A 60948-nucleotide genomic window follows, 5' to 3' on the forward strand; every position below is an offset into this window, starting at 1 on the left:
GCTGTCCAAGCTGGTCGGGTGACAGCAGCGTAGGCTGAAGGTCAGAGCGGTGACAGCTCAGATTGGATTCTCAGCTGGGAGCTCAGATTAATATGACACAGTTTCATCACTAATCCTGGCTGCTTTATGCTAGCAACGCCGGAGGGGAGGGGGGACAGACATTTTTGCGGGTGGGGCTCCCTCTACACACCTCCCTCTTCCCGACCCCATCACTCTGACTCAAAGTGCTGGCACCCGCTCTTCACCCTGGCACTGCTGAGGTGAGGGGATGTCAGGAACCCCTCAGCAGCCACCGCCGAGCAGGTGACAAGATCAAGTGGAGAGGCATTCTCCTTGAGCCTAAAATAACCTCTCATGAGGCCCTAATCGCTGGCCCTGGGGCATCTGTGAGATGGGGATGTGAAGGTCACCACAGGTTGGGACCAACGTCAAACACCAGCTCTTACCTTATGGCAGACAGTGGGCAACCTGACACTGGCCTGTGGCTGGCCCCATACTGCCACTGTCCTTCATTCTGACTTGGGCTATGATCTCACCTTCCCATTCATTTCTGGTACTTCTAGAAATAAGATTATTTCCCCCATGTTTCTTTCACCTTTGACCCTGAGGCCTACTGTTTGCCATTAGGCAGGTCAGAGTGGTGAGGACCTCACTAATGATGGGAGGGGCCAAAGGCAGGCGGGGAGGGGTCAAAAATACTACTACTACTACTAATAATAATACCAGCATATTTTAGCTTAAAGTTCTTACTGACAGGAGAGACGTTTCAACTATTTAGAATGGGGAACCAACTCCACAAAAGTCAGGAAACTACCAAATGATTGGTGATGGGGGCGGGGGGACATCAGAGAAATCCTGGAGGACCAGGTTTGGCTTCGGCGACTCAAGATAATAGATAATAGATCCCAGTGTAAAAATAGCTGCTGCCCAATCTGGTCAGGTGATGGGGAAATGATGAAAAAACACCTTTCTTCAACTTTGGCCAACTTCAGGAAGGCAAAATTTGGGGACGGGGGCACTATAAGGCAGCAAGTTATCAATTATGTAGTTTATTATCATTGTGTTTTTACCAGCATAGGAAGGTGAGGGTTCTGTTTGGATTTATTTATTTATTTGCCTCCAGCACCAATATGCCTTGGGCTACCTCCCTTATTTCAGTCATAGCCACACGCACATATAAAGAAGCCCTTATAATTTCATTTTACAATTGAAGAACCAGAGTGGAAAGTGACTAATCAAGACCAGCAGGTGAGTGGGGATTCGAATTCAAGCCTCCTTTCTGCTTCCTTTTTTTTTTTTTTTTTTACCCCTGGCATGGCTCCTGTGCTTTTAACAGTTGCCAAGTGGGCAGAAATTCAGCACTATAAGAAGGTCACCACAGGTTGGGACCAACGTCAAACACCAGCTCTTACCTCATGGCAGACAGTGGTCAACCTGACACTGGCCACTGTCACTGGGAAAATAAAGCTTTTCCCAGTATTGTGGTAAGGAAAAGATTTGCCAGGTTATTGTCCAGTCCCCACTGGTACTTTCAAAGTGGTTTCCTAAGCCATCTTTTGCTCAAGCCCACCCCAGTGCTGAAGACAGCTTCATAACTGATGCACACTTTATATATGCATTGAAGACCAGTGTAAAGAAAAGCCTATTATTATTATTATTAGTTAGTTAGTTAGTTATATAGCACCAACAATGTACTTGGTGCTGTAACCTTACATGTGAAAACACCCATAGATGCAAGGCCAGCTCAGCCATTGGACAGATGGGACATGTGTCCTGGACAGTGGATTGCCTGAGGCTGAGACTTCAAGATGAAGGGGCGGAGCCTGGGAACTAAAGGGCAGAGCCTGCCAATCAGGGGTGGAGCCTATTGGTGCGAATTGGCACCTGGCCAGTCAGGTGAAGAGCCTGCATGGAGCGGGGAGAGGGGAAAACAAATGGCAAAACCTCAGAAGCTAAGCAGAAAGTAGCCTGCCCCCTGGATTCTGACCCCACACTCACCCTGGAGATCCTCAGAGGAAGGCTGAGAGCCTGAAACTTCACCCACACGCGGGCAATGAGCCATTTTCTAGCATCCCTGCTGCTCCTTTGATCCCACTTGCTGCCGTGATGCCAAACCACTTTTCTCTCCTTTTCCCTCAGTAAATTTCTCAGCCATTGTGAGGACACTGGCGTTGTCTCACATGAATGAAAAGGGACGGATGAACCACCTGTGGCTTTCAAAGAGAGACTAGCAAGGTGGAGAATGCATCGGGGGGGGGGCTACCCACTGCACTCCAAATGCCTATATTCAGTCCTAAGTAGTGGTGGTGGGCAAAGCCTTACAGGAGCACCATCCTAGGGTGGCCACTTTCACATTGCCAAAAAGAGGACTAATGGGGGCACCAATCTGCATAACATTTGCATATACGTTTGTATATGTATAAGTGCAAATTTAGAACTAACTATAATTTAAACAGAAATTGAAGACATCTCACCATAGTCGAGAAGACTGACTAGGTGTCTTGCGTGCCTGTTCAGTCTGCTGCCCAGATGCTGCTAACTGTGGAAGGGAAACTTCTAGCCCCTTCTCCACGGTTCTTTGACCTCAAAACAGCCATGGACTGTACAGCCCATCAAATACAGAACCGTCCTCTGCCAGCTCTCCAAAATGCAGGGCTGTCCTCCGTAAAGTAGAACACCTGTCCACCCTCGCCTCCTTCTCTGTATTAATTCTCTTGTTCCAATTCACCTTGAAGGTCAAGGGTCCTTTTGGAAGGATTGCTCACAAGGAAGATGAAAGGCAGGGATGATCAAGAGCAGGAATTCAGCAAACTGTTTCTCTGCCCCAAAGGAATTACTTTGGTGGTGGGGGGGTGTAAATGTGTTTGGGGCAAGGAAGGAAATTAAGGCCCAGGGACAAGGGCGTGAGTGTGGATTTGCTCCTTCTCCAGCCTGTGTTAGCACTAAATCCATCACTGCTAAATTTGCTTGGCCTCCATCCAACTAATCAGCATCCGCACAGAGCAACTTATTAGAGACAGATGGTTCACAAATGACTCTTCATCGTGACCTGCCAGCAGCCCATATGATACTTGAACCTCAGGCTCAAAGAGTCAACACTCACCCACCGGTTATCTCAGTCAACCAGTTTCCCCCTCAGATCTGCTAGCGCCCCCACGATCGCGACCCACAGCTGTCTGTCCTCACTTGCATTCATTCCCTACCCCTCTATTGGGGGACTCCTACCTACGGAGAAATGTAGGGCGCAGAATAGATTGTCTTAGCACACCCTCTGGTGTCCACAGCTGGGATTGCAAAGCCTACATTTTCCATTGGCAATGTGCTGTGTTTGTGGTCACTTTTTGAAATTTGCATATTTTGCAACTTTGCATGCTTATAGAAAATGTTGTTTCACAAAATTCAAATGTTTATATATCAATTGAAAGAGAATTTAATGCTGAATTCAATACAAAAACAGAATGCAAATATCTGCAGTACAAAAGAAGTTATGCTTACTTTAGTCTAAAAATAAACACAGGTGTGATTGGAATTGCAAACCCTACTGGCCAATCACAGTCCTTGTTCTGGGGACCAATCACATGGCAGTAGCTGTGATACATCATGCTTCAAGTTGGGGAAAGTCACTTTTGCTGTTTGTTCTGTAACTGAAGCACTATTGGAGATGGTGTGAATATTTGAAGGATTTCTCAAATTAAAAGTGTACCTATGTACATCATAAATAGAGCAATGGCATCAAAGAAAATGTTGTGTTTTTCAGAACACTCCTGCTTTCAATGGGAGGCAAACGATGAGGCTTGCTAAGTAAATCCACAAAGCTTTTATTAAGCAATAAACGTCTCTTCTACCTGAATAGAGTCTAACCTCTTCGAAACAAACACCTAATCAATACTATGCAAACTAAGCAAGACAATTGTCCACTCAAGAAGAATAGGAAGCCACTTCTCAAATGCCCATAACTTTAGAGTGCCTGGTGCGGAGGCAGGTTCTGGTGTAATCGAACCAACTTTCTCACACCTTCCTTTCGCGCCATACGTGTCAGCTTCTGGCAGACCCTCGCATCAGCTAGCTTGTTGGGATGCTCACCTCCGGAAGAAAGCTCACTTCCCACTGAGTGTGCAAGGTTTGGCCTTGAGGAGAGAGGGCTGACTCCCAGCCCATGAGAGCTTCCTCCCCCACTGGTACAGGCTGTCTGGCGCTGCGTCTTCTAGTTCTGAATCTGATTCTGATTGATTACCTGAAACATCTTCTCCCAAAACAGGGGCAGGAGGGTTAGACATGACAGAAAAACGTTGATTGGACACCTAGGAAAAGAAGCAGGATTGTTGTATTACGTGACTCAGGTCTTTCAACTGATATACAAACATTTGAATTTCATGAAACAGAACATTTTCAATAAGCATGCAAAGTTGCAAAACATGCAAATTTAAAAAAGTGTCCACAATTTTGGCCACCACTGTATAACACTAACCATGCTTTTTGCATCCAAAATTTATTAACTCAGGGCTCCCCACTCTTTTTGGATCTATGGGCACATTTGGGAATTTGAGAAACTGCTATGCCCACAGAGTCATGCTGCCCACAGAGTCATGAAATGGCTGCTAGAGGGGGCCTGGCTAGTCAAAAGATTTCTTCGACCAACATTGGTGAATTGAAGGTTATTATACATCTCTTTAAATATAAAGAACCTGGAAGTGTATGTAGCATTCTAATGTTTCTTGTTTGGATTCTTTAATTCAACAATGCATTTAGATTATATATACAACTCTATTTTTGCCCGCCAACTTGGCAACACTCCATTTGATAGTGGGGATATTTCAAAGGCCGCCTGGCTTGGGACTAGAATTAAATTCCCCTTATAGTTCAGATCCTTCAGTTCTAGGGCAATTGATATGAGCTGATTACACAGGAGGAGAGGGGCAACAAGGCAGAAGATCCTGCTGTTTCCCAGGGCTCCTTTAAAGGTTTGTGTGCAAAGGAGGGGAGGGGAGGGGAAGCCTTGTTTCCCTAGCTTAACTTGTGCTGTACTGTTCCCTCGCAGCCCCCAGGAAAGCCAGGACTTACTTCTAAGTAGATGTAAGATTGTGCTTTAAGGCTGCAACCCTAGGCACACTTACTTGGGAGTAAACCCCATGGAACACAATGGGACTTACTTCTGAGTAGTCATAAGATCGCACTGTAAGTCTGTAACCCTCAGCACACTTACTTGCAAGTAAGCCCCATTGTAAACTTAAAAGGATGCTCCCAGTGGGGTGGAGGATCAGATCTGCCTTCCTTTGTTGCTTGCAGGGAGTCATTTTACCCTCTTCTCCCTTGATCACAGACACAGGGAAGTCCTTCCTCGACAAGTTAATAGTGTAACCCTAGCTTTATACGCTGCTAATTTCGCACCATTAGGGTTTATTCCAGCTTTTCTCTGATCTGTTTTAAAACAGAATAAGGGGGTGAAACCGTGAGACACATCCTGGCTGATGCAGATGCGCAAACTTCCATGAAATGAGAAAAAGTCCTGAATAGCCTCCATAGGATTGCTCTGATCATCCTATCCACACAAACAGACCTTTCCCCAACCCCAAAAGAAAGAGAACTGCTCCCAGCCCAAAAAAGAAAAGAAAAAACTTTTCCCACCTCAAGCCCTGACTCAACTACTACGTTCCCACCAGGTGCTCCTACCGCCTCCTCTGCTATCAGAGCCTCTGTCCGGGAAGTTGCTCTGGGTGTGTCTGTGTGAAGAAAGGGAGAGGGGTCTGGGAAGGGACAGAAAAATAGCAAGACTGGTGTCTGGGAGGATGAGAAACAGCCAGGTAAAGAGATGAGGATGAAATAGCAAGGATAGAGGCTGGGGGGAAGAGAGAAAGAGCAAGGCAAAGGGACAGAGTAGAGAGAAAGAACAAGGCTAGAAACTAGTAGGAGGGAGAAGCAGAGAGGTAAAGATGTGGGGGAAACAAATACAGAGGCTAGAAGCTGGGGAAAATACCAAGGCAAAGGGGTGGAAGAGAGAGAACAAGCAAGGCTGGAGGCTAGGAGTGGGGCAACACTTTAGTCAATGGCTGAGTTCGGATGACACGGTAATCAACCGGGAGGAGGGCAGGGGAATAGGAACAAAATGGAAAACAACCGTTGATTAGCATGTCATCCAAACTCAGCTACCGGTAGCTTAATAGTAAACTCACAGTTGGTTATTTTGTGGATACACACACAACATGTTCCTACACAACTGTGGAGTGGTTGGGGCTGGCATTGAGTGGACTAATAGTCATCCCGGTGTCTGACTGACACAGCTCCCACCCGCCCTCCTCCCTCACTCCTGCTATCCCAGCAGCCTCTGCAAGTTGTGCCGGCTATAGCAGAATGGCCGGCACAGTTTTGGCCACACTGCAGAGTGGTTATCTCAGCTGGTTATTTTCGGAATACAGTCAACCTTGAGGTGGTTTTTGCACAACAGCCAACATAGGCCTGGTTCAGACGACACAATAATCAATCAGGGATGGGGGGAGTCAACCATCTGCTGAGTTGATTATTGTGTCATGGGGGGACACACACACAATGCACAGCACCTTATTTTCTAGAATGAAACAATGCAGAAGAACAACAGGCAGCTCAGTTGCTTCTCCATTAATCAATTGATTAAAATGTCGTGTGGAGGGCTCCCTCCCTGTTGGGTTATTGCCAGAACTTTTCTCCTTCTGGAACTCTGTGCTCAGAAACAAACACACATCACACAGGTCTTACACAGCAGAGCTGGTTTATTTCCTTCAGGCTTCTGTGCAGTTCAATTCAGATCAGTTCAGATCAGCACACTGAGGCATACTCAGAGAGCAGTGATCATCAAGCAGTGATCAGTTCCATTTTACACAAGTGAGAAACTATATACACATCTTACACAATTCTTATCTACATTACATACAGCTGTGATGAGGCTAACTTAGAATCTTGGCAAGGTTCCCAGAACAGCCTCTATCTCATGGTAATTGCCCACAGATAGACTTTCTCTGTTTAACCCTGAGATAGCCATACACACACAATTTTAATGACTAAGCAAGTATTTCTTTTCATATACTTAACACTCCCCCCCCCCCCCATCGAGTGCACTATTCCATTGGCCATAGAGTTTTCCAGCAGGAGCAGCCGAAAACACCCCGGATGCTCCTGTACAGCCAACAGAACTAGCAATGGCTGATGGGATATGGCCAGGAGGAGTGAGGGAGAAGCACCAGCAGCCCAGGATACCAGGACTTTCAGCCATGAGACAGGGAGAGGGGCAACATGTCGTGTGGGGAGTACCAGCAAAATAATGAATGGTAGGTGTGCTATTCCCCCCTCCGTTGTCTAATATGTCGTCTGAAACAGGCCATAATAACCAACCATTGACCACCCAACTGATGGTTGACTACTTAAACTACCATTGGTTATCGTGTTGTCTGAACCCAGCCAGCGAAAGAGAAATAGCAAGGCTAGGAGTTAGAAAGGGGCTGAGTTTGGATGACAAGCTAATCAACTGGGGAGGTAATAAGAACAGAACGGGAAACAGCCATTGATTAGCGTGTCGTCCAAACTCAGCCAGGGAGAGAAAAAGGCTAGGGTTGGGGAAAGGAGAGAAATAGCGAGGAAGGGAGTTGTGGGATGAGAAATAGCAGGCTTATAGGTGAGGCGTTGAGAGAGAGAGAGAGAGAGAGCGCGCACAAAGGGAAAAGAAGTTTGAGCAACTCTTTCCTTCTCCTCTTGCCCACCAAACAACTGATCCGTGGCAGGTGCAGGAATACAAAGGAGAACCTGGTGCTAGCTTAAGATTTTTCAAGCATTTTATTTAAAATATTATTCTGTAGGGGACATAGTGTGGAGACCTTCATAGGCACTTTTGGAGGTCCCTTACTGCTGTACGACATGAGCACCCTATATCATTCCCCATTCGATTCACTTTGAAGATTTCTGCCCATGACAAGCATGACAAATACACATTACTGGAGCAGCATAGAAGCTTCTTTCACATCAAAGTTGCTTCTGCCTGGGTGGATCACATACCATTCCGGTGATATCATGATGTGGTCTACACCACACCACAAGTTCGGGAGGAAAAACTTGTGCGTGTAAATTGCAGCTTTTCCTTTTAAAATACAAAAGGCTTCACTTCCACATATATTAAAGGGGAAAGTACAAGCAGCACTTCACAACTTTAAAAGTTCATAATAGACATTTTCTATGCAGAAATCTAGATCTATCTTCCAACATTTGGCAGATGAAAACAAGGATACTTGAGAGCTAATCTAGAATCCAGAGAGATGTGTCCTTCCATTCCCTCGCTGAGGAGTTTTTATTTTAAGACTGAGCGATGTGGATGCATGGGTAGAAAGGAAGCTGGGACCTGAAGAAAGAGAACTCTAATACATGTGTGCAAATGTTTAGAATGTACTGTATACTCGAAACTGGGACAGACACAAGAAAAGTCATTCCATTCCTTGTAAATAAGGACACTTGGAGCATATGTCCTAGTATGGAGCACAACGCTGGCCCTGGGGAGTAGTTTTCAGTGCGATCCTTTGCATGCCTACTTAGGCTACACCGTGTTCAGTGGGATTGACTCCCAGATAAGTGGGTTTAAGATTGCAGCCTAATTATTATTATTATTATATAATTTCCTGTTCAAAAAATATGTAAATAAAACAATTCGCAAAGTTTTTCCTTACAATTCCCACCTGTATCAGATAAACGTCTACCTGGCAATAAATGGCAATTCTGGAGAGAAGAATTGGCTTTAACTTTAAGTTTCAGGAGGATTGTGGCAGCTCTTAATCAGGGACACTTTAATATTCATAAGAAGCCTTATTTACTTAACAGAATTAGGCCCCTCTTAGCAACAGGGTGCTCCCTTTCTAGTCCGCTCAGCTGGCCAGCGACAGGCGGAGCCTTCTATGGGCTCCCTATTGGTGTTTCTAAACGTCACTCGTCTTGATTGACAATTATGCGACGAAGGAGAGACTCGGAGGATGACATTTAAACTTTTGCGGTGTATAGATTAGCATAAATCAAACCCGCAAGCACAAACCAGCTTCCGGGTTAAACTCAAATGTCATTTTGTCTCCTCTAAAGCAGAAGTGAGAGCTAGTGAGAATTTTAGCGTAGCTCTGATTGGATATGCCCCTCCCACCTAAAAAAAAAAAAATCAGCAATGGCAGGAGTTCGTGCTTAACGTTCGTGATTTAACGGAGGTCATTTAGTGGCGTGGTGGAAAACATGTCTGCATGAAATTCAGGACTGGATCTGGGCTAAGAGGCAATTTAACGACCATCGGTGCAACCTCAGCAGGGTGGGGCGTATGGCGACTTCTCGGTTGTAAATCCAAACCAGCCTCAGCCCTGTCTCTAACTTTCAGTATTGGCAATGGACTACATTGCAGGGCTGTTTTAAGCCTCTCCCTCTGCCACAAACACTCAACCTGCAAACTCAGAATAATGGACTATTCTTATTGGCACTGGCATCAGTAGAGAATTCTGCAAATTGTTTTAATCCTGACCCCCCCCCCCCCCAGCATCACATTTCTCACATGAAATAAAACATAAGTTAGAAAAAGCTTGAATTCTTCTCTTTAACGCTACCTTTTTGTTTCTGAGTGAATATGCTGCTGCCCAATCAATGCTATGCTAAAATGTCCAAAATGCGATTGACCACATTGATAAAAGGGCCAAGACGGTCCGGACATATAACACCGATTTTGGCCTGCTTGCACTGGCTGCCTGCATGTTTCGGAGCCCGATTCTGGGTGCTGGTTTTGACCAATAAAGCCTTAACACGGTTCAGGTCCACAATACTTTACAGTGCGCCTCTCTTGACATGAACCTACCTGTACCCTGCGCTCATCGCCTAGGGCCCTCCTCCATGTACTTTCTCCAAAGGAGGCTCAGAGGATGGCAATAAGGGAGAAGGCCTTCTCGCTGGTGCCCCCCAATCCAATTATGGAATAATCTCCCCAATGAGGCCCACCTGGCGCCAACATTTATACTTGTGGCACCAGGCTGAGACATTCCTTTATGCCCAGGCATTTAGCAGCATATGTTAGATTTTTAATCAGGTCATGGGATATTGTTTGGATGTGTGTGTCTGCTCTGTTTATATGTTTGTAGCTAAACTGTTTTTATATTATGCATAATACTGTATATTTAATGGTTTTAATCTCTGCAAATCGTCCAGAGAGATTTGGCTATTGGGCAGCAATAGAAATGTAATAAATAAATGAAATTTCTCCATTCTTTTCAATGGGTAGAAATAGTATCAGAAGAATTATTTCCAGACAATTACCAGTCTATACTTTTTCTATCTCTAGGTTGAGAAGCATGTAGGGTGGGTCGGCTCAAAAGACTACACAGCCTCCATTGCACATCTATGAAGAATATCGGGTGGGCTGATAGATTTCATTGAATAACTCCCTTGTCAATATCACCACGAAGAAGCCTATTGGTCATGGCATACGTACATCTTAATTATGAGGCCATCCAGGTAACTTCTATTGGTTCCTTCTCATAGCAGTCAGGTGGGGTTTAGTGAGATCTTTCTTTTCTATTGGCTACGCCGTTTGGGTGGGGCGAAACGTTCCTTTCAGTGTGCGGCCAGGCGGCTGCAGGAGGAAGGCGCAGGCTTTGGAACCCGGAGAAAAGAGACAAGGAGAAAGTGGGGAGCTCCCCTTTCTCCTGTAGGGGGACACTCTGGTCACCATGGAGGACGGTATCTATGGTAGGGACACCTGAGACTAATTCATTGGGAAGCGTAAATGAGGAGCGGGGAATAGGCGGAAGGTACCATTGTGAGACCCGCCCAATAACTACAATGGGAAAAGAGGGTGGGTGGACTGAGCCATTCTCCGGAAAAACGAGGGGGTGGGGCCAATCCCTTACAAAGAGGGGTGGGGCTGGAGTAAACCATACGAATTAAAAGGGGAAATGTGTGGGTGGGCCATCCCATTGTATTGAAGGGGAGAAATAAGGATCTGACATGACCCGTACTAGTCTGCACCATTATATTACCCAGCCAGGGCTTCTTTTTTTAAGGCTGTACCATTCTAGCGACAGGGAGAGATGGGGCGCACCATTTCAATAAGAAGGCTGGGGGCATCCTATTGTATCGAGCCCGTCAAAGCGGATCGAGACATGAGGGGGCGTGTGGGGCGTGCCATTCTGTTGAGGAGGGGTGGCCGTTGCTGGCTGAACCATTTCGGCTGAGCGGGGGAAGGGAGGCTTAAGGGGGGAAATACCGTTACAATTTAAATGAGAGGCTGTACCATTCCTTTTTTGGGGAGGGGCGTATATGATCAGGGGTTAACTATGCTGGGGGGGGGGGAAGAACTGTGTGAGTCACAGAATCATCATTAATGTTACTGCTGATAAATGGATTTTATTTTATTTTTGTAAGCTCTTTTGGGAACCCAGTCTTGAATGAAAAGTGGTGCATGAGTATAATGAATTATTATTACTAATTGATTATACTTAACATTTTATGTAGCACTTCAGAGTATATATTGCATTAAAGCATATATTACCTCAGGATTCTCTATAACAGCATTTCCCTAAACCTTTGGTAGCTAAAGAGTACCATTTCCCTGTAGAATGAAACTGAGCATAATTTAAAATGGGAGACAGTTGCACCAAAAAGATTTAGTTTTAGCATGTGTGTAAGAGCCAGAATTATCCAGCCTCAGAGGATTGTGTTTGCAGTGACCTGGTTCACACAAGTGCAACATGGTTTACAGGCCATGGTAGCTTGTTAACCTCGCCGTGTGTGCCAGCTGGATTTCTCCAATTACCCTCACTACTGTATTGTCTAGGGTGACCATATGGAAAGAAGGACAGGACTCCTGTATCTTTAACGGTTGTATAGAAAAGGGAATTCCAGCAGGTGTCATTCGTATGCATGCAGCACCTGGTGAAATCCCGTCTTCCATCACAACAGTTAAAGCTGCAGGAGCCCAGCCCTCTTCACCAGATACAAGAGAGGGCAGGGCTCCTGCAGCTTTAACTGTTGTGACGAAAGAGGGGATTTCACCACGTGCTGCATGCATACAAATGACACCTGCTGAAATTCCCTTTTCTATGCAACCGTTAAAGATACAGGAGCCCTGTCCTTTCCTTACGGTTACCCTAGTGTTGTCTGAAACTGGGGGAGGTGGGTGATTGTTTGAGGGGGTCAGGATCCCTTAAACAACCCTTGGGCTACCCAGGTTCAAGCACTATAACAAGCCACATCAGTGGGGTAATTAGGGAAATCCAGCCAACACACGCAGCAGGGGAAATAAGCCACTGTAACTTATTTTCCTCATTGCAATCATGTGAACCAGCCCAGTATCTTTCTACACAAACCACTGTTCTAGGAGTACCTCCTGATTGAAAGGGAGCTATCCCAGGGCAAGACCCTCATGCACAGCATTTACCTCTGCTTGAAGTAGCTCAAGGTGGCATCCATGGGTCTCCACTTCCCATTTTTCATCCCCATATCAATCCAGTGAAGTAGGCTAGGTTGAGCTATAGGGATTGGCCCGAGGTCACCCACTGAGCTTCATGGCTGTGTTGAGATTTGAACCTGGATCTTCCCATCCTATTCTGCCACATCTGTGTATCGGAAGTGGTTGAATCTGGTCATGCCCAGTGCAGACTGACTGAAAGACAGTAATATCCATAATACTTTGAAATATCAAACATCTCCCCCCCTTTTGATGTTGTAAGAAAAACAACATCAAAAAAATAAAGATCATAGCAGTGATGCTTATGGTATAACTTCACTAAAAGCATGCTCAACCTAGTGGTGAATAATGCAAAAAAAAAAACCAACCACTGGTTGAAGACCAATAGTTTAAACAGCTCCTAACTCATAAAGCACTTGCTGGTCATTGGAAAGATGGGGTGCTTGTCATCAGGTCTTTGGACATTACTTTATCTTTTAGGTAGATGGTGTCCGTACCTTACATTTGGCAGCTGGGGGGAAAAACTGTCCTTGCTGAGTTTCTTTACCGATATTGAGGGCGCAGGAGCTCATTTTCTCTTTTCCATCTGGTCACCCTGTCACCAGTTGCTGGGATGGAGGCCTATGTGTGGCGCATGTGTGCATTTAAAGAAAGGCAAGGCTTATACTGGAGGGCATGGCTTCCTCTGATTTGGTCCCACTCCTGCCATTGGTTTTCATTGCCACCAGCAGGGGAGTGATCAAAATGGCTAGAATACGACCCTCTGCAATCTTCTCCTCCTCACGCAGTGCCTCCAGACCTGACGCCAGAGGAGAGGCTAGAATTGGAGAATATCCGGCGGCGGAAGCAAGAACTCCTGGTGGAAATCCAGCGGTTGCGAGATGAGCTCAGCGAAGCCATGAACGAGGTGGAGGGGCTAGAAGCCAATGAGGGAAGGTGAGGAATAACTTTCTGCCTAAATCTGTCTCCATCTTTGTTTGTTTGTTACATTTATATACCGCCTCATAGCTGAAGCTCTGGCGGTTTACAAAAAAAAAAAAGCAAGAGATTTCTTTATGTAGAGTGACCACATCCAGACTGTGTCTACATCCTGGTGCCAAGAGAAGCCTTTCTCAAAAGAACTAACTTGGGCTATTCTCAGAATATGCGGATCATGATATATTTTTGCTTGCCATTCCCTTGATTGTCTGGGGTTTTCCTGTAATGTTTTAATCCAGCCTTTCCCAGCCTGGTATCCTACAGATACGTTGGAGAACAACTCCCTGCATTCCTGACTGTGCCCAGGCTGACTGAGGCTGATGAGGAGTTGTAGTCCAAACATCTGGAGGGCATTCGGTTAGTGAAAGTTGATTAATCAATTCATCAGATTGCTTCGTTTTTTAAAAAAAACACCACAAACCTGTTAATCAGCTGAAAGATTCCCCTGATAAAAACTGCAGGTGCTTTCTTATGAGGCATTCTGCCCTTCTCTCTCACACAGGAGGAATGCCTCTTCTGAGGTGATGCCTGCTGCCACACATGTGGGCATTGTCTAAAACGGAAGAAAATACACTTCTTGCTTCAGAGATAATGTTGATATGCATGGACAAATGTAATCAGTAGCTTAGAGCACAACCCTACGCTTGTTTAGACAGGGAAAAGGCCTACCATTCTCATCATAAGCTAGGAATGGTAGGACTTTTTTCTGCCTAACATGCATAGGATCGTGCTCTTAATTGATTGATCTACTAAAACTGATTAGTAATTCATTAACATTTTATAAATCAGGTTGTAGTCCTAATTAAACTATCACTGGGTCAAAAATCTCCTCTTGCCCCCTTGAAACCTTTGTTTCCTGTGAGAAGTGGGTGATAATTTTCTGCCAGTTCATGAGGTAAATTTTGTATATCTAGGGGGTGGGGGAAACTTACCCTGTATGGTTTGCCCTCACTCAAAGCAAAGGCACAACCCTCATTTGCAGCTCTCAGCTACTTGCGTCCCATAGAATGTCAAAATGGGAATGATCTACATCATGATATAGCATCATTTCCAGGGGCATTGTCAGAAGAAATGCAGAGCTGCCTCAGAACAGCCATATTTATTTCTTACTTTACCAATGATGCCCCTCTGAACTACACAACAAAAGAAAGAGAAACTTGAGGAAACCCTCTGCCGCCTCATATCGTATAGAAAAGTCCACCACATCTTAAAATGGATCATGGAGATAAACCTATGAACAATCTTTAGCCATTAAATCTCTAAAAATGAGACCAGATGTTAAGGGGAAACAGGGACTGCTTGGTTCTATCATGCTTTGCTTGCATGTGGCATTTTTAAATTGCTCATGAATTTCTCAGAAAACACAACTGGCTGTTGTTCGCATCAAGGATTGTCCAATATGGTCCTTGGGTTTTTTATGCACAAGGTCATTCTTGCCACCTCACTTCTTTTTTGTACTGAACCTGTCTATGTCCATCATTCATAGAGTTTCATTTCTGATTATCCCTCTTTTAGACCCAGCTTGAATTCTCTGGAAAAGCATTTGGTATGGTCCTCTTGGGACTGACTGCAGGTTGCAGGTTTCGATACTTTCCCAGGTTAAAAAGAAGAAGAAGCTTCATGTGAAAAAATTGTTCAAGAGAAAGATTTTGGGCTAGTGGTCTCCCTAAAATACAGATTTCCATGTATTTTGAGATGGGGAAGTTTTCAGACATGCAAGCTCTACATAAATCCATATTCTGAGATGATACAGTCTCTGGGGGGCTGTATCACTTACATTTTCCCAAAATCTGAAGGAGTGTAGAGGTTTGCACTCCCTTTTGTTAAGAATCAAAGATGTACTTTCTTTGTCTTGGACAGTAAAACTCTTCAGAGGAACCGGAAGATGGGGATGGGCCGTAAGAAATTCAACATGGATCCAAAAAAAGTGAGTGAGTGCTGGGAGTTGCATGGTACAACTTTCTAGGGTTTGTGGAAAGGTAACATAAATGTTTTCAGAGGGAACAGGAGCTGCTGGGAATGACAGATTCTGGGTTCTCTGCAAGTATGGTTATATCAGCATGACATTAAAACAAGGTAGAAAGCTGATGCACCCAAAGTTATCTGAGAAGGCTGCCTGAAGTTTAAAGATTTTGATGGGTAGGAATATGTTTGAGGCAAGATGCCTGAGTCTGATGGTTCTAAGTTTCTCGGTTTGGTTTGGATTTCAGGGAATCCAATTCCTGGTAGAAAATGAGTTGCTGCGTTCCACTCCTGAGGACATTGCCCGCTTCCTCTACAAAGGGGAAGGGCTCAACAAGACGGCCATTGGCGACTACCTGGGCGAGCGGTGAGAAGGGCAGGGACCTTCTGTGAAGCAAACAGAAGCACCAAAAGATACGCCCCCTTAGAAGACAGCAGAGGCCCAGTGTTGGCACTTTGGAGCCCCTTGAACCTTGGGAAAGAACATAGGGATGGGAGGGAACATAGTTCAACATGTATAGTCAGGGGGAGAGAAATGGGTTTGGATGTCTCTGAATGTGATAAGAGGGGGAGGGCAGTTTAAACGGAAAGTCAGTGAGGGAAGGGTGGCTTTTTCTTTTTTTGCTAGATTGGAATGGTAGTGGTCACTGTGCAGGAGAAAGGAGTGGCTGCGACTTTTAACTCTCTCCACTCTGTATTCAGGGAGGACTTTAACATTGCCGTGCTCCACGCCTTCGTTGACTTGCATGAATTTACTGACCTCAACCTTGTGCAGGCACTCAGGTGAGTTTGGAAATGCTCAGTCCTCTGCTAGAATAGAGCCTTTGATGGCTAGCATTGGTCTCCCAGTCTTTTGGCTGGAGCCCATCCCTTTACTGTGCAGAAAGAGGGAACAGGGACATCCGCCGCTGGGACATCATTTCTTTTCTTTTTTTTGGCTTGACAGAGTTTCATGGCATGTACAACTCGCTTTGCATTTGTGAGCTGAGCTACAGGCTGTTCCGCAAACTCCATGAACTCTTTTCATGGTTTTTTTTTGGGGGGGGGCAGCAATTTGCGTAAATTTCTGAGTGATTTGTGCAAATTGCTGAGAAATATGCACAAATTGCAGAACCTTACCTGCAAAAGCACGAAATTCCCTGAAAACCTACAAACTAGCCCAACTCGCTGCAGATCGAGTCAGGTGCTGCAGCAGGAACCAAAATGAATTCCAGGAGGCGGGGGCTAGGAAAGCAGATCGAATGCCTCCTGTCAAATGGATTTCTCTGAGATCCCTAGGAGGAAATGGCACTAGCGAGGTGGCCTTTCCCTCAGCCAGAGTTGGGCGCTCTTAGCTCTGACCTGTCTGCCCCACAATAAGTGCCGGTTTTGAACCAGGCAAATGCAGAGAGTGTCATGTGGCACAAGCAAAGAGGACACCTAGAGTGCCCTTATATGCTTAATTTCTGAGGGAGAGAAAACTCTTCCATTGTTCACTTGCCCCACTCATTCTCCTAAAGTGAAGTTTTTTTTGTTACTTGTGCGCACACACACACACACACACACACCCATGTGGCCGAAGTGCTATTTAATAAGCCCACGGGGCAAATTTAGGCACAGGGGAAAGTTGCCATGTGGTGCCTTTCTAGTTTCTTTTGTTGTAAACCATCTTTTAAGAAAACCAGGTGCATAGAGCAGGAAGTCATTGGGTGCAACACCTGCCCCACGTATAGAATCTGTTTTACCTCGGTATGATTAACTTGCATAGCCCAAATAGAGAATAAGAATAGATACAGCATTTGCAGAGTAGGCAACTCAGGCTGCTTCCCAATTTCAAGGCCTGTTTGTGGTCTTTCCCCCACCCACTCACTACCCCCTTTGCAGGCAGTTCCTGTGGAGTTTCCGATTGCCAGGAGAAGCCCAGAAGATTGACCGTATGATGGAGGCCTTTGCTCAGCGGTACTGCCTGTGCAACCCAGGGGTCTTTCAATCCACAGGTATTGTGTTCCCTGGGAAAGAGAATGGGGGGAGGGGCTGTTTGGTTGAAAACGTGGCATGCTGGCAATCAAGGCGCTCCAGTATTTTCTGGCATGGAAAAAAAAATCCACCACTAATTCAGTTAGACAATGAGCATTGAATAGGAGCCTGTGTTTGCTATCAATTTCCCTACCAGGAAATTGACTTCAACTTTGCATGGTCGTCTGTTGTTGTTTTTAAATTATTATGAATTTTAAAAAACGAAATGTCTTAAAAATGTACAAAGCAAGAGTTTTTACGAAGCTTAGGATATCTTTGTCAGGTAAGGCTAAGCATGAATGTAAGAAGTGCCTTGCAGGATCAGCCCTCACACTATCTCATTCATCATTCCAGCAGCTATCAGGCGCTAGCTGTCCCAAGTGGAATGATCCACCCCCGGGCTATAACCTGCCTTTTGCCCATCCCTGTTGTACAATTGCAGTTGGCCTCTGGGAGGACCACAGTGCTCTCTGCTGCTTTAACCACAGAGGCTGAATGGTCTAAGCATCACCCATTTCTAAGGAGGACTTAGAGCTTTTCTACAGTAACCTAGCACACAAGATAAATGCTTCACATGACTTTCTCCCCCTGCTAATGTTACTCCATGCAGGAAGCGTTTTAAAAGGCAGAGCGTTCTAAAATATCACACACACACACACACACACACACGCATCCCGTTAGTAGAACAGTTCTTCCATCTCCTGTAAAGTATATAGAATCCCTCTTAGCATGAAAATCAGTCAGACAACTGTCAGAGCCATAGAACAACCAATTTCAGTGTATACTTCACAAATTACATAACAGAATTAAAATTCTGTCAGATCCTGCATTCTACGATGAGAAAGCTACGGTAGTTAAGTCTCTAAATCAAAATAAACCATAGAGGAATAGCAAGACTGATGTGCTGGAATAGGTATTGAGGGGTTTTTTCTTGGTTGGCCTTTGCCCCACCCTTTCCCCAGATACCTGCTATGTCCTCTCCTTCGCGGTGATCATGCTCAACACCAGCCTCCACAACCCCAACGTCCGCGACAAGCCCACGGTCGAGAGGTTCATCACCATGAATCGCGGCATCAATGACGGTGGAGATTTGCCTGAAGAACTGCTGCGGGTGAGAGGCTGACAGAGGGAACGCGAGGCCTGAGGCCAGGCTAATTGGGCCTGTTTGGAGCTGGGGGGGGGGGGGGGGAAAGCTTTTTGTGCTCCTTTCCACCATCTCAAAAATCCTCTGCCCACTTGTAAGAAGCTTTAACTTAATGCCCTTATTGCAAGAGCACTTCATTCTGTGTTCATTTAATCAATTCTGCCTGTTGTTGTGAGCTCTTTTTTTCTGTGTTATTTTCTTTTCTCTGTTATATGTTTGATGTAACATGGTCTCGGTGTTGTCACGCACGCACTCAAGCCTTTTCTCCTTGGGCTTGGGAAGGGGTGTGGTCTGCCTATAACTCCTCCCCTTCCTCCCCTCCCCCTAGAACCTGTACGACAGCATCCGTAACGAACCCTTCAAGATCCCCGAGGATGACGGGAACGACCTGACACACACTTTTTTTAACCCTGACCGCGAGGGCTGGCTCCTCAAGCTCGGTGAGAGGCGCCCCCCTTCCCCTGAAACGCTGTGGCCTTTCCCCCTTCCGTTCCCTGCTACCCTTCCCCTTGCCCTCCCCCACTACCCCGCGATCTTTGCACGTCTCTGCGCTCTCCTCTCTTCCACCCACCCACCTGTTGTGTCATTTAAAGCATGACCTCTCTCTTCATCAGATCAAAGGGATCCTCCTGAAATCCACCCTGATCTCCCTTCCCTCCCCACCAATGAATACACAAGACCCATTGGGATCCTCTGTCCATCAGATTGCAAGGATCTGGTGGAAAACGGGACCTTCCTTCCCCTCCACCCTTCCCCTTCTCCCTGGCTCCTCACTGAGGTGGATCTCCTCTGGCGGATGATGAGAGGGGTCTGCTGGGATTTTTTCGGATTTCCCCTAAACACGGAACCGCTGGAGATGTCACGAAGTTCACTGAACCCCACCCACCCTGACCACTGAAAGGCCTGTTAAACTCCCTCTCCGGCGTCTGCTGTTTCGCCAGTAATTGCTGGTATGTTTTCAGGGCTACCTGACGCACCCATAAAAAAAAGTTGCTCTTTAAAAACAAAAGATGTTTCAGGATGCTGAAGCCTAAGTCTGTTCCCATATTCAGTGCCTAATATTCATCTGGTTCTTAGCCATACATGCTCCCAAACAATCAAGCAGGCTGGCAATGCATCCTAGAAGGTGCTCTTGAAACACAGCACTCAGCCTGCCGGGCTTGCATGGAAACCATGCTGATGGCAGGCAAAGCCATGAGACTGGACTGGCAGGAGCACCAGTTCAAGACATGCCCCGTGCCTCGCAAGGATATTGGCCTGAGGGTGGTGGTGCCTTGCCTTTACTCTTCAAACTTCTGGCCAACTTCCATGAGTAGAGTAGCTGCAGCACTTCCACCCTTGCTGAAGTTAGTAGGAAGATTAGTATGAAAAGGAGCATGGTGGCTATTTCCTATCCCATCACCCTTTCCTGTACTCCAAGCCTGATGGGGCACCAGTACAGTCTAGCAGTTGTTCTCAGACAGGCAAGTAAAATACTACTATAGGCCTCAACTTCAAGTTAGAGGTGAGCAGATCAAGGGGAAAGGGAAGGATTGTGTGGCCAAAACAGCATGACTTCAAGATGAAGGAAACAGGAGGAAATGTTTTGGGGAAGATACGCTGCTTACCCCATTGGCTCTCTACACAAGGGGGTGAAACATTAGTTTAGGAGGAGGTGGGCTTGGGACCCTGATTCCAAGCCTGGTTTGGATGCAGACTGGAGAGGCTGAGACAAATAGCAACCTCCCGATAGAGATTGATGTTTGGAAAACCATGGCTACCGTCAGTTTTGCCAGGGCCACCTACAATTTTAGTGGTAGGTTTCCATGCAATGTGTCGAAGTTTAGGGGGGCTTGTCATTTAGCCCAAAGATGCCTGCCCCTTATACCCACCCCAATAAAACTTACGCCCTTCCTCCCTGTGCCCACCCACCTCCCAACCCTGATGTCCCCAAATACCTGTGTCTGTGTCGGAGGATTTTTGATTTGACCATGTACTTCTACCTTATGTTGATGTAACTTGTTCTCCTTTCTCTCTCTCTTCCTCTCTCTCTCTTTCTCTCTCTCACCCCCATTCTCTCTATCCTGACACCCCGGTCCCCACCTTTCTCTGCCCCCTCTTTCCCCACCACTGCCGCCCTGCCCCCCCTCTCTCCTCCACCGTCCCACGGCGCGGACCTTCCACTGTCTGAATTCTGCCCCCCAACCCAGGAGGTAGGTGAGAGGAGGGGGGCATTTGGCTTTGCAGCGGATAGCCATTTTGCCTGGTGTTCTCTGGAGGGGAGAGGGGCTGGTGTTTGGGGGTTAGGGCATGGAGGGGCTGGGAATGTATTGTGCTGGGCGGTCTCAGACAGTGGGTTAAATGTGGATGGGGAGCTCACGTTAGGAACTGGGATGGATTCCTTTGTTTTCTGAAATGGGAAGTTACTTCAACCTAGCCTTCCCCAACCTGTTTTCTTGCAGATATGTTGGACTACAACTCCCACCATCCCCAACCAGTGGTGCCGCTGGGGATGACGGAAGTTGTAGTACAACACATGTGCAGGGCTACAAGTCAGGGAAGGCTGTCTTAATTCATTGGTTCTTTGGTCGTCTGCTGGTGATTCGGGACCCACAAGGTAGCTGGCCGGGGTGGGATCATTGCCACTATCCTTCTCCGTCTGTTTTGGTTTTCTTCTTAAAGGGACAGTGAATATCAGAAGGGTGGTGGTGACTGGATGCAATGGAGGACAGGCTTCCTGTCTTTAAATAGCTGTGCAGAAGGAGGCTAAATGGAAGCTCTGTGGTCAGGGGCAACTTGCCACTGAATGCCAGTAGCTGGCCATTTTGGGAAGCAGAAGAATGCTGAGCTACGTGGAGCTGTGGTCGGATCAAGCAGGGCTGTTTTTATAGTTTCCTAAGAAGGAATTTCAGCTGCCCATTGCATTGCCCATTCCCACGTGACAAGCTGCACCTTCCGAAATTCCTTGTCCATCACTGTTTACAAGCAAAATAGCCCTTCCTTTCTTCCTTCCCTTGCATCTGGTCACTCTACAGCAGCCTTCCCCAACCCGGTCCCCTTCAGGTGTTTTGGGCTTCAACTCCCATTATCTGACCATTGGCCATACTGGTTGGAGCTGATGGGAGTTGTAGTCCAAAGCATCTGGATGCCATCTGGTTGGGGAAGGCTGCTCTAGGGGGAAGCAGGGTGATGGGAGATGTACGGTTTAAAAAAAGGAAGCTGGGTCCCATGTTCAACCTGGGTCTGAAAGGTTGAAAAATTGCAGCGTCCGGGGGGGGGGGGGGGCATGTTTGCAGAAGGGGAGAATTTTGTTTTGAAATCAAAATGGGGAACCTAAAAGGGGGACCCAAGATGAATCCCAGATTTTATTTCCATGTCAGCCGCCCCAAAGGGTTAAAACTTTTGCCCGATGTCATCTAGGAAGACATCTCAAGCCAGACCCCCGTGCCCATGCACACATAACAGATTAACTTTGCCTCAAGCCGGGGATGGCACTTGGCTTTGCGGAAGCAACTGGGAACAAGTCTTGAGCTTTGTGTAAGTAGCTTGCCTCAAGCCTGTAGCAACTGCTTATTCTACATGCTGAGGTTGGCAATAATCCCCAGTGGCCTCTTTCTGAATATATAGATTGGCCTGTATTCAGGAGAACCCAGTGCATCTGCAAAACCTGCCTACCATAGCAGCATCGGAAGCCAAGAACTACACACACACACACACACACACACACTGGAGAAACACACACCCCTTAAAGCCAGGAACGGCTGTTTGCTTCACAAAAGCAGCAGGGAAACTATGTTTTATCAAAGCATGGTCTCTCAAGTCAGCTGTATGTTTGCTTTGCAAAGCATACCTTAAACTGGTAAATGTTAGCTATGATCTTAAACAGCAGTCCAAATCCACGTTGAACTAAGACCACCCCAAGCGATAGCCTTATAAGGTCCACTTAGAATGAACTTTTAACTGTATCCCAGTAACCCATACTTCCACTTTCATATTTAAAATGGGGGCGGGGGGGAGGTCAGCACTTGGAGGCTATTAGATCAGCTTTGTGTCTCCCCCCATTCACCAGTTGCCAACAGGTGGGGAAATGAGGTAGCAAAGCAGTGTATTTGTCAACAGAACTTGTTGGAAAACCGTTTCAGAAGGTGCTGAATGCATCACTCTCTCCCAGCTTAAACTAGCCCACCAGGATAACCAAGGTGTGCAATGTAAATCCACACTTGGAAACAAAATTTACATGCTCCTATTCCAGAAGAACTTTCTCCCAGAAACAGCCACTGGCAGTTGTGTTTGGTAATTTTGAGTTATTCCTTTTCTCGCTCCCCACCCCCTCCACGAAACACACACACACACAAATCCCACAGGTACTGTTCTGAGGTTCTCCTTGATCATTCACCTTCCTTGTTTGTATGCATTGCCTGTATTCATAAGCATGACTTCCTGCCCCAAGGCACCAAGGTTGGAGAAGAGTTAACAAGCTAAAGAATATATATTGTTTTGGATTATTAATAAAATTATTTTTAAAACAAACAAACAAAAAGTAAGCAAGCACAAATCCCACCCCCCCTTTTTTGCTTTCAGGAGGGCGAGTGAAGACGTGGAAGAGACGCTGGTTCATCTTGACTGACAACTGCCTCTATTACTTTGAATACACTACAGTTAGTATAGTTTCTCTCCCCGCCCCTTCCCACCCCTCACCCCCCATTACCAGCAGCATGGAACTTAAGAGCCCCAGTCCAGAACAGCTGTGTGGCCCTGTTGCGCAGAGTGCTAAATGGACAAAATAGGAAGGCGGTATCGTAGCCCTGGTGTTGCATCAGTGTGGTACAATGGCCCAGAATACTACAAGGGTGTGGCAACGTGGACCAGTGCAGCTGCTCTAAAGCACTTTGCACAGGACACATGTGGACACAGACAGGGCAGGGAATGCGGGGGTAACTTCATTCAGCTTGGCTCTTATCTGCTGCCAGTGGGACCATTAAAACACACACACACACATATCACCAGCTTCACTTTTTTTTAATATTGTTGCCACAAATCAAAAGTAACTCGAACACATGAGTGGCATGTGCTGCACTTAATGCCAAGAACAAGTAGTTGTCCCCTCTATTTGGCACTGGTTAGGCCAAATCTTGAGTATTGCGTCCAGTTCTGGGCACCACACTTCAAGAAGGATGTAGACAAGCTGGAGCTCGTTCAGAGGAGGGTAACGAGGATGATCAGGGGTCTGAAAACAAAGTCCTATGAGGAAAGACTGAAAGAACTGGGCATGTTTAGCCTGGGGAAGAAAAGACTGAGCCTAGAAAGGTTGTCACACAGAGGAGGGCCAGGATCTCTTCTCGATCATCCCAGAGTGCAAGACACACAATAATGGGCTGAAGTTACAGGAAGCCAGATACTGGCTGGACGTCAGGAAAAACTTCCTGATTGTTAGAGCGGTACGACAATGGAACCAATGACCTAGGGAGGTTGTGGGCTCTCCCACACTCGAGGCATTCAAGAGGCAGCTGGACAGCCATCTGTCAGGTATGCTTTAAGGTACATTCCTGCATTGAGCAGGGGGTTGGACTCGATGGCTTTATAGGCCCCTTCCAACTCTACTATTCTATGATTCATCCCAACTAGGAGGAGGGTGCTAGCTTGCTTGCGCCAGTAGCAAAGTGGAGGCCTCCATAAATTCAAGCTGTCGTCTTGCTCAAATCCCAGAATCGGCCCATCTAGCATAACTCTAAATCTCTGACCCTGGGCCCCATCTACTGAAGTTATTGGGTCTCTTCCATTTCATTCATATTCTTAAATTCATTGATAGGACAAGGAGCCAAGAGGAATCATCCCACTGGAGAACCTGAGCATCCGGGAAGTGGAAGACCCACGGAAACCAGTGAGTGATGCTGCTTTACCTTTTCATTTATTTCAGCGTTAACAGAGCACCTGCCTGGTGCTTGTGGTTTGGGGTTGGCCACGTTTTACATATTTATAGAAAACAGTTATGCCCCACTTCTCAAGAGGCTTGAATATGCAATCTGCTGTTTCAAAATTTTCAATGCTGTCTGATGGATTTTTCATTTTGTACTGCTGTCTGGTCATATTTTAAGTGCTGCGATTTTATTATTTGCAGAGGGACATTTTTGTCAGTCTTTGGTAGCAGAAACAACAAAGAGTCCTGTGATACCTCTTAAACACTAGCACATTTATTATGCCTTGCCAATTAGGCATTTTATTGTTAGCAATTTTGTTTGCCTTTAACTTTGTTTTTATCCTGAGGTATTTTCTTATTGTGTTGTAAGCTGCTTTGGTTGTCTTAATGGGAAAGCAGCATAAAAAATTAAACTTGGACTGCAGTCATATACTAACTTTTACTGAGAGTAAAGCACTATTGAACTTAGTGGCCCTTATTTCTGAGAAAATGTGTATACGGTTACACTCTATATAAATAAACTGATGATGCAATTCTTTGCATGTTTAAACAGGAAAAAAGTCCTGTAACTTCTAGCACACCAGGACTTTTTTCTGTCTAAACAGGCTTCCCTAAGGATGAAAGCATGCCTCCAGTTGAAAGCAAGCAGCAAAAACATTGCTCAGGAGACTAAAACCATTTTAAACTAGTGCCTAAAAGATGTGAAAGCGTTGGCAGCTGATAGGGAACTCTATAAATAGGGTGCCACCATCCAAGGCTTTATCCCCCAGAGGCTTCCTTGCCTCCTTGAAATAGGGCTGTAACGTAAGGGAGGTCCAGAAATCATAAACGTTCTTAAAATATTAAATCTGCTTTAAAAAAAAACTTTTAATAATATGAAAGACATTTTTTCATTAAAAAAAGAAGCTAAATTCCACGACAGCTTTCCACACACTTGTTGATTGCAAGATTTAGTGCTGTCAGTCTCCTGCCACCCCCACCAGCAATCTACCTCTCCTGCCTCCCCTCCTTGAACTCCCAAATCTGCTGAGAAGGCTTTAGTGTGAGGGTGCTTACAAACGGCTGACTTTATAAGGAGCTGCTCTTTCTTCCTCCCTCTCCCACCCTGTCTTTTTTTAAAGAACTGCTTTGAGCTCTATATTCCCAACAACAAAGGCCAGCTAATCAAAGCCTGCAAGACTGAGGCAGACGGACGCGTGGTCGAGGGGAACCACATGGTTTACCGCATCTCGGCGCCTACGCAGGAGGAGAAGGACGAGTGGATCAAGTCCATCAAGTAAGGAGAAGGCACCGTTCCATTCTATGGGATTTCAGGAATCCTGCTTCCAACTCTTCCTTCATCCATGCTCCATTGTTCCAGCCTAGCCTTCCAGATGTTTTGGACTACAACTTCCAGAATTCCTGACCGTTTGCTCTTCTGGTTGGGAATAATGGGAGATAAAGGATACCAGATTGGAAAAGGCTGCTCTATCCCCTTAAATATCACTCCACTTCCAGAGAATTGTGCACATCTCACTCATATTTGTATACTTCAGTTAGCCTAGAGCAGCAGCCTTTAGCTTCTTCAGACTCTGAATCTGCTGTTAACCCTAACTTGCAACATGGGGCCCAGATTTCATCATTTTAATGTATTTGTCTCTCTTTCCAGCTGTCTGTTTTCTCCTCTCTCTAACTTTCTCAGGGCATATCTGTGCAGACGTCCTGGTTTAACAGATTACTTCCCCGTAGTTCAGGAGAGAGGGAGGAGCTAGAAATCTCTAATACTGTTCTTAGTATCTGCACTAACATACAATTCCTTGAATTTTGGGGGAGGGGGGCAGGAGGAGGGAAAGGAAGTCTTGATTTTGAACGAGTAGAACTGGCACAAATTTGTAGTGTTGTTGCTGGAAGACTTGGGACTTGTGGAATTAGAATTCCCAAGATCAAGGTCTTAATTTAAACTTCCCTAGATCCCCTCTTCTCATTTTCTCCAGCTATTTAGATCATGAACCAAACAAAAGAGACTTCCATGATGCTTAACATAATTTTTCTAAGATAAAAATAAGTCACAAGTTCTGAATAAGTCACAAACTTGCAGTGGGGTTGCATGAAAACTTAAAGAGTTGATCGGTTGATCAAACAAGAATGTAAGAAAAATGTTAACTTAATAAGCATCACCTAAAGACTATAGAGGTGATACCTCCTTTCTTAAGAGTTATGAAGTAAGCCTAGTGGGTGGAGGGTACAATACCTGTGGTCAGAGTGTGATGGGCCTCTGTAGCTTAGGTGTGATAAATTTGCTATTTCAGAAACAGTGATGCAAAGCGAGTCACCCATTCTAGCCCTTGCTTGAAAATTCCCCTGCTTCACAGGTTGCTTTGAGAAGGTCCATTGTCTCATAGCACTAGAATGCAAAGGTCTACAGCAAGCATCTCAGAACGGCGCTTCTTCCGGTCTGACCTCAACAAGCATAGACATACTCTGTCTCTCTCCCCACCCACTGCTTTTCTCCCACTCCAACCTTCTATACATTTTTAAGCAAATGTTTTTATGTTGCTGTTGTGATCTCATTTAGGTCCAGCCCAAATGATGGGTTAGAAACCAGTGACTTAAAGTAGGTATTGAGGAACCTGTAATGCTTCTGATATTGTTGGACCCCCTATTCCCATCATTCCTAGCCAACATGTCCAGGGGTCAGGGATAATGGGAGTTGGAATGCAACAATATCTGGAGGGCGGCAGGTTCCCCAACCCCGACTTAGAGAATCCAGAAACCCTGGCTCTCTTGGCATTCCTTTTTCCTACTCCATTGAATCACTGCTCTATCCCAGGAAGAGAATACAGAAGCCTTTGCCTCTTGGCCAGGACTGAGGACATCCTTGCAAACAGGAGCAGGTGTGCATGGGGTTTTGCTGCAGCATGAACTCTGCTTCTCACTGCCTTCACTCCCCAAATGTACATCCTGTGAACTGAATACTGAATGCTTCTCCCTCTTCGTCCTTTTTCTCATTCTTCAGGCAACCTGTTCCCTTTCCTTCAAAGAGCCTTCCATGTTTATCTGGTCAAAAGTTTGTTTGGCTTCTTTTTTGTGTCTATTTCTTTTTTAATGATTAAAATACCCGTTTGTTCAAAAAGTGGTCTGATGAAGGTGGGGAAGTGGCTTCCTGACCAAGCGATCAGCACTTTGCACTTCCCCTTCAGCTCCGAACAGGCAGAACAGGTTTCTCTCTGAGCACACCTGTCCAAACTGATAAGTGCTCTTCCACAGCCACTAAAATTAAGTAGGTCTGGATGCTCCCTTAGTCTAGCCTACTTAAACCTTTCCCTCCCAGAGGCATTCCCTCTGGACTAATTAAATCAATCTAAATTTCTCCCCAGAATGGAATGAATTATACATAGCTGTATGTTTAAATTATGCATCAGGATTCTTTGATATATGTGTGAGCGCGAGAGAGAGAGACCCCTCCTGCCTTACACAGAAGGGAATGCATGTTCGGATACAGTGCCTGCTTCAGTTCACACAACACAGCTCACTGGTTTACACACACACACACACACACACACACACGCTCGCTCCCTCTGCAGTAAACAACTAGGGATACCCCATCCGTGGGTTGTTTATCATAACATCTGAACCCAGAACTCTGAGTTCAAACTCTGCGCTGTTTGCCCCCAATAACCCAGAATTCCAGGTTCAGATATCACAACCCAGGGATCGTGCATCTCTGGGTTGTTTATCACAGCAGGAGTGGGCAGGCACATGGGAATCAGCACACACACTCCTGCTGCATTTTCAATACCCACAGTTAACAAACTGGTTTGTTGCTGATATGCAAACCTGGTGTATGTGTGTATATATAGATACATACAAACATCATCACCTTCAGTATCATCAACTTATGAACAATTGAGGTGTATTCCAGAATCCCTGTCTTGATTCTTATGCATATTTATGCATAATTGACTAAACCTTGCAAATTTTCTCAAATCTGCTGACAGAAGGAGGAATTAGATGAATGCACTGTTAACTAGTAGCCATGATCGGCTAAGATTCCTGTTCCCACTCTGTGTTGTGCACCTGAGCGTCTCCTCACAAGAACCTTTGTGAAGTAGAGTAGGCAGAGAGAGAGAGAGAGAGGGTAGCCCTGTTCAGGCAAACTGCTCAAATATTCTGTCCATGTGTGAGTCATATACATGCGAAGGCTCCCTCCCTGCGGATGTTTGTGCTATAAGGGCAGACAGCAGCGGCAGGGCTAGCTGGAGGGTGGACAACCCCACTCACACAACGATAACATGTGTGAGGGGTTCACCTGAATAGGGACACGCTACTCATTGAGCTTAGTGACTGAGCAGGGATTGGAACCCAAGTCTCCCCAGTTTGCCCTGCACTTTATCCATTACTTAAGGGATGGTCAGAAGGTAGATCTCCAGTTGGCTTGGACTTCAGCTCCTAGATGCCCCTGTCAGCTTGGCCAATGGGAGCTGAAATATAAACCACCTGGAGATCTACTTCAAGGTGGGGCAGAGCAGAATGCAGCACAATGCGAGAGGCTCGCCCCCTCCCCATGCCCACAGCCTAGCTGTGACTGGATTGCTGGCTTAACTCCACACCTTCCTCTTTCTCCCAGGGCTGCCGTGAGCGTGGATCCTTTTTACGAGATGCTGGCCGCCCGCAAGAAACGGATCTCAGTGAAGCAGAAGCAGGAGCAGGCATGAGGTGGGGATTCTCCTGTGCCGACCCTTTTCTCCCTGCAGTGTACCCTCCTGCATCTCCTCTTGGACCTGCTGACAAAGCCCACCTGGGTTGAGCTCCATGAAACCAACCCCGCCCTCTTCCCTCTTCTGACCGTTGGACCACCCCACGGCTTTGCCAACCTGATGGCAGGCCAGCACACCTGATGCCCCCTTCACGTCTCCAGAGCTTCCACTCTCCCCGCCGGGAGTCGCCTGTGGGCCTGGCCTTGTGAACTGTGTCACATGGTGGTGTCTGCAGACTATGGGAGCCTCCTTCTCTAAGCCACTCTCTTGGGCCCTCATCGGAAGCAGGCAGACGGCTTTGAAGTCTCTCTACTGACTCCTCACCATGGCTATGACGGCTACAAACTTGGGCCATGTTAAGAGAACTTTTCCAGCTCGACTGGGCCTTTTGATTATACCTGTTTATGCCTCCCAACTTAAGCCAATCTACACATTCAGAAAAAGAAAGTGGGAAAGCCCTCTTAGGACTGTACCACTTCAGAATGTGTGGGCGGAGGGGATTTCACTGGTCCACTACATAAAACTAGCGCCCTGCAAGCCTAAACCAAGCACATCAGGGAGTAAGCTAGCATGCCTTTCTGACATGCTAGGTTTCTGTGTTTGGGGAGTTTTTGAGCTTGGGGATCATTCAGTCACTCAGTTTTTTCCTCAGATGCATCTTGATCTTAGTACAGTCATGGGAGTGCTATGCCACATACTTTTTCCTGTCCCTTAGAGTCTGTTGCCAAACCAGCTACACTGTGCATACACAGAACCAGTATTGTGGCTCTGACCCAATAATATGAATAAGGGCTGTGCCCCGTTATTTAGGATTTGCTCTACAAAAGGAAGAGAGCATGCCGACGACCAGCAGGGGGCAGCAGGGAGCCAACTAATGCCCACACACTGACCCAATTTTGAACGTTATTCCGATCCTCCAGCAAGAATAGCCAGCACATACGCAGAACTGACAGCTCTTTATTCTTCACAACCAGAGTTACAAACCCCCTCAGTCCGTCTTTGCTGCAATCTTCAAGAAATCAAACCACTTCCCCCCCCCACCTCCAAACTTTTGCAGATTCAACGGAACATTGTCTCTGAGACTGATTATTTCCTTGTTTTTTCTCTGAAATCCTTCTCTTCTGTTCGAGCTCTACCATCAAAAGATGTGGGGCTTCCCTTTCGAGTTAATGCAAGATGTTTCCATTGCTTTACAAAGGAATCCAATTGAGAACTTTGACATTATGCTGGTAGAACGCTGCGGCTAGAATCTGCCCTGAATCCAGTGCTAAATGTGGAGGATGGATATTGAGAGAGTTTTGCCTAGACAGTACTGACATTAAAAGCAACATATGTGCGCACACAATATTTTCTTCCAAGGTTCAGACTTCTGATCTGAAACCAAGAGGCTCTTCCTTAATGTTAATACAGATGAGCTACCCCTGAATCCACTTTAACCTCTTGTAGCTAGACATTCAGAGTGGTTAAAGGTCGGATCTCCCAAACTTTTTCAGTGCCTGTTGATGTGTGCAGCAGGGAATCAAATCTACGTTGATTGATATAAGGTCAGAAAACAGGTGGTATGGTTTCCAAATAAGTTAACCCAGAGTAAGACGAAGTTCTAGTCTCTACAGCAACTATCCACGTAGCTTTTAAATTCTTGGGTAGGATAATGTACCTCCATTTCACGCAATTCTAACTCAAAATCTAGTCTTCCACCATTGCCCGTTTCAGGCAATCCCTTTGACACAACAGCTCAGGTTCTGCAGGGCTTATTGCAATCCTGGAACTGAGCTTTCTAGATCCACACAAAGCTCATGTCTGCAGAGTGGTGAAGCATTCGTTGCAAAATGCTCATGAGCCTGCAAAGCTCTCTGGCTGCATCAGGCATGTGGCCTTGTCGAAGTCCGTGTGCATTTCAGTCTGGACAGTATTCCCTGTCCTGGGAAGAATATCTGAGGACAGTAGCCAGTTCAAGTTCTTTCTTTAGGTTAAACATGAAATGATCGTAGATCTGGTTTAATGCCGTGCATCATGAATTTAGAAGATTTGTGGTTTTGTCTTGGTCAATCTCTGGGTGTGAGTGAGTGACAGCAAGCACTTACTACATTTGGACGTAACTGCTACAAAAAGGACCAAGCTAAATCAGAGCATGAATTTTGTCAATCCGAATTATATTGACTATATTTGAGTTGGGTCTCTTCAAATTAACTCAGATTGGTTAGTAGGATGGTAACACTAGCCATCTTTATTTCCTCAACATTGTCTCAAAAAGCATATTAATTCAACAATTCTGCTTGACAGGTTTACCTCTTCTCCATTTAAATTATTTCACTGCACCGTAATGTCCTAGAAATGCTCTCTTGCTTTGGGATACACCTGTCCTTGTGCATCCATTTCACTGACCTGAAATGAGGCCACATCATTTAGCCTAATGCTGGCTTGTGGTGTACACATTAAACCACTGACCCCAGGGCTCTTAGCTCTCCACAGCTTTCATCACGAACCTGCTAGATACTGTCCTCTTCCCAGAAATCCCCAGATTCTAAAAGTCCTCTTTTATACGACTACCATCCCATGCTAGGGAACCGCAGCCACTAGGTTCATACCCCCTTTTAATACCCGTTGGGATTCACTGCCTTCCCAAAAGTACTAGCCTAATCTCCCTTTGAAATATAGATGAACTCCTTCTCAAAGTCAAGACCAAACATTTGACACACATTTTTCTCAATGCAAATAGCTGCCAGGAGAGGGAACTGAAAATTACTAGGATGTGGTGGGGATAGTTTAATCCTTTCCTCACCTCTTGCAGTCATAGCAAAAGATGCTCCTTCCAAGCTCATTTGGAGTAGTGGTTTTCACCAGGACTAGTGCAGGGGAGGAAAACATTTAAATGGCCTCTCCACTCCTGCTGCCATCCTGATCGTTGTCACATGCATGTACACCGCAGCTGCTGTTTGCCTTTTTTAAAAAGTTCTGCATTTTATATGCAAAGATTATTATTTATTTATATAGTACCATCAGTGTACATGGTGCTGTACATAGTAAAAGAATAGAACAGCAACACCCTGCCACATAGGCTTACATTCTAATAAAATCATAATAAAACAATAAGAGAGGGAAGAGAACGCACCAAATATGCACAGGGGACAATAAAACTAACAGTGTGAAAGTAAGAACAAAGGCAAGTTCTAAAAGCTGTAGGGGGAAAAAGTTTTCAATTGAGCTTTAAAATCAGGACTTGAACTCATGATCTGCAGATGCATTTCAGATCACACCAAGTCCGGCATGCTGTCCCATTTTCTTTCCTGACAGGTTAACCACTTCTGACACAAACACCCTTCCCCAGAATCCAAGTCTTATTTTTGGAACTTGGCAAGTTCCCCAGGAGCTCTGGAAAACTTAACTTTCAAAACATCTGGAACTGACACAATTGAAAGATGGGACTGTTGGAAGAATCCCTTCTTACTGCCTTTCAGGATTAATTCTTCAGCAATAGCAATGGTAAAACCCTCTCCTCCCTCCCCCCCCCCCACTCTATTGTCGATTTGCCTGTGTTGCAGGACTGGGGAGTGGGGGAACCTAGCAAACCCCTCACCTGCTCCAGAAGAAGAAAGCGAAGGAAGGGCATTTTTTCTTGTTTTTAAATCCATTTCCTTTTATGATGATGATGTCTTTTTGTTTTTAAAGGAAAAAATGTTAATTATTATTTAAAAATTTAATGTATGCATCTCTGGATGATATGTAAACACTACAGACTTGTCCTTGTGTGGCCGGAGTCATTGTTTTATTATTACTGTTATTAAGGAATCTGGGATAGCCAAGATGGAGAACTTGGGGGTTGAATCAATTTAAAATCATTTAACATGATCCGTGGAACAGTGAGCACAACTAAAGGTTGAGAGAAAGGGTGGTTCTATGGGGATCCAAATGGGGCAACACATGGCGATTCTGCAGGCATCGTGCTTTCACTGGATTGGTTGCCGTTCTCCCCCAGCACATTCCAGTCCCGGCTGATCCATATCTGGGAATCCTGTGCCTTCTGTGTAGGTACAGCATGCTTATCTTCTATGGAGCAAGATGTATTCATTCTCATCACCTCCGATGAGAGGTGCATGCAGATTGCTAGGGAAACAGGCCCTTTCCTGGGGGTGGGGGCGGCAGCAAATGAGCAGCCTTGACCTTTGGAGTAGTTCTGAGTGAGCTTCCTCCACTTCCCAACTCACATCCGATTGGCTGAGAAATGCAGCCCCCCTCAAATAGAATTATTCAGCTTCTTTCCATGTCAGTCCAAAATGAGAGGGAATCCTCCCTCCCACCGGCCAACCCAGCCCTCTTCACCCCACCCCGTCCACTGATCACCACAAAAACAAACAAAAAAACCCACATAGCTTCCCTGCTTGCCAGAATGGTTCAGCAACAAGGTCTTTCTCTCTTCTCCTCTCTGGTGTCTGACACATCAGGCAAGACCACAAGTACCCCCTAGGAAGTATAGGAGGGCTAATGATAAAGCAGTAGCCCTTACACCAACAATGGGCCTGTTCAGACGACACTTCAGGCTCAGGGGTTATCGCTAACCACAAGCCATGCTGTAGCACACAACACTTTAAGCCACAGTTAGAGCCTCTAACCTTGATGCAGACAGTCCAACTGGTTAGTGAGTGAGCAGGGTTTAGCGAAATGCTTCACACAAAAGACTTTAAACGCTGCTGCTTAACCAGCAGGGTTTAAGGTATCTTCTGAACAGGCCGAATATTTCCCAGGTTTAGGCGTGGCCTGGCACCGGAGAAAAGAGTGGGGACAAACCTCCTTTCTCTCTTCCCACATAGTGCTGCCCTGAAAATGTGTGGGTAGAAGGGTTGGGGGGATGGGAATTCATTGCTGGATCAGATTTACTTCCCCCCAGCTTGGATTAAAATCAGCTGGGGAAGAATCGGGGGTGAGATAATGCTCAACTTGCCTTTGAAGTGCGCATTGGGATTTTCAGTGACACTATTCTTCGGTGTTCTCCTTGCCTTGGGCACAAGCATCCTGTTTATTTAGAAAAGGAGTAGAGGAAATGAGAGATAAGGCATGGGGCTGGTAGCTATCAAGGGAGGGGATCAAATACAACTTCCGAGACCTATCTACTGTGGAGAAGCGGAAGCAAGAGAAGGTCCTTTTCACCCTACCCTGCTTTCCAGGAGCCAGGCTAGGTCTCTGTGTTGCCCTGGGGTCACTAATGCATCCTTCCTGAGGCTATTAATACACTGCTGCTCTGGTGACCTTGCATATCTCTTGGCTGGAGCCACTGCTAATGAGATCAAGAACAAGTGAGTGACCTGCCTGGGCACAAGCCAGAACGAAGCTAAAACCACTTCGCTCCTAAAGAAATTCTCAATATCCCCCTTTGTAAATTTTGACGTCAACATTCACTGGATATTCTCTGAGCATTCCTAGTACTATTAATTGCTCATACCCTATTCTTGCCACACTCATAGCTGCTTGAACATGGTTGCTAGGAAATCTCCCATGCACATACTTTACAGGCCCAAACCTGCTTCATGGTGCAAAATACGTCCTGTGTTTGAGAAAGAAAATGGGAATGCCTCTTTTCAGGTGGCACCTTCAATTTTCATAAACAAGTTTTCTTTTAAACTATGTTTGTAGCCCAATTATTGGGGTGGGGGGCAACTTTTTGTCAATTAAATTTCCTCTTCTGAGAAACCTGCATAGATCTAGGCTGTAAAAATGTGCTCAGTTTTCAAATGCTGTGGTAAAATTTTACAACCATGTAGCTGCATGCCAGCCTGAATCAAATATGATCAAATATGAAATATTGTTGCACACATGTCTAATATTAAGTTTGGGATGTTACTGCTGAATTTTGAATATGTGTGAATATTCACCTCAGTCCCAAGCCCACAAAAATATCAGAAAATACTGATTATTTTTGGTTTCCCATATTCTCCCTTGTCTCTTCATTCATTTCATGTCCCTGTTCATCCATGCAATCTGTTTCTCTGAAGTGCAGTCAGATGGTAGGTTTCATAAATGATGTTTAGTAGTTAAAAGTTTGGATTATGAGCCTGGGTGTCTCCCCTTCAAATCTTTACATCTTCTCTCAGCCATTTACTCACCTTTCCAGCCCTACCTTACAACCTCTCCATCAGTAACAATTGGGTGTGTGTGCACTTTTTACCTAGGGTGACCATATGAAAAGGAGGACAGGGCTCCTGTATCTTTCACAGTTGCATAGAAAAGGGAATTTCAGCAGGTGTCATTTGTATATATGGAGAACCTAGGAGGAGGGCTTTCTCCACTGTGGCATCCTGGCTGTGGAATGAGCTCCCCAGAGAGGTCAGCCTGGCGCCTACACTGTACTCCTTTCGTCGCCAGCTTTTTATTCTCTCAGTATTTTAACACTTAATTTTAACTTAAATTTAGATTTTACTGTTCTAATTCTGTATTTTCATCTTATACCACTTTCTGCTGCGTGGTTTTATCCTGGTTGTGCTTCTTTTACTGCATTTTGTATTTGTGTTTTTAGACTGTTCGTTGTTTTATTATGGTTTTAATTTTTGTGAACCGCCCAGAGAGCTTCAGCTATTGGGCGGTATAAAAATGTAATAAATTAATTAATAAAATTCCCTCTTCATCACAACAGTTAAAGTGCAGGAGCTATACTAGAGTGACCAGATTTAAAAGAGGGCAGGGCACCTGCAGCTTTAACTGTTGTGATGAAGAGGAAATTTCACCAGGTTCTCCATATATACAAATGACACCTGCTGAAATTCCCTTTTCAATACAACTGTTAAAGATACAGGAGCCCTGTCCTCCTTTTCATATGGTCACCCTATTTTACCTGCTGTCTGTATGCTCAGAATTACCCCTGCCTCAGCTACTTTCCCGCCTTTTTCTCTCTTCAAAGAGAACGTATAGGGTCTCCTTTACTCCTTCCCCGTCAGAAGAAACTGATTTGAAGGGAGGTGATTTTGAGATAAAAAATAATACTAGAGATGAAAAGTTAAAGCAGATTCTCCTCACCCTTGCTCCTTACCATCAGACTTAGCAGTCTGCTAGAGCTACTTTGGGGTGTTTTTTTTAGAAAAAAATGTGGTCAAAAGTTATAACAGCTAGTTTGTTAGCAAATACCTTGGAAGCGTGTGCTGAGCTCCTAGGACAACGAAGAGAACTGTGCTGTGAAACAAAACAGTTGGATATTTTTTAAAAAAATACAGGACCAAAAGCATGTGGGGAAGGGTTTCAGTTTCTTTGGCAGGTTTATTGCATTCAGTATGGAGTAAGAAAATTCAAGACAATTAACATTATATCCCACCCACCCATCCCATTCTGCAAATAAAATACATACTGTCAAAGCTCAGAAAAACCCCGTATTTACAAACAGAGAGAGACAAGAGAAGACATTGGGTGATCTTTGGAGCAACCATTCTTTCAGTTTAGGTCAGCTGTATCCCTCGCTCTTTCCAAGGAATTTAGGATTTCTGGTTTCTTCTAGGCCCCTCATTTTAGAATAGACACGGTGTGCAAGGTACATAATCTACTCAGTAATGCAGTCAATCGTTTTAGACTCTGGACTTAAAAGTCTTAACATTCTCCTCTTACTCCTTTAGATGGTAATGTTTCTTACTAACTTCAAAATGTGATAACCCAGCCCTGCTGTGCTTGGGAGATGCCCTGCTCATTCTGGTGAGAGGGGCCTTAAAACTATGCCCCAAAGTCCTGTCCCAATAGCACCACCGATGCTGCTATCAGTCTTGCTACCAAGAAATGACAGGGATCCATATCATGCCTGCCTTTTCCCCCTAGTATGTGTCTTATAGCAGCATCACGGAAGGGGAATTTTAGATATGGGAAACAGTGCAAGGGAAAAGGCTTAAACACCCTTCCATTAGCATCACTGCTCCAATCAATGTCATAGCACTCCTCCCTTACCCAACAGCTGTTTTTACGTTTTGATTTTGATCCCGACACCACATCTGTTCTGGTGCTTTCTCTCATGAAGTAGTAGGCAATCACACAACTTCTCTTCCAAAGAATTCAGATATCCTGTCCTCAAGGCATACCTACTGCTCTGATGTGCTGGATCCCATTTTCCTTCTAGAGGGTCAAAGCGTCCTGACAACCATTCTCTTAACTGTAACAACTTGGTATTCCCCTATTTATAACGGTGAAAATGCAAAAATAATTCTACACACACACACACACACACACACAATGTACTTAACAATCTAACCATTCTATATACTACAACACACAATATAGATCCATAAAACCATTTCCCCATTTTTTTCCCAACCAATATTGGTGTTTTTTCAGTCAATCTGAGTTGAATTTGCATGTACAATATTGATTTATGGCTTTTGGCATGTGGCAAGCGCTTATTTTCTACCTGATCTGTCGTCTTCCATCATTCCGTTATTCTGTGTGCATGCTGTGAAAGTCAATGTTAATGTGGGATGAGCATGTGTGAAGCACTGGATCAGGGTTTCCATGAGTGATGTAGTATTCAGACTTCCCCTGTGCCATGGCATATCAGAACGCTGGCCAAAAACAACAAAACCCCACCAAAACATGATTTTATAGTGATGTATAATATGGCTTTATATAGTTTTTCTTTTCAAATCTGACCACTTCCCATCAATTTTCATTTCAGTTTGTAGGATTGTGTGACTTGGCCCTTGGTGTCAGTTCAGCCCATATCCAGATTACACAGTTGATAGACATATGAAAGATTTTCTCTAATGTTGTTTGAGTCAACATGTGCTTCCTAATGTCAGTGGAGCATATGCTGAACCATTTATAGAGCTAATCTAATACATGCAAATTCAACACCGTGTTGAACTGAAATTAGTGGGATTGGGGGGAAACCCAGAAAAATGGCCATGTGAATCCACCTCGCAAGAGATGCATCAATACAGAGGCACGTATTTTATATATGTGTGAGAGCAAAATAGTCCTACAGATCCACCCCAAATCCTATAAATAGGCCTTTACCCTGGAAATGATTCCTGAGAAGAGGAAAAGAGTGATTAAAATCAACAACAGGATCAGAATTATTCCACTAAGTTTTGGGATAGATCATGAAAGGGCTGAGAGTGTATACAAAATTTCAAATTTCTTACTGGGACGTGTACAGTGTAGTGATTTGACTTGTTTGGGATGAAGGAGGGAGGTGTTCCTTATCAGAGAAAGCTAATGAGCTAAGGTATGAGTTCACCAATGACTGTTTAGGTTTACTAGCAAACAGGATCTTGTCTTCTGAAATGAAGGAGTGTTGGAGATCTCTCCAAACCTTTCAAGAGAAGGTGGCCATCTATTTCCTCCAAGGAACATTGTTTGGTAGAAGGGTCTGGGGCCGGGGAATACCCAATTCCCCTCCAATTCCTAGGAAGCATATTCCGCAAAGGCAAACAAAGGAAGCTACTAGTTATAATAATAATAAAAAAACAGGAGTTCTGCTTTCCAGATGGGAGATGGTTGGATGATCCCAGACTTTCAGCCACCTTCCCAATGAACCAAGACTTATAAACAGTCTTCAATCCTATCCAGCACATACCCCTATATTTTCTATTGTGAAGAACTCTGTGTCCATTTACCTCGTACATAAATGCTCTTAATTCCAAAATACAATATTTCCAAATAACATTTGGGTATGTTTCTTCTTTCAGAAATCCCTCAGCTCCATAAAACCACTCCATACAACAGATGCCAATGCTCCAAATATTTTCTTTTTGTTTTTTAGATAAAATTTTGATCAGGCACCCTAGCTGAGAATCCAGTCATTCTGCCTCCCAGTTGCTAAGTCCTTCCTTCACAAAACTGGGGAAATACATCCCACTTTCCTCCTAGGGAACCCAGGAGTACCCCAGTCCCAAATATAAAGATCCCTATTCTTTTCCCAAGGAGCCCAGGAAACTTGGTTCCCCCCACCCCTTTCCCCCCTGAAAAAACACCAGGTTCCTTTTTCTCTACAGGAAATCCTGGGGTCCTTGTTCCCAGCCCCACCCTCTGTTTTTAACGACTAGCTTTTGCTCTCCTCCCAGAGAACCCCAAAGTTCCTGTTCCTTCATGGCTTCTCAGTGGCAGGCATTAAATGGTAGCTTGACCACTCCCCCGTGAAGCTCCATGGAGGCTTCAGCCCAGTTGATGAGGTCACCGCCAGCATAGCTAGTGCAGGTCGCCATCTTGTAAACCTCACCCGGCGTCAAGATGTGGCTCCACATGTTGAAATCTGAGATTTCTCCAATGAAGGCTTGAGTGGCATCAAAGCGGCCACCAAGAGTGTCCTGCAGGAAGAGGAGTGCGGAAAGATAAGAGAATTTAGAGAAACCATTTGTGATCCACCATAGATGGTGACAGAACTTCATGTGGGATATTTACCTGCTCCTGGCCCAGTACGAAAACACCCCCAGGTTTCACTGGATGCCAGGGAGCCAAGTTCTCCCCGCTCCCTCTTCGGACCCCATCCTGGTACGACTCCCAAATACCATCCCGGGTTGACCATGTCACACAGATGTGGTGCCACTTAGCATCATTAATGGCCAGTGGCAATGTGGCGGCCTGCAAAACAAGGGCAGAAGAGTGCAGAGAAAGGAGTTAAGGCAGGGATGAGCAAACACGCCGAGCCCCCAGGGTAGTGTTACAAATGTGTTACAATCTGGATGGCACCAACTATATTGTATGCTGCATAGCCATGGACTCAGGAGAAGCAGGTTCAAGTCTGCTTGGGCAACTTTCTCTGAGCCCTACCTAACTCACAAAGGTCAGTTGCAACTCTCCAACATTTTCTGGGGGGAAATCAATAAAAATGGAGAGGAGAGGCAGAACAGAGCCCAAGATATTTTGCCTCTCCAATTGGCAAAACATGGAAGTGGAAACTTAGGCCTCAGTATTGATTCATAAAAGGCTACAGCTGTTGTAAGGACAAATAAGATAATACTTGTGAGTGAATTAATGAAATAGAAATATTTGGATATTTAAATGGCATCATTTATTCCAAAACCACAACTGGGTATGAGGGAGAGTTTTGGTCACAGAATATTGTAGTTAAATAATTATAGGTATCTATGGATACGAGGCATATCTATCTATCTATCTATCTATCTATCTATCTATCTATCTATCTATCTAAAGATGGAGTATATCTGTCAGTAGTATATCTATCAATGTATATCTTCAAGTATATCTATACCAGGGTTCCGAGTATATCTATAGAAAAGAGTATATCTATATCTCTGGTTACTCTTTATATACGCTATATATCTATAGATAGACAGAGTAACCAGAGTATCTATCTATCTATGTATATCTCTTATACACAGCAAATCCTTGGTCGTGGCCTCTTGCCTGTGGCCTCTCTTGGCCACCCTCCTAGGAACCCATTTAGTGCTATTTCCCTTAACTACAGTACAAAGGATTTGAAATTACAATGAACAAAAGAAACTCCTGCCTCTTGAATTTATTCTTAGTTTCTGTTCAGACCAAGTGACCAAAAGGACTAGAAACTTAACTTTTGGTTTTAAACCAAGAGGCAGCTAAGACAGAGAAATATAAATATCGTGGACATTCTTCAAACATATCTTCCCACCACCTGAATCAGAGAATTGCTGGGTTAGCTCTAAGCCCCACAACTCCAGCCCTAGTTCCTTACCTTGTCGTTGATGAGCAGTTCCATAGGGTTATTTCCCCACTCAATGAGCACCACTTCATTGGCCTGGCCTGGTACCGAGTACGAGAAGGGGGTACCCATCCCTGGTGCTGAACTTGATTTGAGCCAGAGGCAGATGGAGAAGGCAAAAATCTCATGATGGAGGGTGCGCTTGACTTTGACATACATATAGTTGGTGCGGAGGGGAAAGCCCACACGGAAATCCTCAGAGTGCTTCTCCACTTTGTGCCCTGGAGGACAGAGGGGATCAGAGATGTGGAACTGAGCTGCCAACACAGAGAAATGGAGGGGAAGTGGGTTTGTCCATCCAGGCACTGCCAGCTGACCTGCCTATCTACCAAGCATCCACCCCTGGACTTGTCTCCCTTGGTTTATCCCTTCACCTGTTCCTGTGACAGCTGTAAATACCTGAGAGAGTGCCTTCTCCCTTACCAACCTGCCCGATCACTGAGGTCATCCGAGGGCCTGCTCCTGGTGGTTCCACCTAGATCCATCCTCCGATTGGAATCCACCAGGGGAAGAGCCTTCAGCATGGTGGTGCCCCTCCAGTGGAATTCCCTGTCTCTGGAGGTCAGGCAGGCGCCAACCTTGTTCTCCTTTCGGCACCTCCTGAAAACATCTTTATTCCAAGAAGCCTTTCTTTAGCATGCAGCCTTGGATTACTGTTATTGCTTCTTTTAAATTTTGTTTTAACTGTTTTTATTCTGTTTTTATTTTCATTTTACCTTGTACACCGCTCTGAAATTTTTCAATGGGGAGTGGTATATAAATATTCTAAATAAATAATAATAAATAAATAAATAAATAAATAAATAAATAAATAAATAAGGCTTAAGTGTAAGTAACTGCAATAACATTTTCTTTCCCTGATTCTATTGCCTTCCCTTCTTCTGTTTTCTTCTTTGAGTTGAAGTTTACACTGTAAGCACCTTGGAGCATGAACTTGTCTCCTTGGGCTCATCTACCCCAAGCAGGATATTCCACTATGAAAGTGGTATAAAAGACAGGAGCCACACTACTGCTTTATAGCAGTATTGAAGTGCACCTTGGAGCATGAACTTGTCTCCTTGGGCTACACTACTGCTTCATAGTGGTACTGAAGTGCACTGACCACTGTTGGGGCCCATGACACATCTACACCAAGAAGGATATAACACCATGAAAGTGGTATGAAAGCGGTATATGTCATGTGTCAATGGGCCCCAACAGTTGTCAGTGCACTTCAATACCGCCATAAAGCAGTAGTGTAGCTCCTGCCTTTTATATATCACTTTCATACTGTTTTCATAGTAGAATATCCTGCTTGGTGTAGATGAGCCCCCAATTCTTTGTGAAGCATCATGCACAGTGCTGGTGTTCTATAAATAATAATGACGTTCACTCTGCTATTCCAGGGTTGTGGAACTCTTTCAGCTTGACAGCCAAATTCCATTTCAGATCATCTCTCAGGGGCCACATTCCAGTGGTGGGCATGGCCAAATGCAAAAGGGGTGGGGCCAAAGTACCAGTATAGTATAGCTTAAAGTTCTTGCTGCCAGTACCTAAGCCTTAGTAAAGGCATTTCAACCTTTCAGAATGGGGGAAGGCGGGGAGCGAAATATGCCAATCTGGAAACTTACCAAATGATCCATGATCAGGGGGAAGGGAAATGGCCTTCCAAGAAACCCTAGAGGGCTAGATTGTGGGGTTCAGAAGGCCGAATTTGGCCCACGTTCCTGACGTTCAGCACCCCAGGTCTATTCCATCTCCATACACTCAGCCATTGAGTTGTCCATCCCTATTCAAGTTATCTATCCATTCAACTTGAACCCAAACCAGCCACATGTTGCTATTTTTATCTGATAAGCCACATTTTCACCCACCCCCAGTTCTTTCTTTCCGTTTTTCCATGGCTCTAACCCTCTAGCGATTCATTGACCTATCATCCTCTCTGCCCGTCTTTCCGTCCATCTTTAATGGACCATGATTCAACCCACTAAGGCAGGATCTACACTACTGCTTTAAAACGGTTTATAACAGTAGTGACAACTGTTGAAGCCCAGGACAAACTCTATATGCATTCTCCAAACCATTTTCAAAGTGTGATATCCTGCTTAGTGTAGATCATTATGTACACTTATTCATCCACTGAAGTGCTTATTCATTTATGTTACCAAATAATTTATTTAGAGGTAATCCTATACATGTTTAAGTCAGGAAAAGAAGTCCTACAATTCTCAGCATTCCCCAACTAGCAGGGTTGCCTGGGAAATGCTGGGAGTTGTATGATGTCTTTCTGTCTAAACTTTCATAGGTTTGCACCCTTTATCATTCATTTAGAGCCAGGAGGGTGTAACAGAGTAATTGAACTAGGATTGGGAAGACCCAGGTTCAAATCCCAGCCAGCCATGCAACCTTTAGCTAGTCCCTCTCTCTCAGGCTAACCTACCTCACAGGCTTGTTTGTGAGGATATGGAGAGAACCATGTATACAGCCTTGAACTCCTTTACAAGATATAAATGCAATACATAAATAGTGAACAACAACAACCTATGAGGAGAGTCTGAAAGAACTGGGCATGTTTAGCCTTGAGAAGAGAACACTGAGGGGAGACATGATAGCAGTCTTCAAACACTTGAAAGGTTGTCACACAGAGGAGGGCCAGGGTCTCTTCTCGATCATTCCAGAGTGCAGGACAGGGAATAATGGGCTCAAGTTACAGGAAGCCAGATTCCAGCTGGACATCAGGAAAAACATCCTGACTGTTAGAACAGTATGACAATGAAACCAATTACCCTAGGAGGTCATGGGCTCTCTCACACTAGAGACATTCAAGATGCAGCTGGACAACCATCTGTCAGGGATGCTTTAAAGTGGATACCTGCATTGAGCAGGGAGTTGGAGTCGATGGCCTTATAGGCCCCTTCCAACACTACTGTTCTACGATTTTATGAATTATTTTTAGCCATCCATCTCTTCACATCGAATGATCTCTCCACATCTTCACAAGCACTCACCCATCTACTTTCTAATTTATTTACCTTCACATGAAATCCACCTTTTCGTCATTTATCTCTACACCACCCTGAGATCCTAGTGATATAGGGCAGTATACAAATGTTTAATAAATAAATAAATTTTAACCTGGGGCATGTACCTCTTTCAACCTGAGGGCTGGACTTCATTTCAGAGACTCTCTCAGGGACGGCAAAAGGGACAGGACCAACATACCAAAAATATGAGCATATTTTAGCTCTGAGCTCTTACTGCCGGTAACTAAGTCTTTGGAGAGGCATTTCAACATTTTAGAATTGGTGGTGAGGGAGGAACTGCACAAAAGGCAGGAAACCAGCAAAATAGATGGTCAAAGGAGAGAGGCACGGCCTTCTGGGGAAACCCAGAGGTCCAGATCTGAGGTTCTGCACCTCTAATTTAAACATTTCTATCTCCAACTACCAGTTTACTTAATCTTCCTTCCTCCTGTACATCCTTCTCTATCCCATTGGACCAGAACTAAATTCCCCCTCCTCACCCTGAATCTGCCAGCTGCTGGCACAGCCACTCACCTTTCTCAACACTGTGTCCAGGAGAAACATGTTTGTGCCTCAGCCCCACTGCTGTTGGCACGCCATGTGTGTGGTTTTCAGACATGTTTAATTTCTCATGGATCTGATGCTCCAAGAGGCTTATCTTCTTCTGAAGAGCGTCCCGCAGGGATGTGGAGAAGACAGAGCCATTCCGATTGTGCTGAGGAAGACAGGACAGGCCCTCATGTTAACAGTTATTTAAATGGCTCTGCCTTTGTTTTCATGCTATCCCATATGTACACCTGGAACTTCCTCCCAGAACACCTACGATGCTGCTTTGCTTCCGTCAATCTCCTCTTGAAACCCACCATTTCGTGAAGCCTTCTGCACAGCCTCTTAGTTCTCATCTCCTACTGAACCTAATACCCAGAACCTAAGAAAGTATAACAGAACAGAATGCCCAACCTTCCTGTTACCCTCACCTCCATCTTTCTCTCTTCCTTCTGTTGTCTCCCAGTGAGAATTTTAGATTGCAAGTATCTGAAGGCATGGAGACTTCTTGTTTGTTTGCTTGTTTATTCTCTCAAATGGCGACATTCATCATCATCATTCCCTGAACTCTGGAAGTCCATTTCACCTTACACCAGGCCTCATGGAACAGCTGTCCCGCTTACTGTGCAATCCTATCCATCAATTGTACTGAGTTCCATGGGGTTTACTCCCAGGTAAGTGTGTATAGGATTGCAGACATAGGCCATGGCTAGACCAGGCCTATATCCCGGGATTGTCCTGGGATCATTCCTGTGCATCCAAATGACACACAGTGGATCCCGGGAGCAGGCAGGGACAACCCTTCCATTTGCCTGGGATAATCCTTAGGTCTAGCTAAGGCCATAGTTTCCAGGCCCAACCCTGCCCTGCAGCAGGATGAAGCACCCTGCTTCAGGTAGCACCAAGAGAGAGTTAGATGATGGTAGGAATTGGTGTGCAAACGCTATTGCATGTGTTAGTTCTAGTGGGGGGAGAGGGAATTTGGGCTCTGCTTCAGGCAGCAAAATGTCTTGAGCCAATTGCCTTGCTTCCTTCCCTGCCCACCTCTGAACTGGCAGGTGTACCATTTCTATATTGTCCCCCTGCTCTCTGATTTGGTGTGGGCCTGGATTTATAAGTCTTGCTTACGTATTAAGAAGGGGGAAAGTGAGGGAAAAGGTCAGCAGATTTATTTTTGGTCACCACACTTAGGTCAGCACCTCAGATGCTCTGGTAATCTTTGTTCCCACCCACAGTGATGGTGGCAGAGCCATCTTCCAGCCCCTCCTCCCATGGCTAGTTCTGTAAAAGCCCTCAAGCACAGAGATGAAACATTGAGGAACTCTGATCTCTTTGAGACTCTATAGCAGCGGTTCTCAACCTGTGGGTCGCGACCCCTTTGGGGGTCGAACGACCCTTTCACAGGGGTCGCCTAAGACCATCGGAAAACACATATTTCCGATGGTCATTTATTTGTAATTAGAAATAAATATTTCACAATATATAATTACATATTGTTTTTGTGATTAATCACTATGCTTTAATTATGTTCAATTTGTAACAATGAAAATACATCCTGCATATCAGATATTTACATTACGATTCATAACAGTAGCAAAATTACAGTTATGAAGTAGCAACAAAAATAATTTTATGGTTGGGGGTCACCACAACATGAGGAACTGTATTAAAGGGTCACGGCATTAGGAAGGTTGAGAACCGCTGCTCTATAGAATCAAAACTGGACCTGGGTGTCCTAGTTCCTGAGCATTCTAGCCCTACTCCGTTTAAATTTCAGTTTTTAGAGAAAACATGGGAGTCCTGTTTCATGCTTTTCCATTTGCTCTGCTAAACCCTCGCTGGTGTGATGGGTGAATCTCAAAGTTGAAAATTGGTGAGGGGCTCAGGGCATCATTTAACAAAACAATGGCTTGTTCTACAAATCAAAGCATGCAGCTCATATTTTAATAATGTTTTTCTTCAACACTGGCACTATCATCAAAACCAGCGCCATTGTGAAAGGAATGAATCCTAGGCCAGGGCCTTGTCAGCCCATTTGATAATTCAGCCCTGGTCCAAACAGCCTTTATCTCCATTGCCAGAAGAAAGAAATCAAATGCTGGAAAAGTAAATGTACTCTTAATTGTTCCTCAACTTTTCCATTGACCAGCTCAGTGCAGAACACCAGTGGTCAGTAGGCTACAGTTTTAAAAAATTCTGGCTTAGGCTATAAAACTCCCTTCCTCAGGAGACGTTTCTATAAGTTCCATATCAATCTAAAACAACATTTCCCTGACGTTCTTTTCAGTAGGGAGTTCTTGTAAGGGAATGCTAATTTTGGCTTTATCAAGCTTTTTTATAGGTGTGGCAGTGGGGGTTGTGGGGGTTTCGCTACTATTCTTTTTGCTGTGTTTTTAATTGATTATAGTTTTATCCTGGTTGTTATGCAGTTGAAGGGTCTGTTCTGGAAGACAGCGGGGATCCATAAATATTTGTATGTATCAAATAAATAGAAACAATAGAGACCCTCCCATACCTAAGATACTAAGATATTTAGGATTCTCTGATTCCTCATCTGCCTCACCATGCTGGCCCAATGATCTGAGCCCTGGGTATCTAAAGGACTGCCTTCTACCATTTGAAGTACCCATCAATAGAGATTCATAATTCATATGAGATAATCCTCCCAATTCCCCTGATTTTGAAAGTTAGGGTTTTTTTCCCCCCATAATGGCACCCCTGCCACTACGGGCAAATTAGACACCAGCTATATTTCATCCCATTTGCACAAGCTTTTGACTGCAGTTGATATTACTGCTTTTCATCTGTAACTGTACAGCTGCATTGTTCAATTTGTATATTTATTTATTCTTAACTTGTTGGTATCTTATATTCCTGTAATTGGAGTTGCAAGTCACCTTAAGGGCTATTATAGGGCGCATCCAAATTTTTAGGATGACCACATGGAAAGGAGGACGGGACTCCTGTATCTTTACAGTTGCACAGAAAAAGGGATTTAAGCAGGTGTCATTTTTATGTATGCAGCACAAGGTGAAATGCCCTCTCCATCATGACATGCCTAGTGTGACCAGATATAAAAGAGGTCAGGGCTCCCGCAGCTTTAACTGTTGTGATGAAGAGGGAATTTCACCAAATGCTCCATGCATACAAATGACACTGCTGAAATTCCCGTTTCTATACAACTGTTAATGATACAGGAGCCCTATCCTCCTTTTCATATGGTCACCCTATACCAGGCCCCATCACTGTAAGCTTTTAAGAAGGCCCTGAAAACACTATTTCATTCTGGACTTCCCCTGAAAGGTGAAATTCCCTCTCCATCACGACATGCCTAGTGTGACCAGATATAAAAGAGGGCAGGGCTCCCGCAGCTTTAACTGTTGTGATGAAAAGGGAATTTCACCAAGTGCTGCATGCATACAAAGGACACCTGCTGAAATTCCCGTTTCTATACAACTGTTAAAGATACAGGAGCCCTGTCCTCCTTTCCATATGGTCACCCTATAATGAGTCTTTTAATCTGCAAGAGCCCTGCCTCATTTACTGAATTTTACAAGGGGTCCAGATGTCATCCTTGTCTTGTAATCGTCCTGCGTTTTCCCACAGCTTTTTCTGTCTTTTTTCTTACCTTGGGAAGAAAAGACAGAATAGCTGCACAATGCCTTCTGATTGTTAGTGCTAGAAATAAACACAACAACAGCAATTAGAGCTGCCATCCAGTTAAAGCAATCTTACCAAATTACTCAACTGGGTTTTAATTGAGTAAATGATGACCAAATTGTTTGCACGTGTTCATATATTTACTTAGGACTCGAACAATAGTTTTGAAGGAAACAAGCATACTCCCCTTGTTTTAGATGGAGGCTGTATATGTCGCAGGGGGTGCCATGTTAGAAGGACGCCTCTTCCAAGATGGTGCCTCTAGTTTAACATTTCTATAAGTATTTGCATTACAAATAATTAATATTTTCTTTAAATGTATCAACCAATTAATGAAGGAAATATTTTTAGTCAATTAAAAAGATTTTAAACCAATCCATCTAACATTTGTGAACCGCCCAGAGAGTTTTGAGTATTGGGCGGTATAGAAATGAAATAAATAAATAAATCGATTAAGGGCACAGTCCTATATGTTTAGACAGAAAAGGTTATAGCCCTACAAGCAAAATTGTTAGAAGCATCAATAAAGTCAAGTGTGATTCAAAAGCTACACTCTAGGATCCTTTGTAATATTATAGCAGGCACCAAAGCACAACTATCTAACCTAACTGGTGCAGCTGCTATGGGCATCAAAATGTTTTCAATCACTCTGTTAACCCTCAAGATCCCATAGAGAGCCTTGCTGTCAGCCTCAGTTTTCTCTATGATGGATTGAGCACTAATTCTGGAGAAGCGATGTGGTTCCTTTGGCCTGTGCCATCTGCTCTGGCTCTCATTTGACTCAATAGCAACTGTACAATAATTTCCTACTTTGGCACACTGAGATAAGAGCTGCATAGGATAGACTGCAGGATAGCAGTTTCTGGTAACTCTGTTCCAGGTGGTGGATGGACTCGGGCAAAGCTTGGGCTAGTGAGCTTTGTGGCTGAGTAGAGATATTGAAACCAGGTATTCTCAATTATTGTGCAATACTCCAACCATGACACCACTTTTAAACATTACTAGAGCCCATACAAGCAACCAAAATATCCCCCCAAGGGTGGCTTGAGTTGTCTATATTATCCTAATATATACAGTAAGGAGAATTTCACCAGTCATCACCAGTTACAGACGTAGGCAAGAATGTAAAGTAGAATGGACATCTGTTTTTGTTGTGTGTTTTAGATTACTGTGTGGTAACTTTATTGATTGTTTTCATAATTTTAATGTTTGCACACTGCTCTGTATAATTTCTTTCAGAAAGGGTTTGTTGTTATTTATATTCTGATCTAATCTTTCTCTGCAGGGAATGTGGGATTCCCGCCTTCCAAACTAAGCCCATGTGGTTTGACTTCCTGCTCTGGAGGACTGCAGTCAAAAAACACTAACTAATCAACTGGTTTCCTGGAAGCTTAATTAGTCCTGCTTGGGAGTCAGACAGCTTCCCAGTCAATTACGGTTCCACCCCAGACAGAATGGGAACAAGTACGAAAGAGGCGTGACACGTACAGGACAAAGCGGGCAGGGCCTGAAAGGAAATGGCCTCCCACAAGGAGGACATAAGGAGAATCCTGGTGCAAGGAACCATCTAATCCAGCATTCTCTTCACACAGTGGCCAACCAGCTGCCCACAGGAAACCCACAAGCAGGACATGCGTGCAACGGCACAAAAGATGCATGTGATGGTGGTGGGAGCAATGAAAGTGAAACCGGGAGGCATAGAAGGGAGCAGGCAGGACACAAGAATCATAGAATCGTAGAGTTGGAAGGGGCCTACAAGGCCATCGAGTCCAACCCCCTGCTCAAGGCAGGGCAGACAGTCACGTAGGCATGTTTTTAGGTGAAGTGAGTGACCAGCTTGAGTACCTGACATACTGTACCTCACCAAGAAAAGCAAGTGTCGTTCTGTGGTTTTATCAGGGCCCAGTCTGCCACCTGAAATGGCTACTGCAGATTCACTCAGATTGTGTGTTCTTCTATTGGTTTTAATCAGTTGGTTTATATGTTTGTATGTAAATAGGTTGTTATGCTATTTTTAATGGTCTTTGGCATTTGGGGGGGGGGGGGGGCGTGTCTATGAATGAGATGAAATTGTTGCCCTTAAAAATGTTGTAGCACCAAATGACCACTTGAGTTGCTTGTGTAGTGGGAAGAATCTGTGTTTTATATCCTTCCTTCCTTCCTTCTAATCTTTCATTCCATCCTTCTCATCTATACTTACCTACTTACTATGCATGTAATCCATCTATGTGTTCCACAAGCTAGCGACATGCTTTCTTCCTCCTTACTTCCTGGGCCTATTATCCCTCTTCATGTGGCTATTTGGGGAGATACCACATTTCCTCACAACTAAGGGATATAATTGTAAAGAACAGAAACATTTGACAGAAAGCTCCAATACTACTTGGTCAGTACAGGTTACCTTTATCATATTTCACCCTCACACAATAAACTTCTGAGGTGACGTTGAGGGACAATCTGTGAGAAGGAAGAACATGCAGGGAGAAATCCTAAGGCCTAGCTAGCTAGATCAGTGATGCCACACAGTTTCTGTCAGGAGACGTAGAAGCAGAAAAGTAGTATTTGACCTTCATGTTTTGCCATTCGTGGAATGGGTCATAGTCCTGAAGGTGGACACTGTTCTATTATGTGAGTAGTATGTACTTGGGGGGTGAGAAGTAAGGGCTTGTGAACCATGTTTTCCCCTAGAACCAAAATGTCTCTCCAAGATCCTGCTCATGTGTGGGTAGAGATATCTGGGTCCATGTTTGGAAAAATAAATGTGTCCACAGAAAGAAGGCTGAAACCAGATGATAATTATGGGGTTGTTCCCCACGCCACCCCTTCACCTCAGAGTTGAAAGTGGTATGAAACAGACATTGTTGATCTTGGTGCATAATGACCACAACATTGTCTTTTCTGGTAACTGGGTTTTGGAGCTCCAAAAACTCCAATGCAAACCATGTTTAATATGAGGTGAGAGGGGAACAAAAGATAAGCATGCATAACATCATGGTCAATAATGGCTTCTGTCACACTGACTTCAACTGTGTGTGTTTTTTTTAAAAAAAAGTCACCTATTTCTTGTTTCCACACTTACCTACTTTCCTATGGAAAGTAGATAGATCAATAGCTGAAGTGGACAGCTTGACAAACAAGAGAAGAAATTCAGGGTGTGTGAAAGGGAGAAGAGGCGGATGGATGTGGGGCAGGCAGGCAATATATGACACAAAGGGTTAGAAAGTGTGTCATATAAGGAAAGGTTAAGGAAGCTGTGTACGTTTAAATTGGAAGAAAGAAGATTAAAAGGGGACTCAGTTGGAATCTCGTCTATTTTAAACACTGCCACAAAGAAGGCAGGAGGCAGTTTAGTCTGATGGCAGAGATGGGGCCAGGGCAATAGATTTACATTGCCAGAATATAATTTTAGGGGATAGAAATCTGGGGGTGGGGAGGATAGATGCCTTCTTAACTGAAAGAACTATAAGTTGTATGGGATAAGCTTAGAGCTGGTTCAAATATGCATGTCCATTACTTGATGACTGTGACATTAAATAATGGTTTACATGTGCGAAGGGGATATAATGCCACAGATAAAAATGTCATATCTACAAACCTGTCCTTGAACACAGTCTTTTTCAATTTAGGTGATTCACACATACTTCTGCTAGACATTAAGGATAAAGTAGGATTTGAAGTGTAGAGAAATTGTGGTGTTTGTACCAAGCTATAGATTCTCCAGTGCTAGAGATTTTGCAAAGCGGTAGAATAGAGACATGTAAAGATATGGGCACGGCAGAGGATATCCTGCTTCATAAGACAAATGAATCACTAGGCTTCTATGACACATCATAGATGAATGTTTGGGATAGTAATGATGGGTGATTGAATGCACTGATGAATGAGCAGTTCTGTCTGTCGGGCTTGTTAGTAATGGAATGATCATTTCGCTTGGAATGCTCAAATTATCACTGTGGGATAAGATTTGAGCTACATGAATTTATGTGTGCATTGGACAAATGTGAAGCAGTAGCAGGAAAGCATGATGTGTGATGGTGACTGATAAGAAATGTTTGGGGGTAGGGATAGGGGGAACAGTATTAGGAAAGCTGGATTTGTAGGGGGTTGTGTGTTAGATGTAGGGTCTTTTACCAGGAAAAGATGGATAGCATTGGTTAGAATTATTTATTGTCATATAGAATGACAGGGATTATATGATCACATGTAAAGTAAAGTTGAAGGATGTATATGGTGATAACTCACTGAAGAGTATTTGTGAAAGTGGATAGTTTGATGGACAAAGGATAGGAGGAGAGGGAGGGAGGGGAGAAATTTGGGGGTGAATACAAGATAAACGATGGATGGACAGCTGGGTATAAGATACGGAATAGTTGGACAGATAAGGAATAATTGGACAAATTTGAAAAGAATGACTAAGTGTCTTAGGAAAACTAAAAGATATTTTTTTCCAAAGAGAGATGACTGATGCACAAGCCTTGGTACCTGTAGATGCTCCAGTCGCTCCTTGAGTGATTCCAGCATTCTCTCCATCTGGTGCACCCCTGCAGATGTCTCCTTGGGTGGATCCTCCATGGTGTTTGCAGCTGCAGCTGCCTTGCGAAAGGCATCATGGGTGTTATGTCCCACCTGTAGTTCATGGTGCTCCCGTTGTCCAAAATGGTGGTACTCATTCTCCCGGGCATGGATGCCTTCATGGGGATCTCGGTGGCCATCCTCATGGTGTCCCCTATGACCATCCTCATGGTGGCCCTGATGTCCATCCTCATGGTGGCCCTGATGTCCATCCTCATGGTGGCCCTGATGTCCATCCTCATGGTGGCCCTGATGTCCATCCTCATGGTGGCCCTGATGTCCATTTTCATGATGTGTCCTGTGACCATCTTCATGGTGGGCCCGATGCCCACCCTCATGATGACTTCGATGGCCATGGATTCCCTCATGATGGCTATGGACATGGCTGTGATTCTCTTCATGGTGACCACCATGGTGCTCCCCGGGGTGCCTCCGGGAATGGGATTCACAGCGGCTCAACTTTGCTGTCAACTCCCGCACCGTCTCCCTCTGATCCAGGATCGTCTCCTTCTGGTGCACCACCGTCTCCCGCAGATGCAAGATTGTTTCCTTGGCTTCCTCAAGAGTCCCTACCCAGTGTCCATTACTCCCACTATTAGCTCCTGCTCCATGTCGCTGCTGACTGGCTGACTGGCAGCCATTATCCATGTCCAGAGGCATAGGGCTGCAGATAAACTTGGGCAAGCCATATTCGGAAGCCAGTGCCAGAGGAGAGAAGATGAGGCAAAGCAATGCCCAATGCAAGGTCATCTCCGCAACTATGATTTCTCTGGCAGATAAGAAAGGGGTGGGTATGGGTTTGATAGCCAAGGAAAGAGAATAGAGATGATTCCAGTTCGAGGCCACTGGTCTATAGATTAAGGACCCTGTCGTACAACAGATATAAATCCAACATCAATCATCCAGATCCTCTCAGAGAAGACAATCAAAAATTCCAAGATGCCTGTTTGATGCCACCAAAGGAGGGGTCAGAGGCATCTATTAGGAAGGAGATCCAAGGGTCTTTGACAGAAAAGTGGAAGATAATCCAGTTGGAGTGTGCAATGTAGCTACTCAAGGCAAGTTGGGTCCACCAAGCCACCAAACATGAATCAGGTCTCACTTCCTAAATACTCCCAAATCTGGTTGTGTTGCCTCAGCAAGTGAAGACTTTTCTTCCTCCTCTGGTATCTGTGCCTTACTACTCAGCAGAACCAAACTGCCAGTAGGCATCCCGGCACTGTAGGCAGGCGGGATTTGTGCTTTCCCTGCCTCTCCTTCCTGTCTAATTTGCCAAATCCGCTGAGATGAGGAGAGAAGCATCGTCTCCCCTGGCGACCAAGAAATTAATGGGCTTAAGGTGTCACGGCACAGCTTTTTCCTTCACCCCTGCCCAGCCTCCCCAGCCTGTTGCTAAGGCTCCTGCTTGGCAGCCTATATACAACCCCTCCTCACACCACTGCCCCCAGCAGATAAGTGACTTGAAAAGCTAAAACTCCACTCAGAGGAATTAAGTTACCAGTCAAAGAGAAGCGAAGCCTGAGCTTTGAACTAATTCACTGGTTTGTCTTCTAATGAAAACTACTTATATGGATCCATTATTCACATGAAGATTTAAAATGCATGAAAAAGAAAGGGGGGAAAGAGTGTGTCGGGCAATATGTAAGGATAAATATATTGAGAGAGGATAGAAAGATAGATAGATAAAAAAGACAAAGCAATACGATCTAGTACATAAATATGAATACGAAATTCCCGTTACAAATACCTGTATCATGGATCATTTTATCAGTGTTTGCTCCTCTTTTCCAGAGAGTTAGGAAGTTCAGTAGAACCTCAGTATAGTTTCTTTCCCTTGGAAGCAAGACTTCTTTTAGTCCCTTTTCTAAAAGAATCTCTTGAGAACAAAGTGGTGATAATCAGTCTAATGGCAGAGATAGTCCAGGCCCAAAAACCTCAACATACAATAGGTTGCTTTTGTCAAGCTTTGGTTTCCCATATCTGACCGAGCCAACTTACCAGATCCAATATTTTTATATGTCAGTGGTTGTGGTTGTTGATTTCCCTTTACAATCCCCAAATTCAATAGCATTTGTAACTGGGAACACTGGCGACATTATCATTACCTGAATGGGATTATTAGTACATTCATAGTAAGTGAATTTTACATAGTTCCTTCCCACTGAAAATAAATAGGTCTTAGATAAATTATTAACTTCTCCCATTGATTTCAGTTAACTTATTCTGAATTCAACCCATGGTCCAGACCTAAGGCAGCTGCTCTTCCATAATAATGACCATTCACATTCAGACATGAAACAGGTTTCATGAAGTGCAGAGGTAGTTCTCCTTTAAAAACTCATAAAAGTATATATTTTAGCATTGAAACAACACTATATACAAATCTGACGAAATTCTAAAATTTGATCTTTAGCCTTTGATCTAATAGACCTTTTCTATTTATTATTATTATTATTATTATTATTATTATTATTATTATTATTATTATTATTATTATTTCCAAGGTGCTTCAGCAGCTAGGCACTATACAGTAATTATATTAAAATCAATAAACCTCGAATGCAAGCTTATAATCTACCCTCAAAAAGCATCTTGATTCGTCTCTAATTCTTCTTGGTGAATTTTAAGGCACTACCTATTCAGCACCAGCTTACTAGATTCCATATTTTTATAATTTGTTCTTGTCTATAATTTGTTCTCTAGAAGACAACAAAAGATCATCTGTGACAATCCATGTGAGCCCCACAAGTCACTGTTCCACAGCAACGTTCATGCAGCATAGTTTTAAAAAAAATGAGGCATCCAGACTTGAAAAATATTGTGGCATTCAGAACTGGTGGTATCAATTGTGGCATCTGCCATCGCATTTAGTTCATGTTGTTCTAGGTCAGCCAGTACCAATAAGGTTCCTTCCCACCATCAGTTATTCAATTACATTGAATCGCAAGACTTCTTCTTTTTGTTCTCCATTGTCCAAGGCCTCACGCAATCTGGTCCAGAACACAGCTTCAGCCTCAGGGTCCTCAGGCCATGTGAGGTAGCTGTCTTGCTTAATTAATTTCCTCAGTCGATGATAGGGAGACAACCTAGGAAGGAAGGAAGGAGGGAAGGAAGGAAGGAAGGAAGGAGTGAGCTTTTCTATTCTCTTGTACACACACAAACACAGAGAAGGACATCAAGAAGATCTGTGCTGGAGCAGACAGAAGGTCCATCTACCCAGCACTCCAGTTTCCACTGTGGCAAACTATCTGCCTCTGGGAAACTGACAAGCAGGATATGAAGGCCACAGCACTCTCCAGCTGTTGCTCCTCAGTAACTGCTGTTCAACGGCATACTACTCCTAAATCAATTTAGCCAATATGACAAAATTTAGCCAATATGACAACACACCTCACCCTAGTGAGGAAGACTGTGACCAGGTGACAGTCTGTGTGTGTCTGCTCAATCTGCTGACCATGTGATGCTCATGATGGGCTACTTCAAGGGCCCTCCCTGCTTTCCCTTCTTACGGTTTATTATCTTTCAACTGGAGTTAGACTGGACAACTCTTCAAATAGATTGTCATAAGAACATGAGAACATAAGTGCCCTGCTGGATCAGACCATCTAGTCCAGCACTCTGTTTGCACAGTAGCCAACCAGCCATCGGCCGGGGACCAACAAAGCAGGACATGGTGCAACAGCACCCTCCCGCCCATGTTCCCCAGCAACTGGTGCACACAGGCTTATTGCCTCAAATACTGGAGATCGCACTCAAATGTCAGGGCTAGTAGCCATTGATCGCCTTCGCCTCCAGGAATTTATCCAACCCCCTTTTAACGCCATCCAGATTGGTGGCCATCACTACATCTTGTGGTAGTGAGTTCCATAATGATGTCCTCTGACAGACCTTCAAAAAGAACTCTCCTCTGTAAAACAGGACAAACGGGGCACAAGCCCTGAATGCCTGTTCTGTGGAGTTCCTGCCACCACCGAATCTCCCCTCCCTGATCAGGATCTCTGCTGCTGCGGCCCTACTGGCAGTGTGGAAGCAGCAATGCCCATTTGGGGCGCTTGGATGAGAGTGATATTAAACTCATTCCACACCCCAGTGTGTGTGTGTGTGTGTGTATTACAGTATGTGTGCATGCACAAACCCCAGACTCCCTTGCCGATGCCAGATGCAGCCCTAAGGACCAAAAAAAAGCACCCCTGTTTTAAAGTCTCTAACGTACTGGCTGTCACCACACTTTGTGGCAGCATTATGCTTTATGTGGATAAACCTTTCTCTTGTCGAGGTTTGATATATATTGCCCATCAATTTCACTGGATGACTCCCACGTTCTAGTATTATGAGGGAGGGGAAAAAATCCTCTCTATCCACTTTCTCAACACCATGTATAATTTTATTGACAATTTCACATGCTTCCAGACACTAGGGGGTGAAACAGAATGTCCTGTCGCTTGAATAGTTCCTATTTTCTGCTCCTTCCCCCTTCCTCTTCCTTTTTCCTCTTTCTCCGCTGCCTCTGCAACAAATGCTATGCAGTTCTATCATGCCTTTGCTCCCTTACACTCACACACCTGCCTTAGGGGGTGCTTGTTGTTAAACGGTGTTAGATATAAAAGCACTAATAAAGTAAGTTGATTTGAACTTCCTTAAAACTGGCTCTAGTCTGCATTTTTTGCCTCCACTACTAAACACTGTATTGCCATGCCTTCTCTGTATAAGGCAATTCTGCTGTAAGTCACACCAGACTTTCCAAGGTCATTCTCCCCTCCCTTGTTAGTCACAACACAGTGTGTTGGACTCAACACAGTGTCCAAAGCAGCTAGAATCTCTCCTTTTTGCTCTCACCTCCAACTTTCCCACCATAGTCCCAGTCACCCCACTCTCTTCCCTCCCATCCCATCCAATGGAGTACATGTAAATGGAACCCTTCATCATCCAGCATTCTTGACCTCACCTCTTGCTGATCAGTTTATACTCACTCACCTGTAGTTGGGGATTTCCTCCATAAATACTACAACCAAAGGATCCTGTCCGTGGTAGTAGATCTTAGAACAAGCAAGTTGGATTTCCAATGAACACCACTCATCCTCCAGGTAATTGTTGTTCACCAGGCATAAGGTCTTGCAGCTTTGACTTATTCCATTCTGCACATTGTCTATGTAATATTCTCCGGGGGCAAAATCTCTAGGCCCAAAACAGAGCCGGAAGTAGGGCTCTCCTTCCTTTTCCAGCTTTTCCAGAACATTCTTCATTACCCATTCATAGTCCTGACTGCAACAAGAAATGTAGGCATCATATTGGTAGTCTTGTCCTTTCTGGTGCAGTTGACCATAGCCCCAGCCCCTCAGCAAGTAGTAAGCATGCCTAAGGGTCCAACCAAACTTGGCATAAACCAAATTTATAAGCAGGAACAACAGAGTGATCACTGTAGTGACAGCAAAGAAGTATATTTCCCAATTCTCAAAGCAGAAGGACATGTCTTCATCAACAAAGAGACGATCAATGACCCCAGGGCCAAAGCAGTGATAGGAGTCCAAGAAGGCCACTTGGATATTTGGTTCAGATACAGACCAGTTTTGGAACCATGCGTTATCACAAGCGCATGTCAGGGAATTATCAGAGACATCCAAATACTTCAGGGAGGAGAGTCCACCAAGCAGCTTTTTGCTAACGTTCCTCAGATTATTCTTGCTCAGGGAGAGCTGCTCCAGAGATGCCAAATCAGAAAAGACTTGTTCGGGCAGGTCCCTAATGGCACTATTTTCTATCCAAAGTTGACTTAGGTTATGTAGCCCTTGGAAGAAATCTGGACGGAGTTTCCAAGAGTCATTCTTATCTGAAACAATTTCAGAGAGGTCTAGGGACTCCAGGCTAGTCAGGTTAACAAAGGAGAGGTTGTGGAACAAGATACTGGGGTTGCCTTTCAAGGAGAGGTACTGTAGACTTCCCAGGCCATGGAAAAGTTTGTCCGGGGGACAAATCGGTTTTCTAGGAACCTGAGAACCAAGGTCCAGCTTGCGAAGGGACTGGAGGTCAACAAAGGGGCTTGAATAATCATATTTGTTGTAGGTAAAGAGACAGTTGTGACTGAGGTCCAAGGTTTCCAATTTTTTGAGGCGTGCAAAGATTCTGTGAGACAACTTGTAAAGTAAGTTATGATCCAGGGAGAGGTAGCTCATGGAGTGGAGATCATCAAAAGCATGTGTTTTAATGGTGAGGATTCGGTTTCTTGAAAGCAAGAGAATCTTCACATGCTTCAGCACGAAGGCTTGATCCTTGAGTAATCGGATGCTATTATCCCTCAAGTCCAAGAACTCCATTTTGCGAGCATAATGGAAGGTGTCACGGGTTACAGCCGTAATCTGGCAGCCCTGTAGGATGAGTGTCCTCAACGCTTCCATGCCGTAAAAGGATAGCTGCTCGAGATTCGTCAGGCGGTTTTTTGACAGATCAAGATAATTCAACTTTGTCAAATGTGAAAAGACATAATGCTCCAATTGGCCAATAGAATTTCTCCTCAGGATCAGTGTACGTATTTGCATGTTCTTCCCCCAGGCACTAGAACTGAGACGCAGCACCTTGCATTTGTCCAGGGAGAGGAACTCCAGGTTGTTAAATGTGCTGAAGGCTCCATTATTGAGGTACCTGTACCCTGTGGTAGACAGATCCAACCATGTGAGATTAGTGCAGGAACCCAACTGTCTCAGCTGGGAGTAATTCATCTGGGAATGCTTGATGTCCAAAGAGGTTAAAGACGGAAGACTTTGGAAGACAGAGCAAGCTGTTGACACCGTGTTGTTAAATGTTGGATTCATACTGGACAAATGCAACATGGTCAAGTTAGGAAGAGATACATTGATAAGCTGAGAGATGTTTAGGGGGTTTATATCCAAAGACAAGTCCACCAAAACAGGAGTGGCTTGAAATGACTCAGCCTTCGCGTGTGACATGTTGTTAAGGGTTAGGTTCAGTTGTTGCAATTTAGGAAAAGAGCAATTTGACAGGTCCAGCCTGGAAATGTTGTTGCTGTTTAAGCTGAGGTTTCTCAGGATGGGGAAAGTGACCCTGCTAGGCCCCATACATGGGGTGGAGATCTGATTGAAACCTAAATCCATGTAAGTGAGGTTGAGCAAGCCTTTCACGGCAGTTGCCACTTCTTGGAGACTCGAGAGATGGTTAGAGGGAAGATAAAGTTCCTGGAGAGCCATCTGGAACATGAGGCAGGTGGGATGTAACATGGCAATTTTGTTGTGACCCAAACGCAGCTCACGAAGACTGCTCAGTTTGGCCAACATGTATGGCCCCACAGACGCCAGCTGGTTCCAACTCAAATCAAGCACCTCAAGCTTCCCCAGATTTTGAAAGGCATTAGACTCAATGTCAGATATGTAGTTGTGGTCCAGATAAAGTTCCAACAATTGAGAAAGTTGGAGAAAGGCCGTAGACGTCAGATGCTTCACATCGTTGTGGGAGGCATTGAGCCATTGCGTGGAGTTGGGCAGGTGGGAGGTGGCAGAACTCAGGTTGGAGATGGCACGGCCAGTACAGAGAGCAAAGCCCGGTCTGGTAGGGGGAAGGATACAGTGACTGAGCCCAAAAGAATCAGCACCCCAATGGGACCATGAGAAGAGGGCTAGCAGCACACAGAGCATTAAAGGGATCAGGCTGAAATGGGACATTATGAAGCCGGAGCCTCTGTGCGCCTATTGCCTATATTTCATATACTCCAGCTTCTTCTCTGTCTTGCAACGTCATTGGGAACTATCACACAGCAGAATCATATGCCCCTAAAATAAGAATACAAAATGCTTCTGATTAGTTATATTACAAATGGAGTGGTGATATGCTAATACTTGGCATCATATGAATGCAGCTTCTTTTGTATCATTCATTCATTTTTTAAATACGGGAGAAGTACATTGCCCACTTTCTTCACCAGAAGGCTCCGATTCAGAGACACCGTATAAAGCAGAATTCTCTCTTTACTCATAATTCATTGCGCGGCATCATGTTGCACCTACACATTGAGCTGGATTGAGTCTGTCAAACTTGGGGTATGTCTACACCAGCCCTATAACCAGGGATTGTTCCTGTGCATCCAAATGCCACACAGGGGATCCCGGGAGCCGGCAGGGACGATTCCTCCATTTTCATGGGATAACCCTTAGGTGTAGAAAGGGCCATAGAATAAAACCATTACAATCAATGGAACTTCGGTTAGCAATAAGCATCTTAAGTTCTATTGATTTCAGTGGGTGTGCTCTGAGTATGACTACACTTGGACCATCGAACCCTTAGAAAGGAACTGTCATAAAGTGAGGGAGTGAACATCTTCTCTATGATAGTCAGGGACACTCTGGGAAGG

The 60948-nt window shown here is 44.7% G+C and overlaps 3 protein-coding genes across 4 annotated transcripts; 1 reads left to right on the forward strand and 2 right to left on the reverse strand.

Annotated features, from left to right (window-relative positions):
* The first annotated feature begins 10583 nt into the window (after positions 1 to 10583).
* CYTH2 (cytohesin 2) lies at positions 10584 to 32920 on the forward strand. 2 transcript variants are annotated; one of them, XM_063136472.1, is made up of 13 exons: positions 10584 to 10722; positions 13231 to 13378; positions 15281 to 15347; positions 15631 to 15749; positions 16085 to 16165; positions 17246 to 17358; positions 18340 to 18488; positions 18850 to 18962; positions 23080 to 23158; positions 24310 to 24381; positions 25539 to 25693; positions 29024 to 29112; positions 32448 to 32920. In XM_063136472.1, exons 1-12 carry the CDS (start codon positions 10704 to 10706, stop codon positions 29109 to 29111), a joined length of 1203 nt encoding a protein of 400 aa, XP_062992542.1. In that variant the 5' UTR covers positions 10584 to 10703; the 3' UTR covers position 29112; positions 32448 to 32920. The 2 variants fall into 2 exon arrangements, with proteins under 2 accessions (XP_062992542.1, XP_062992543.1); XM_063136473.1 differs by having other exon boundaries at positions 18850 to 18961; positions 23082 to 23158; positions 29024 to 32920.
* A 6291-nt stretch (positions 32921 to 39211) lies between these two features.
* LOC134406339 (neuronal pentraxin-1-like) lies at positions 39212 to 53342 on the reverse strand. The gene is made up of 6 exons (XM_063137707.1): positions 52871 to 53342; positions 52503 to 52774; positions 44349 to 44529; positions 40786 to 41069; positions 39516 to 39695; positions 39212 to 39421 (listed from the first exon to the last, which is right to left on the reverse strand). Exons 1-6 carry the CDS (start codon positions 53340 to 53342, stop codon positions 39212 to 39214), a joined length of 1599 nt encoding a protein of 532 aa, XP_062993777.1.
* Positions 53343 to 55181: 1839 nt separating this feature from the next.
* LOC134406360 (toll-like receptor 13) lies at positions 55182 to 60262 on the reverse strand. Its single transcript, XM_063137736.1, has 2 exons — positions 57567 to 60262; positions 55182 to 55678 (listed from the first exon to the last, which is right to left on the reverse strand). Exons 1-2 carry the CDS (start codon positions 60260 to 60262, stop codon positions 55516 to 55518), a joined length of 2859 nt encoding a protein of 952 aa, XP_062993806.1. The 3' UTR covers positions 55182 to 55515.
* Between the last annotated feature and the right edge of the window lie 686 nt (positions 60263 to 60948).

Source organism: Elgaria multicarinata, chromosome 11 (genome assembly GCF_023053635.1).
Source record: "Elgaria multicarinata webbii isolate HBS135686 ecotype San Diego chromosome 11, rElgMul1.1.pri, whole genome shotgun sequence".
Lineage (NCBI taxonomy): Eukaryota > Metazoa > Chordata > Lepidosauria > Squamata > Anguidae > Elgaria > Elgaria multicarinata.

What these genes read in the sequence shown, in the direction of transcription:
- CYTH2 (XM_063136472.1), top strand. An exon ending in GGCGACTACCTGGGCGAGCG is followed by an intron (nt 15,750 to 16,084) that starts GTGAGAAGGGCA and finishes CTCTGTATTCAG; the next exon opens with GGAGGACTTTAACATTGCCG. An exon ending in AGGGGTCTTTCAATCCACAG is followed by an intron (nt 17,359 to 18,339) that starts GTATTGTGTTCC and finishes CCCTTTCCCCAG; the next exon opens with ATACCTGCTATGTCCTCTCC.
- LOC134406339 (XM_063137707.1), bottom strand. Translation starts at nt 53,342, where the DNA reads ATGACCTTGCATTGGGCATTGCTTTGCCTCATCTTCTCTCCTCTGGCA. An exon ending in GACACATCATGAAAATGGAC is followed by an intron (nt 52,775 to 52,870) that starts ATCAGGGCCACC and finishes ATGAGGATGGAC; the next exon opens with ATCAGGGCCACCATGAGGAT. An exon ending in AGCGACTGGAGCATCTACAG is followed by an intron (nt 44,530 to 52,502) that starts GTACCAAGGCTT and finishes TGTCTTCCTCAG; the next exon opens with CACAATCGGAATGGCTCTGT.
- LOC134406360 (XM_063137736.1), bottom strand. Translation starts at nt 60,262, where the DNA reads ATGTCCCATTTCAGCCTGATCCCTTTAATGCTCTGTGTGCTGCTAGCC. An exon ending in GAGGAAATCCCCAACTACAG is followed by an intron (nt 55,679 to 57,566) that starts GTGAGTGAGTAT and finishes CTTCCTTCCTAG; the next exon opens with GTTGTCTCCCTATCATCGAC.